The following is a 72,089-nucleotide window of genomic DNA, read 5'->3' on the forward strand; positions in this document are numbered from 1 at the left end:
AAATTATTATGTTTATTGTGTTTAGACGTTCAGGAAAGTATTATTAAGTTGAAAACACACTTTTAAAAAAAGAGTATACGTAGTATGGAATGATGTTTATTAATGAACCAGTCCATTCTTTGACCAGAAACCCACCTCATCACAAGATTTCAAAGGCTTTACTTGTCAGGCTTTTCTCTTACTCTAAGATCCCATTCCTACTGAATGCTCGGTTCTACTCAGGCATCATCTCTCTCCACACTGAATCAGATACAGTACATCCTTGCTTCCTTGATTGCCCCCAGACAGTCTTTACACAAGCAGATTTAGTTAAATTTCTGGAGAAGACAGTGTATTACAATACTGCACCACAAAATAAACAAACATGAATTTTAAAAGCCCTGTTTATATGCATGGGTGAATATGTATATGTGTATAAAATACACTCTTTTTCCTTTTTTTTTATTTTGGGATAATAACAATATATTCAAAAAGGTGATAGTTCTCTTTGATTTTTTCTATTATTGTGTTATGTTAATCACCATACATTACATCATTAGTTTTTGATGTAGTGTTCCATGATTCATTGTTTGTGTATAACACCCAGTGCTCCACGCAGAACGTGCCCTCCTTAATACCCATCACCAGGTTAACCTATCCTCCCACCCCTCTCCCTTCTAGAAACCTCAGTTTGTTTTTGAGAGTCCATAGTCTCTCATGGTTCGTCTCCCCCTCCGTTTTCCCCCCTTCAATCTTCCCCTCCTGCTATCTTCTTCTTTTTTATATATATATAATGTATTGTTTCAGAGGTACAGGTCTGTGATTCAACAGTCTTGCACAATTCACAGCGCTCACCATAGCACATACCCTCCCCAATGTCTATCACCCAGCCACCCCATCCCTCCCACCCCCCACCATTCCAGCAACCCTCAGTTTGTTTCCTGAGATTAAGAATTCCTCATATCAGTGAGGTCATATGATACATGTCTTTCTATGATTGACACTTATTTCGCTCAGCATAATACCCTCCAGTTCCATCCATGTCGTTTAAATGGCAAGATTTCATTCCTTTTGATGGCTGCATAGTATTCCATTGTGTATATATACCACATCTTCTTTATCCATTCATCTGTCGATGGACATCTTGGCTCTTTCCACAGTTTGGCTAATGTGGACATTGCTGCTATAAACATCGGGGTGCACATACCCCTTTGGATCCCTACATTTGTATCTTTGGGGTAAATACTCAGTAGTGCAATTGCTGGGTTGTACGGTAGCTCTATTTTCAACTTTTTGAGGAACCTCCATACTGTTTTCCAGAGTGGCTGTACCAGCTTGCATTCCCACCCACAGTGTCAGAGGGTTCCCCTTTCTCCGCATTCCCACCAACATCTGTCATTTCCTGACTTGTTAATTTTAGCCATTCTGACTGGTGTGAGGTAGAATCTCATTGAGGTTTTCATTTGGATTTCCCTGATGCCGAGCGATGCTGAGCACTTTTTCATGTGTCTCTTGGCCATTTGGTTGTCTTCTTTGGAAAAATGTCTGTTCATGTCTTTTGCCCATTTCCTGATTGGATGATTTGTTCTTTGGGTATTGAGTTTAATTAAGTCCTTTATAGATTTTGGATACTAGCCCTTATCTGATATGTCATTTGCTAATATCTTCTCCCATTATGTCAGTTGTCTTTTGGTTTTGTTGCCTGTTTCTTTCGCTGTGCAAAAGCTTTTTATCTTGATGAAGTCCCAATAGTTCATTTTTGCCCTTGCTTCCCTGGCCTTTGGCGATGTTTCTAGGAGGAAGCTGCTGTGTCTGAGGTCGAAGAGGTTGCTGCCTGTGTTTTCCTTTAGGACTTTGATGGACTCCTGTTTCACATTTAGGTCTTTCAAACATTTGGAATCTATTTTTATGTGTGGTGTAAGGAAATGGTCCTGTTTCATTCTTCTGCATGTGGCTGTCCAATTTTCCCAACACCATTTGTTGAAGAAACTGTCTATTTTCCATTGGACATTCTTTCCTGCTTTGTCAAAGATGAGTTGACCATAGAGTTGAGGGTCCATTTCTGGGCTCTCTATTCTGTTCCATTGATCTATGTGTCTGTTTTTGTGCCAGTACCATACTATCTTGATGATGACAGCTTTATAGTACAGCTTGAAGTCCAGAATTGTGATGCCACCAGCTTTGCTTTTCTTTTTCAACATTCCTCCGGCTATTCGGGGTCTTTTCTGGTTCCATACAAATTTTAGGATTATGTGCTCCATTTCTTTGAAAAAAGTGGATGGTATTTTGATAGGGATTGCATTGAATGTGTAGATTGCTCTAAGTACCATTGACATCTTCACAATAATTGTTCTTCCAATCCATGAGCATGGAATGTTTTTCCATTTCTTTTGTCTTCTTCAATTTCTTTCATGAGTATTTTATAGTTTTCTGAGTCAGATTCTTTACCTCTTTGGTTAGATTTATTCCTAGGTATTTTATGGTTTTGGGTGCAATTGTAAATGGGATCGACTCCTTAATTTCTCTTTCTTCTGTCTTGTTGGTGTATAGAAATGCCACTGATTTCTGTGCATTGATTTTATATGCTGCCACTTTACTGAATTCGTGTATGAGTTCTAGCAGTGTTGGGGTGGAGTCTTTTGGGTTTTCCACATAAAGTGGAATATCATCTGCAAAGAGTGAGAGTTTGACCTCTTCTTTGACAATTCGGATGCCTTTTATATCTTTCTGTTGTCTGATAGCTGTGGCTAGGACTTCTAGTACTATGTTGAATAGCACTGGTGATAGTGGACATCCCTGCCATGTTCCTGTCCTTAGGGGAAAAGCTCTCAGTTTTTCCCCATTGAGAATGATATTCACTGTGGGTTTTTCATAGATGGCCTTTATGATATTGAGGTATGTACCCTCTATCCCTACACTCTGAAGAGTTTTAATCAAGAAAGGATGGTATACTTTGTCAAATGCTTTTGCCGCATTTCCTCTATTGAGAGGATCATATGGTTATTGTTCTTTCTTTTATTAATGTATTATATCACATTGATTGATTTGCAGATGTTGAACCAACCTTGCAGCCCAGGGATAAATCCCACTTGGTCGTGGTGAATAATCCTTTTAATGTACTATTGGATTTCATTGGCTAGTATTTTGGTGAGAATTTTTGCATCCATGTTCATCAGGGATTTTGGTCTGTAATTCTCCTTTTTGATGGGGTCTTTGTCTGATTTTGGAATCAAGGTAATGCTGGCCTCATAAAATGAGTTTGGAAATTTTCCTTCCATTTCTATTTTTTGGAAGAGTTTCAGAAGAATAGGTATTAATTCTCCTTAAATGTTGGTAGAATTCCCCCGGGGAAGCCATCTGGCCCTGGGCTGTTGTTTAATGGGAGATTTTTGATGACTGCTTCAATTTCCTTAGTGGTTATAGGTCTGTTCAGGTTTTCTATTTCTTCCTGGTTCAGTTTTCGTAGTTGATAAATCTCTAGGAATGCATTCGTTTCTTCCAGATTATCTAATTTGCTGGCATATATTTGCTCGTAATATGTTCTTATAACTGTTTGTATTTCTTTGGTGTTGGTTGTTATATCTCTTCTTTCATTCATGATTTTATTTATTTGGGTCCTTTCTCTTTTCTTTTTGGTAGGTCTGGCCAGGGGTTTATCAATCGTATTAATTCTTTCAAAGAACCAGCTCCTAGTTTCGTTGATCTGTTCTACTGCTCTTTTGGTTTCTGTTTCATTGATTTTTGCTCTGATCTTTATTATTTCTCTTCTCCTGCTGGGTTTAGGCTTTATTTGCTGTTCTTTCTCCAGCTCCTTTAGGTTTTTGGGTTAGGTTGTGTATTTGAGACCTTTCTTGTTTCTTGAGAAAGGCTTATATTGCTATATACTTTCCTCTTAGGACTGCCTTTGCTGCATCCCAAAGATTTTGAACAGTTGTGTTTTCATTTTCATTGGTTTCCATGAATTTTTTAATTCTTCTTTAAATTCCTGTTTGACCCATTCATTCTTTAGTAGGATGCTCTTTAGCTTCCATGTATTTGAGTTCTTTCCGACTTCCCTCTTGTGATTGAGTTCTAGTTTCAAAGCATTGTGGTCTGAAAATATGCAGGGAATGATCCCAATCTTTTGGTACCAGTTGAGACCTGATTTGTGACCTAGGATGTGATCTACTCTGGAGAATGTTCCATGGGCACTAGAGAAGAATGTGTATTCTGTTGCTTGGGGATGGAATGTTCTGACTATATCTGTTTAGTCCATTTGGTCCAGTGTGTCATTTAAAGTCTTTATTTCCTTGTGAATCTTTTGCTTAGATGATCTGTCCATTTCAGTGAGGGGGGTGTTAAAGTCCCCTACTATTATTATATTGTTGTCAATGTGTTTCTTTGCTTTTGTTATTAATTGGCTTATATAACTGGCTGCTCCCATGTTAGGGGCATAGATATTTACAATTGTTAGATCTTCTTGTTGGCTAGACCCTTTAAGTATGATATACTGTCCTTCCTCATCTCTCATTATAGTCTTTGGTTTAAAATCTAATTTGTCTGATATAAGGATTGCCACCTCAGCTTTCTTTTGGTGTCCATTATAATAGTAAATGATTTTCCACCCCCTCACTTTCAATCTGGAGGTGTCTTTGGGTCTAAAATGAGTCTCTTCCAGATGGCAGATTGATAGGTCTTGTTTTTTCATCCAATCTGATAGCCTGTGTCTTTTGATTGGGACCTTTAGCCCATTTACATTCAGGGTAACTATTGAAGGATATGATTTTAGTACCATTGTATTTCCTGTAAGGTGACTGTTACTGTATATTGTCTGTGTTCCTTTCTGGTCTATGTTACTTTTAGGCTCTCCTTTTGCTCAGAGGACCCCTTTCAATATTTCTTATAGAGCTGGTTTTGTGTTTGCAAATTCTTTTTTTTTTTTTTTTTTTGTCCTTGAAGCTTTTTATATCTCTTTCTATTTTCAATGACAACCTAGCTGGATATAGTATTCTTGGCTGCATATTTTTCTCATTTAGTGTTCTGAAGATATCATGCCAGTCCTTTCTGGCCTGCCAGGTCTCTGTGGATAGGTCTGTTGTCAATCTAATGTTTCTACCATTGTAGGTTATATATCTCTTCTCCTGAGCTGCTTTCAGGATTTTCTCTTTGTCTCTGAGACTCATAAGTTTTACTATTAGATGTCGGGGTGTTGACCTATTTTTATTGATTTTGAGAGGGGTTCTCTGTGCCTCCTGGATTTTGATGCCTGTTTCCTTCCCCACATTAGGGAAGTTCTCTGCTATAATTTGTTCCAATATACCTTCTGCCCCTCTCTCTTTCTTCTTCTTCTGGGATCCCAATTATTCTAATGTTGTTTCATCTTATGGTATCGCTTATCTCTCAAATTCTGCCCTCGTGATCCAGTAGTTGTTTATCTCTCTTTTTCTCAGCTTCTGTATTTTCCATCATTTGGTCTTCTATATCACTGATTCTCTCTTCTGCCTCATTTATCCTAGCTGTTAGCACCCCCATTTTTTATTGCACCTCTTTAATAGCCTTTTTGATTTTGACTTGGTTAGATTTTAGTTCTTTTATTTCTCCAGAAAGTGTTTCTCTAATAACTTCCATGCTTTTTTCAAGCCCAGCTGGTATCTTTAAAATCATGATTCTGAAAGCTAGGTCCAACATCGTACTAAAGTCCATATTGAGTGGGTCCTTGGCAGTCGGTGCTGCCTCTTGTTCTTTTTGTTGATGTGATTTTTTCCATCTTGTCATTTTGTCCAGGGGAGAGCAGATGAATGAGAGAACAAAATGCTAACAGGGTAACAACGTCCCCAGAAAATATACTCTAAACAAATCAAGAAGACCTGAAGCTGGGGGAAAAGAAAGGGAAAGAAAGAAAAAAGAAAAGAAAGAAAGAAAGAAAGAAAAAGATAAAGATAAAAACAAACAAAAACAGAATAAAACAAAAAAACCAGAATATGATCAAATATGATCAGGCTGGTGCATAAATCAGTGCCACACACTAGATTTGGGGTGTATTTTGGTCTGTTAGAAGAAAGTGCCTCCCAAAATTTTAAAGAAAGAAAAACTTATATATGTACAAAAATAAGTGTTGATACGATAAAGGGATGGAATATGACTGTAAAGATGAAAACTATAAAAAAATTTTATAAAAGGAATTTATAACAGGTTGTTTGAAAAAAAAGAAGAGGATTTAAAAAAAGAAAAGAAAAGAAAAGGGAGGGAATGTGATCAGGCAGGAGACTAGAACAAAGCCATACACTAGAGATTTAGGGTATATTTTGATCTGTTAGAAGAAACTTGTATATCAAAAATTTAAAGAGTGAACAACTTATATATATATATATGCCAAAAATAACGATAACTACTATGAAGGGATAGAATATGACTCTAAAAATGAAAAATAAAAATGTTTTTTAAAAAAGGGATTGATAAGATGTTGGTTGAAAATGGGAAAAAGAAAATTTCAAAAAAAAAGACAGTTAAAAAAATTGAGTTTGAAAGACTAAAGAATCATGGTAAAAAAGCCATGGATTCTATGTGCAGTATTCCCCTAGCTCTGGAATTCTGCCATTCTCATTGATCGGTACACTTGGTCTTGGCCAGCAGTTCTTGCTGATCTTCTGGGGGAGGGGCCTGTTGCTGTGGCTCCCAAATGTCTTTCCCGGAGGTGGAATTGCCCCGCCCTCGCCGGGTCTGGGCTAAGTAATCTGCTGGGTTTGCTCTCCAGAGCTTTTGTTCCCTGCAAGCTTTCTGCACAGCTTTGGAGGACGACAGTGAAAATGGCAGCCTCCCAGTCTCCGCCCAGGAGGAGCCAAGAACTCGGGGCCCCACTCCTCAGTGCGCCCCCAGAGAAAAGCAGTCAATCACTCCTGTCTCCCCAGTCTCTGGCTGCACTCTGTGCTCACCCGGCCTGTGACGAGTGTTTCTATCTCTGGCCCACGACCCCGTGTGGAGTCTCCAAACCCAGCAGATCCCTGTGGTGCACTCCCATGCTGCTCCTCCTGGGGGAGTAAGGGGAGTCTCCCCAGATCTGCCGCTTGTTGGGTCCGTGCTGGAGGGCCAGTGGCCCGACTGTGCCGCAGGTCACGGTTTATGGCAAGCCCGAGCTGAGAGCCCGTGCCTCAGCTCCATCTCTGCAGCGGGGTTCCCTGCTCCGATACCTTGGAGCTCTGCTGCACTCAGGCACCCCAGAGGGTCCTGAGACCACACTGTCCCAGTGAGGTTTCCACCCCCCCCACCCTCCCACCCCCCCACCCCCCGCTTAGCCACTGGAGCAACGTCCCTCAGCGGAGCCAACTTCTAAAAGTTCCGATTTTGTGCTCTGCGGCTCTATCACTTGCCAGAAGCGGCAGACAGAGTCCCCTTCCCCGCCGTCTATCCTCCCAAATATCGCCTCAGATTCATTTCTCTGCACGTCCCCATCTTACCTTCCAGAAAGTGGTCGCTTTTCTGTTTAGAGAGTTATTGCTCTTCTTTTCTTTGATCTCCTGTTGAGTTCATAGGTGTTCAGAATGGTTTGATCCTTATCCAGCTGAATTCCTGGGACCAGGAGAAATCCAGGTCTCCTACTCCTCTGCCATCTTGCTCCTCCCCCTAGTTCCCTTTAATTTTAAAATGAAGTGGAACAACACATATTAGGAACTATCTCTACCCTGACTAGGGAAAAAATAGCCTGACACAATTTTTAAAAATACAACGTTATGAAAACTTCCTGTGCTTCAGTTTTCTGGCCTATAAAATAAGCATAATGCTAGTACCTACCTCCTTGAGCTCCTGTACAATTTAAGGTCAAGCTCTTAAAACAGTGTTTCACAAATATACTCAATAAGAATTAGCTATTATTACTTTCCATCTTTTATTTCAAACTCCATGATTATAAAGAATGTCCCAGAATCTATTAACTGTACCACTAACCATGAATTCATCTACATAATTAGCTTTGTTTTTCCTCACCAATTTGGATTTTAAATTATTTTCTAATATAAATTTGTGAACAGGGAGAGAATTTCCTGAGAAGCAAATAAAAGAACAGTCAATCCTCATTATTTTGGTTTTCAATAATTGTGAATCACCTCTTTGCTAAAATTTATTTGTAACCCCCAAGTCAATACACAATGGTGCTTTCACAGTCATTTGTGGACATGTGCATAGCGGCAAAAGTTTTGACTCACTGACATTTTCAGCTGAGATCTAACAAGGCAATACTCTGCCTTCTTGTTTCAGCTCTCACACTGGAAACAAGTGTTCTTTTCATGATCTATTTATTGCCATGTTTTTCTCATTTTCATGTTTTTTGTTGGTGATGGAGCTGTTTAAAATGGCCCCCAAGTATAGTGCTGAAGCACTGTTTAGTGGTCCTGAGTACAAAAAGGCTATGATGTGCCTTCTGTAGAAAATGTGTTAGATAAGCTTCACTCAGGCATGAGTTACAGTGCTGTTGACTGCAAGTTCAGTGTTCATTTATCAACAGTATACCACAACCAGAAAAAGAAAGAGGAAATTTGCCAATCTGTACATGAGGCCACTCAAGAAAGCGCTAAAGTAACATCTATAGTGTGTGATAAAGTTATGGATAAGATGGAAAAGTGGCTCAATAGGTGGGTTAATGAAATGAAAACAGATTATATATATATATTTAAGTATAGTAAATAACATTGTTGTGAGGTGCAAATGCTGACGCATGCTCAACAAAATATTAAACCCTTCTTGGCTACTGCTGGCTGGCTCACATGTTTCATTGGAGAATTCTGCAGGTCAGGAGCCTCTGGGAAAAAAAAATTTTTAAATTACTTGTTAAGTAAAAAAGGGTTATGTGGAAGAGTAAGTTTTCAATACTGATGAAACTGGAGTCTGGCTTGTTTTACAAGGACAATGGAAAATGAATTTATTTAATGCAATGGCCTCCACAGTCCCTGGCTTTAAATCATTCAAAAGCCATATAGTAAATTATTGATGAGAAATATATATTAGATGAGGTGTCTTTAAACAGAAACTAACATAAAACAAGGTTAGGTATTGTTTGATGAAAATGTTGTGACCAGAGACTTACAGAAACCTAACTCAGCATTTCCCCTAGGAGCAAAGGTTCTGTATTTCCCAATTCAGTGTTTTCAGGTGAACTTACAGAACATAATTGCCACAAATGACTGTTGACCATATCTGTCTTTTTTTACTTTAGATTAGGATGTGTCATTCTGTTTTTTTTTTTTTTACTTTAGATTAGGACATATCCTTCTGTTTTTATTTTTACATGTTTTTTCTCCTATCTTCATACTTTCCCATTTCAGAGTGTATCATTCATCATTATTGCCAAGGTTAAATCCTCTACTAGCCTCTTTTATTTATTTATTTTTAATTTTCATAATATTTTTTTAGAGAGAGAGAATGCACAAAAATTGGGGGAAGGGTAGAGGGAGAGGAAAAGAATCTTAAGCTGACTTCATACTGAGCACAGAGGGGATGTGGGGCTCCATCTCACAACACTGAGATTATAACCTGAACTGACACTCAACTGACAAAGCCACCCAGGCACCTCATGACTGGTCTTTTTTAATTTCAGTTATTCATGGTTGTTGTTGTTCCATATAAGCCTCTCAAATCATCATTTCCAATATTCATCATTCTTATTCTAAGTTTCAAGTTTTCTTCCTTTGTACTCATCTTTCAGTCTAAAGTACTTTCTCCTGCATTTCTTTGATGGGGGTCTACTGGTGACAAAATTCTTAATTTTCTTTTATCTGAAAGTATTATTATACCTTCATTATTGAAAGATATTTTTGCGGGATATAGAATTCTGAGTAAACAGATCTTTTGTTTTAATATTTTAAAGGTTCTCCTACTATTTTCTGGCCTCCATTTTTCCTGATGCAAAGTCAAAGTTATTTCAAAAACCTGTTCCTTTGAGTGTAATTTATCATTTACTATGATTATTATGACAATTTTCTCTTTATCTTTGGTTTTCAATAATTTAAAATGATGTGTTTTTCTTTTGCTATTACCATACTTGTAATTTGCTGAAATTCTTGAATATAAATATTTGTATCTTTTATCAAATTAGAGAGCTTTTCAACCGTTATTTTTTCAAATTTTTTTTTTTTTCTTTTCACTCTGTCCTTTTTCTGGAATCCTAATTACACATACGCCAGAGATTATGATATTGTCACATCAGTCCCTTAGGTTTTCATATCACACATTAATTCATATCATATTTCATTTATGTCATTCATTTTGTATCTTAAATTTTTCCTCTTTTCTATTCACTATTTCAATCATCTGTCTTTACCCTCACTAGGATTTTTTTCTCATTTCCAAATAGCTAATAAACCGAGCTAGTGTGTGTATGTGTGTGTGTATACACATATGTTCAGATATTATACTCTTAGTTCTAGAATTTTCATTTTGTTCTTTCTAAAAGATTCTATTTCTTTGCTGAGATTTCATATTTTCTCATTTGTTATGAGCATATTTTACTTTATGTCCTTGAATGTAGTCAGTTATGACAGCTGCTTTAACATTCTTGTCTGCTAATTCCAACATCTGGGCTAATCTCTAATGATCAACTTTTCTCTTGATACTAGGTCATATTTTCCAGTTTCTTTATATGTTTAGTGATGTTTATTCTATCTAAGACCTTATGGATGATATATTTTAGAGGTCCTGGATTATTTTATGTCCTTCTGAAAAGCAATGACTTTTTAATATCAGCAAGTAGTTAACTTAGGCTTTCTCAAATCTCAAACTATGAAGTCTCAGTTCAATTCTTTTTACTCCTAGTTGAACTTCTTATTAAATGCATTGTACATGTACAGTCAACATTTGTGCACAGAAACTTGGGGTCTCTCTTCTAGCTCTTTCCTGAGATATTCTTCTTCACTTTCCAGGTATTATAGCTGTCTTTTATTCTCAACTCTGTTTAAACATTTTCCCTATCTGGGTTCTAGTAGCTCTTCATGACATTGACTACTGTCTAGTTTCAAGACACAGTTCCTAAAAAAAAAATCCAGAAAACTCACAATGTCCCGTTCCTTGATTTCAAGTTTTGACCATCACCCCCGCTCTCCAGTATCTAGTTGCTTTTGGTTGCTCTTCAGTACTTCAGACAATTATCCTTTGTGTATATTGTCCACAGTCTAAGTTGTGATTTGTGGGAGGGTTGCCTCAATGGAAGCTACTCAACCATAACCATAAGCATAATTCCGTATCCATATTCATTCATTTTTAAGTGTATATAAGTATATGTTAGCTTCTCTGCACACAAGCAGCCACAAAAACACCAGCGGCATACAGCGATAAACTCTTACTTCTTATTCACAAGGCTTCATGCTATCTGGAACAGCTCTGCTTTTGGGATGCAAGTCAAACTCAGGTCTGTTCCTAGTGTTTCATTCTGGGCTTAGGCTGTAGGAGTAGCAGCTGTCTAAGGTATGTTCTCCCAATGCCAAGGTTGGAAACATTCTAATGAACAAGCAGAAAAATGCAGTGCTTCTTAAGGCCTAAATTTAAAAATGGCCCTCAGCTTCATCACACCCTCCATATTCTATTGATCAAGGCAAATCACATGACCAAGTTCAATACCAATGGGTAGGAAGATATAGCCTTTACACAGAGGAGGTAAAAGCTTATATTTACCAAACAATAACCACATTTACCAAATCAGTAACAAAGCCTTCAACTAAGCTGTGAGATGAGTAAGAAAATTTTATTCTTGAGGTTGGTTAAATCTGATGAGAAAGATGAATAAAAGTTTTCTGTATTGTGGGAATTTCATGATAATATTTTGCATAATCCTGGATCTTTTCTATTTCTATAAATATTCCTTCTTTCCTTCTCTATCTGATAAAAAATAATATCAATGTGATATTACAAGAAAAAAGACAAAAAAAACAAAAACTACAGGCCAATATCCCTCTTGAGTATACACACATAGATTCTTTAGAAACTATTCACAAATAGATTATAGTCATATACAGAAAGGGTAATATACAGTTATGATGCCAGATTTACCTCAGATATGCCAGGTTGACTTAACACATTCAGAAAAATTAATCAGTGTCACTTACTGTAATAACCAAATAGCAGGGGAAAAACACATGATAATGTAAATAAATGTAAAATATTGTTTTATAAAAGTCATTACAGATGATAAAAACCCAGAAAAACTAGACAGAGAAGAATTTCCCTAAGATGATTAATGAGGAAAATTACAGCTACCATGATACATACTGATAGAAGACTGAATGCTTTCACCCTGAGACTGGAAACAAGGCTAAGATGTCCACACTTGCCACCAATGTTGATCATATACTGGAGGTCCTAGCCAGTGCAGTGAGACAAGCAAAAAGACATAAAAAATTTTACAGATTGGAAGGAAAAAGAAAAATATTTTTTCATAAATACATGATTGTATTATATATAAAATCCTAAGACATCTATGAAAAAAGTATTAAAAATAATAAATGTATTTAATAAGACCATAATGTAAAAAATTAATATAGAGAATTTTCTATATGAGAGCAACAAAAGTTCTAAATCAAATAAAAATCCAATTCAATTAAAAACAGCAACCAAAAATATTAAACGCTTAGGGATATTTTAACAAATAAGTACAAAACTACAAAATTATGCTGAAAGAAATAAAAGAGCATCTTAAGTAAATGGAGATATTAATCATGATCATGAATAAAAAACTTCAATATTATTAAGATACCAATTGATCCTAAGTTAATCTACAGATGCAACACAAATTCAATATAGCAAATATCTTTGTAAATTTTGACTCTCATTATAAAACTCACATGGAAATGCAAATGACCTAGAATAGCCAAAGCAATCTTGAAAAAGAAAAAAACAAAGATGGAAAAATTGCATTACCTTATTTCAAATCTTACTGTAAAGTTATAATAATCAAGATAGTATAAATTTGAGAAAAGGACAGACATATAGCTCAATAGAACAGAACTGAAAGTCCAGAAATAAACATACACACATTATGGCCTATTAAGTTCTGAGAAATGGGTCAAGGCAATTCAGAGATGAAAGGAAATAATTTCAAGAAATGAGGTTTCAAAAGGAGGTTGGAAGATGGTGGCAGAGTAAGAAGACCTTAGGCTCTCTTTGAACCACAAATACAACTAGATAACTATCAAGTCATCCTAAAAATCCCAGAAATTGCCCTGAAGACTGGTAGAACAAACTCCACAACTAAAGGTAGAGAAGAGGCCACACTGAAGAAGGTAGGAAGTGCGTAGATGCAGGGGTGGGAGAGAAACAGATCATGGCCACTACAGTGGGGAGAGAGCCGTGGTCTCAGAGAAAAGGTGAGAAATACACAGGGGAGTGCACAGGAAAATGAATTCCCACAGCAAGTTGCTTGAAAAGTGAGAGGGGCTGAATTTTATGAGTTCTTGCAACCAGTGGGGCTTAAAACCTGGAATTTTAAAGATCAGTGGGTTTGTTGGGGGTAGAGCCTGGAGGGTACTGGGCTGCTCTTGGACAGAAGGCAGGCAAATAACTTGTGAATGTAAAGCATGGAAACAATGATCTGAATTGCACCGGGAGCATGCAGTGCCAAGGTTATTTGCTTATCTCAGAGTGCATCCCAGAGAGACAGCATTCACAGAGAGACCCCTTCAAGAACACAGGAACTGGCCAGCACTATTTCCCTCACCCACCCCTCAGCCCCTCAACATAAGCACAGTGCCACCTGCAGGAACCAGCACAGCGCTCCCTAGACACTCCTTACCACTACTAACTTGCTTATAACAAACACCACCACCCCATCACTATAGTTAAAATGTAGTTTAACACCTAATTACAACACACCACATTCAGGCCAAGGACCAAACACTGCCCACAACAGGCAAAGAAAGCCTCTGCAGGTGACTGGCCTGAAGGATAAAGCCAACAGTTTGAAATAGCAGAGAACATGCAGCACACATTGGAGACACTCCTGGATGTACCCGGCCCTGGGGAACAGAGGACACTACATGGCAGGGCACTACATGACCTCTTCTTCATAAGACCGTTACCCTTAAGAATAAGAGATGTTGCTGACTTTCCTAAGACAGAGAAACAGGCACAAAGACTTAGACAAAATGAGGAGACAGAGAAATTTATCCCAAATGAAAGAACACAGCCATTCACTTCTTTGACATCAGTCATAGTAACATTTCTACATATGTCTCCTGGAACTAGGGAAATAAAAACAAAAATAAACTGTTGGAACTACATCAAAATAAAAAGCTTTTGCATAGCAAAAGAAATAATGAACAAAATAAAAGGCAACCTATGTAAGAACAGGACAAGGCCACAGCTCAAGGTCTAAGCAAAACAGATATAAATAACATGCATGAATGATAGAGAATTTAAAGCAATGATCATAAGGATACTCAATGTACTTAAGGAATGAGTGGAAGGCTGAGTGAGACTCAACACAGAGATATGGAATAACAGAGCAGAGATAAAGGGCTCAATAAATGAAATGAGAAACACAGCAGGTTGGAAGAAGCAGAAGAATGGATTAATGATCTAGAAGACAGAGTAATAGAACATAATCAAGCTGAAGAAATGAGTGGAAGAAAGAATTATACAAATTAAGAATAGACTTATGGAACTCAATGACTCCACAAATATAATAACATTCATATTATGGGAGTTCTAGAAAAAGAAGTGAAAGGGGGGCAGAAAATTTATTTGAAGAAATAATAGCTGAAAACTTCCCTAATTTGGTGAAGGAAACACGTGTTCAGATCCAGGAGGCACAGAGAACTCCCATCAAAGTCAACAAAGGCAGATCCACACCAAGATATACTGTAATTAAATTTGAAAAATATAGTGATAAAGAAAAATCTTAAAGCAGAAACAAAAGGCAGAAATAAATGATATAGAAACTTAAAAAAAGCTAATAGAACAGATCAACAAAACTAGGAGCTGGTTCTTTGAAAAAAATCAGTAAAACTTATAAACCTATGTAATGGGAGAAGATATTTGCAAATGACATATCTGATAAAGGATTAGTATCCAAAATATATAAGGAACTTACAAACTCAACACCCAAAAAACAAAAAACTCAATTAAAAATGGGCAGAAGACATAAATAGACATTGCCCCAGAGAACGAATCAAGATGGCTGATACATGAAAAGATGCTCAACATCACTCATGGCCAAGAAATACAAATCAAAACCATGATGAGCTGTCACCTCACGTCAGAATGGCCAAAATCAACAGCACAAGAAGCAGGTGTTGGCGAGGATGTGGAATAAAAGGAACCCTCTTGCACTGTTAGTGGGAATGCAAACTGGTGCATTCACTCTGGAAAACAGTATGGAGGCTCCTCAAACAAGTAAAAATAGAACTACCCTATGATCCAGCAATTGCGTTACTGAGTATTTATTCAAAGAATACAAGAACACTAATTCAAAGGGATACATGCACCCTTATGTTTCTAACAGTATTATTTACAATAGCCAAATTATGGAGTCAGCCCAAATGTCCATCTATTGGTGAATGGATAAAGAAGAGGTGGTTTATATATACAATGGGATATTATTCAGCCCTAAAAAGAATGAAATCTTGCCATTTGCAATGACATGGGTGGAGCTAGAGAGTATAATGCTAAATGAAATATCAGAGAAGGACAAATACCATATGATTTCAGTCCTATGTAGAATTTAAGAAACAAAGCAAATGAGCAAAGTGGGGAAAAAAGAGAGAGAGAGAGACAAATCAAGAAACAGACCTTAACTATAGAGAAATCTGACAGTTACTAGAAGGGAGGTAGGTAGGGGATGGGTGAAATAGGTGATGGGGATTAAGGACTGCACTTGTGATGAGCACCAGGTGATGTATAGAATTGTTGAATCATTATACTGTATACCTGAAACTAGTATAACAGTGTATTTTAACTAACTGGAATTAAAATAAAAGCTTAAAAAGCCAAAAAACCCCACAATTTAAAAGAAATGTATTTTTCCAAGCAAATAAAAAGAAAAAAAGAAAAAGAAATGAGGTTCAACAACAGGATATCTGCACCATAATAAATAAACCTTAAATTCACTCACATCGTAAGACTGTCGAATCACAGACCTGTACCTCTGAAACAAATAATACATTATATGTTAAAAAAAAAAAAAAAGAAGAAGAAGAAGAGAGTAGGAAGGGAAAAATGAAGGGGAGGAATCGGAGGGGGAGATGAACCATGAGAGACGATGGACTCTGAGAAACGAACTGAGGGTTCTAGAGGGGAGGGGGGTGGGGGATGGGTTAGCCTGGTGATGGGTATTAAAGAGGGCACGTTCTGCGTGGAGCACTGGGTGTTATGCACAAACAATGAATCATGGAACACTACATCAAAAACTAATGATGTAATGTATGGTGATTAACATAACATAATAAAACAAAACAAAAAAATCACGTGAAAAAAAATTTACTCACATCATAACCGAAAATTATTTTGAAATAAGCCACAGAACTAAATGTAGAAGTTAAAATTATAAAATTTCTAGGAAAAAAAAATGAGAACATTTTTTTGAAAGATTTTATTTATTTGACAGAGAGAGACAGCGAGAGAGGGAACACAAACAGGGGGAGTGGGAGAGGGAGAAGCAGGCCTCCCGCTGAGCAGGGAGCCCAATGTGGGGCTCGATCCCAGGACCCTGGGATCACGACCCGAGCCAAAGGCAGCCATTTAACGACTGAGCCACCCAGGTGCTCCAGATAAGAACATTTTTAAAGTAATAGATAACCAAAAATTTCTTAGATGGGATATCAGAAGCATGAAACAAAAAAATAGTAATAAACTGAACTCTATCAAAATAAAAAACTACCCTTCTAAAAATAAACTTAATGAAGTCAATATGCAAACCACAAATTAGGAGAGAATATGTATATATATATATACACACACACACATATGTATAGATACACATATAGATACACTTGTATCTAGAATGTATAAAGAACTTTAGAACCCAATGAGTAATACAATTTTAAAATTTAGTAAAAATTAAGAATAATTCTTTAAGTTTTTATTTAAATTCCAATTATTTAACATACAGTGTAATATTAGTTTCAAGAATAATTTTTAAGGTATAGGAAATGTTAATAAACATCATTAGTTGGAAAAGTAAAGTAAAACTTCAATGAAAGGCAACTATACACATACAAATGACTACAATGGAAAATGATGAGAATGAGTGTTGTCAGTTATGTGGAAAAACTACATAGCTGGTGGGGAAATATAACAACCCAACCATTTTGCAAAAACGATTGGGAAGTTCTCATAAAGACAAACATACATTTACATATGACCCAGAAATTTCACTCCTTGAGATTTATCCAAGGGAAATGAAAACTTATGTCCTCACAAAGACTTATAAAAATGGTCATAGCAGGACTCCTGGGTGGCTCAGTCAGTTAAACGTCCAACTCTTGATTTTGGCTCAGGTCCTGATCTCAGGTTTGTGAGATCAAGCCCCGTGTCAGGCTCTGCGCTAAGCATGGAGCCTGCTTAAGATTCTCTCTCTCCCTCTGCCCACCACCTCAACCTCGCTCACACAGATGCTTTCCCTCTCTCTCGAAAAGAATGTACATAGTAACTTTATTTATAATAGTTAAAACTGAAAGCCATTCAAATGTTGATTAGCAGGGAAATGGATATTATTATATGCAGCACAATGGAATACTACTCAGCTATGAAAAGGAACCAAGGAAACACACAACAGTATTGTGCTGGAGGAAGTCAGAAATGTCATGCTGAAGAAAAGGGACTAGACATCATGGAGTATATACTTCATGACTGCATTTATGTGAAATTCTAAGAAGTTCAAAATAATCTATATTCATACCACTAACAGGTATGAGGGAAATTTTAAAGGTGATGCAAGTATTTATCTTGTTTGGGAGAGTGATATTACAAGTGTATACATGTATCATAACTCATTGAACTGTACACTGTAACTGGATACTAATTATTCTAGTGTTGACAAAAAGAGACTAAAAGCCTGAAACTTCAGTTGTTACTACATTTCGTATCTTGAATTAACATTTGGTAATAATTAATAAACTCACTTGTCAGGTAGTGTTATAAATGCTTTACAAGTATGAATATTTAATAAAGCTGGTATAGAATTTTTTTGCTTGATATCATACTGCCAAGTGATCTCCTAAGTATTCTTTCAGGTTGTTATAATCTTTATCACAACATTGCAATGTAGGCTGGGCAAATGTATTGTCCCCCTCATTTTAAAAGTTCAAAAAACCTGAAGCATGTTGAGGTTAAGTAATTTATTAAGCAAAGTCTCTCAGCTACTAAGGAGTAGATTTGGGAATTTAATCCTATCGTTCTTTCTGCTAGTCATTCTAAATAATTTACTGGCAATTTGTTTGAATTGAATAAATTGTATATTTTTAAGTAATTTTCAAATTTGGAAATTAATGTTATTTGTCCTTGCACTTTTTTAGAGGAAGAGGCTTGCATAGTTGACTCATGGTTGCTTAACTTTGTTCTCATTTTACTGCAGCTATTGTAAACAACTAGTCCATTTGCAACCCACATATGGCAAGAACACTACCTCCCATGGACTGTGTTTATCTTGGGTAGTTAATGATCCTGAATCCAACATCTACCAAGGTTATAGCTCAAGGAACCTTTCCAAAGCACTCATTAAAGAGATTTTTTTTTTCCTTCTCAGAAGCAAGTTCCATATGAATTCTTGCTTTCTGACTCACCTGCCAAGTCCAGCACATTGCATTATGCCCGAAAGGCACCAGAGGACTGAGCCAACCTGTCAAATTCCTGCAATAAATTTAGTTTAAACTATGAGATTATTTCTCCTGAGAAAGATGTTTCACAGCCCCCAAGCAATCCCCTGGACTTCTTAGATATTTTTCTCCTTATATGAGTACTTTTTATTTAAGACCAAAAAATATATACTTCTGAACTCGATAGTTTCTTTATCATCGTGCATTTGCTGTTAGTAATGAGGAGGGATGATTTAGATGTGTGCACATGCACGTGTGGTTGAAAGAGAAGCCGGATTGGAGGAGAAGGAAAAAGAGAGAGCTTGAGAGAGAGGGAGAAAAGGAGAGGCACAGGAATGTGGAGAAGGAGAAAGAGGGGAAGAAGGACAAGAATGGGGAGAGGGAGGGAGGGAGGAGAGAGAAGAGGCTATTAAAATATGTAAGTCTATTATCTAGATATTCTGTGGAGTGATTTTTGTGTCAATTAAGAATGTTTACAGAATACTTTTTTCCTCTGAGACATTTTTGGGGAGGCTAAAAAGTAATTTACTTCAGGCATGACATATATCCTGGCTATTAATTATACAATTTATAGACAGCTACATTTCCAATACAGAGAGTTTTTATGGAATACATAACTGCAAGAAAAATGTTCCTATAATGTGATAGGCAGAAAATGTCTCCCGCTCCAAGATGTCCATGCCCTAATCCCTAGAACCTATGAATAGGTTACTTTACATGGCAGAAAGGACTTTACAGTTGTGATTCAACTAAGAATCTTGAGATGGAGAGAGAATCCAGGATGATCCAGGAGGGCCTAAAGAAGTCTCCGGGGTCCTACAAATTGAAAGGGAAGTGGGAGGTCAGAGGGAATTGTAAAGATGCTATGAACTGCTGGCTTTGGGGATTTTGTTTGTTCATTTGCTTTTTACTTTAATTCCAGCATAGTTAACATACAGTATTACAATAGTTTCAAGTGTATGTTATAATGATTCAGCTGACGTTTGAATGCAGAAGAGGCTACTAGCCAAGAGTGCAGGCAGCCTGTGGAGAATTCAAGGGAGTAGATTCTCCCCTAGAACCTCCAGAAAGAATGCAGCTCTGCCAACACCTTGATTTTAACCTAGTAAAACCGACTTCAGACTTTGGCACTCCAGAACTGGAAGATAATAAGTTTCCTTTTTTTTTAAGCTAACAAATTTATAGTAGTTTGTTACAGCCATAATAGGAAACAAATAGATGTAAAAACAGATGGAGAAAGTTTTTTTTTTTTTCCAGCAAAATGTAGCCTTTATTTATTTACTTCCAGGAAATAAATGCTTTCTAATTTCAAGCAACTATGAGAGAACCGCTGTGTTCTTCTACACTCACTTGCCAGAAGGTAGAACTGGAAGTCACATATACGTCTACGAACAGAAATTAAAAGGGAAACTCAACAGAAGATGAAATTCTGAACTGTGTTTAAATCTTTCTTAGAGAAAAAGACACTGCTGCGTAGAAATATTCAAATGTTGCATAAAAACCCCTGTAAACACTAGCAAAATACCACTGAACTGCTTTACCAAATATCACTACTGAGGAAATGTCTGAAAAATATCACAAAGTATAAAATCATATATTAATACAAATGCTAGATTTTATTTTATTTTTTTTAAAGATTTTATTTATTTATTTGAGAGAGAGAGAATGAGAGATAGAGAGCACGAGAGGGAAGAGGGTCAGAGGGAGAAGCAGACTCCCTGCTAAGCAGGGAGCCCGATGTGGGACTCGATCCCGGGACTCCAAGATCATGACCTGAGCTGAAGGCAGTCGCTTAACCAACTGAGCCACCCTGGCGCCCACAAATGCTAGATTTTAAATAAAGACCTTTAGTTTTCCTCATGGTGTAGTTTTATTGTTTCTTCCACAATATTCATATGTGCAAGAAATTTCACAAGAGAACAAATCAGCAAGTTCCTAAAAATGACAGCAAATTCTTCACAAGTCAACCGGCTCTTGAACCCACAAAAAGACAGGAAGCAAGTGTGAGATTATAAAATGCTAAAGATGAAATTTCATCACAATGTACTTTTTTCAAGCTCTACTGCAAATTTAAAATAACTACCAATGTTAATTGCACTTTGTCATATGATTTGAGCTTGCTTTAAGCTCATGCACTGAAAAGAGGACTCATTTCATGCACAAAATCTGTTGCATGCCTGGCTTCCTTAAAACTACAGTTGAACATTCCCAGTGCCAAAAAAAAAAATTCGCAAAGCTAAACTACAGAAAAATGAAAGTTCGTAAGCTTTTGCTTGATGTTTCTGAGTAATAATGTGAAGTCATCAAACTGATAGTTAGAAATGATAGAAAGACACTATCTTGATAATTTCATTTTAGTTTCAACACCAAACATTGCAGAAAGCATCCACGTTTCTGTTACCATTTTCTAATTTAACTTAATCATGATAATCAAAATTTCGGAGTCAAAAGGTAACTGCCCCAATTCTATTTCAAGATTTGCCATGCGTCTTCCATTAGTGTGACAATATCTGTGCCATTTACCTTCCTTTTTATAAGGTTGAGGCTGAGGGTGCTTCTGCTCTTGTTTTCCATGCCTGGAGTTTTCAGTATTTACCATACGTTGCTTTTTATCTGGTCGACTGGGTCCATATGGAGGGGAAAGAGTATGACCAAAGAAGTGCCTATATATATATATCCATTCAACTTCTTAAATACCCTATCAATATCTACTTGATATTCCTTCATGTCTTTAAGATAATCCTTAACATCAGTCAGTGAAGAGCTTCTGATCATGTGTAAAGACATCATTTAGGAAAAAATTATTGATGAATTGACTGTGTTCTCTCCAATGATGAAAACTATCCAGTTTTTCCAATAAATACATTTCAATTAACTGTTTAAATTCACCTATCCTTACAGGATTCCTGATTTTCTGTATCAAGATTCTTTTTCTGAGTTTCAAAGGACATCTTCTCTTCTTCAGTAAGGGCCCAACATCTTGAAAGATTTCCCTTCAATGACTTATAGTCTATAAAAGATTCTTGTTCCTGTTGACATTGGGAAAGATAATCCTTCATATCATTCAGTTCATCTTCATGTATCTTTCTGACTATTGATGCTCCTGAATCTAAATTGTGCCATAGAAATGTCCCAAATCCCATGTCAATTGCAGTCACCAAAGCAAGTTATAACACATTTATTGAGACTACTGCTGAACTGGCATTTACACAACTCCCTAGAGATTTTGTTTCTTGTTCAGGGAGTAGCCATTTCTCAGATTCTGAACTAGGAAGACTTCTTCCTAGCATGGCATGGTCTAAAGGCAGGACTAGGCTGATGACTGGTCCATCACTACTTGATTTATCATTTCTAGTCTGGGATGAAAATACAGTTTCTGACTGACAGAATATATACTGGCTGCTAGAAGAAAAACCCATGTTTTTTGTTTTGTTTTTTTAAGATTTTGTTTATTTATTTATTTATTTATTTATTTATTTATTTTAGAGAGAGAGAGAGAGAGCTTGATCAGGCAGAAGGGCATGGGAGTGAGAAGGAGAGACTCTCCAGCAGACTCCACACTGAGCGGGGAGTCCCACACAGGCTCGAACCTAAGACCCTGAGATCATGACCTGGGCTGAAATCAAGAGTTGGTGTCTCAAATGACTGAGACACCCAGGCGCCCCCTAGCCCATGTTAAAGTCTTCTGGACTCTGCTTCTTCAACAAGTATAGCTTTGTGATTTCTAATTTCTTCTAACTTTGGTGGCTCAAGGGTAAGAATATCAGAATCATGACTGACAGTTCCAAAAGAGACATTGTCTTCAGATGACTTTTCTCCTTCTTTCTCAAGTGCTGATTTTGTTTCCTCCAAAGCTGGATAAGCGGTTTCTTCCATTAACATGTACTATTCTGGCTACTCTCTCCCTGCTCTGACTGCAATACTTATAGCCCCTCTTGCTCTAAAGATGTATATTCTGGAGCAAGCTCACAGCTCTCACTGGCTGTACCATGTTCAGAATTTACCATCTCTTTATCAGACCCCTCATGATTGATGATAGTCCAACCACAAGATGAATCACTGTCAGTGGAATTTTCAGACCTTTTCCAGGTCTGAATGACACCTCCACCTGAGTCTGTTGGCTGTCACAGTGGCCGCCGTCACAGCCTGTAGAAAGCACTCCAACCTTTATATTCCTCAGCCTGTTCTAAGCCTTAGCTGTCTCTGTTTTGTGGTCTTCATGGCTTGGAATTCTAATTAGTGGGAGATAGGATAGGTGGAATTGGTTTTTAAGGTGACAACACTGAGTTGTTTCCAGGAGAGCAGCAGCACCAGCATCAGAGAGTATTACACCTCCTGAAATGTCTGGAATTTGAGACTATCTTCCAAGAGTGTCCTTCTATAGTATCTGAACCCTCAGGGTCCACAAGTGTTCCTAATATAGAGTAAGTGTTTAGTAAATACATGTTGAATCAATAGTTAGAGAAAATGGTTGCCTATGAATAATTTGTGCTAAAGGGACTTGATGAATAAAATCGTCTCCTCTACTAGCTGGTCGGTGTCTGAGAATCAACTTGTATTCCTGTGGGGTAAGGCAAAGTGCACTTTTGAGGAAAGTATAGAGTTTTTATAAGAGGCAATTTAGACCCATATATTTTTTAAGACTTTTATTTATTTGAGAGAGAGAGAGAGCAGAGTGAGAATGAGAGCATGAGTAGGGGGAGGGACATAGGAAAAGGGAGAAGGGAGGAAGGAGCCTGATGCGGGCTCAATTCCAGTACCCTGGGATCATGACCTGAGCCGAAGGCAGACACTTAACTGACTGAGCCCACCCAGGTGCCCCCAAACCCATATGTTTTAGAGGTAAATAGTGTAAGAATGAAGGGACATATGAGAGATGCAGAGTATGGTGATCGAGGGTGCAGTCTCTGGCATCAAACTGCATTGACTCCAAATGCTGAATCTCTTATTTATAAGCTATGTGGTTTTTTTTCTAGTTATTTTTTTATTATGTTATGTTAATCACCATACATTACATCATTAGTTTTTGATGTAGTGTTCCATGATTCACTGTTTGCGTATAAGCTATGTGGTTTCTGGGAAGTTACTTAGCATTTGTGTATCAGTTTCATCTAATGTCAAATGAAAAAATAAGTGTACTTACCAAACAAGCTTACTATGAGGAATGAATGATTCAGTACAAGCAGTGTGCATAGAAACATAGCAAATATGTACTGGACACAAAAAAGGATCTCTAGGTAAGCCCCATGAGTTGAAATGGAGTGTTTGGGACAGCAGTGAAAGCGATATGATTTTTATTAAAGTGATGTGATTTTATTAGGAAAAGCGTTCATGAGATACTGAAGATAAACTTCCCTATTAAAACATTTCCCTAGAGCAAGTGCTGGGCATTAAAACAACCTGACAACATCTGGATTGGGTTTTTTCTTTCCTAATCTGGACAAAGCAGACCTAACAGATTTTCTGATGAGCATGTTTATGACTCTTCCATTGTGCTCCATTCTTATCACATGTGCATTTTTCATGTTAAAACAACCTGACATTAACACTGCTAGTTTAGGAGTATTTTTCTTCTTCTTTACCATCTTTTCATACACACATTGGTTTTTGATGAATTTTCACCCTTTTAAAGTCATAGACTCACATTACTGACCTCATTAGCAAGGGGCAAAGAAAAGCTGCATAGTCAGTTGATAATAAAAATTACTGTGGCCTCTAATGATCAATTAATTGAAATAATAGCTGCAAAATGCTTACAACAAAGTAAGCAAGCACAAAATAATGGCTGTTATTAAATGGCTGCTTATATATTACACCAAGTCAGGATAATGCTGCTCCTGGAATTTGTGTGTAGGTTGCTATGGCCACTGGACACAGCCACAGTTTGTAGATAGTACCACTCCAGGAGGCATACTTTTTATGAAATAATTGTTCACATTATAGCTGTCATTGATAAAAAGCCATTGTTCCTTTTAATGTCTTTCTAACTCTATTTTTTGAAGAAATTATTGATGTACAATGTACATACAATAAAATGTACAGATTTCAAGTGTTCATTTTGATAGATTTTGACAGTTGTATACACCATGTAACCACTGTCCAAAACAAGATATAGACCTTTTCCATCATCTCAGAAAGTTCTTCCTGCTCATTAACAGACAGTAAGAACCTACCTTATCACCACCTTGGTAACAAAGTCAACCACTTTCTGATTTTAATGACCCTAAAATGATTCTGTTTGTTCTTGAATGTCATCATACACATGGAATCATAGAAATGTATTCTTCTGTGTCTGGTTCCTTTTGTGCTACATAACATTTATGAGATTCATCTGAGTTGTGAGTATATCAGTAGTGCATTCCTTTTCATTGCTCAGTAGTACTCCACTGTGAATACAGTGGGATTTGTTTATCCATTTCTTCTTCATAGTAATTTGGTTTCCGTCATGAGGTTATTATGAATAAGGTTGCTGTGCATATTCTTGTCAAAGATTTTATGTTGACATATGTTTTCATTTCTCTTCAGTAAATACCTGATTTAGGGTGATGGGTTGTAGGCCTAATTGCAAAAGCTAAAACTATAAATCATCTAAAAGAAGTGATAGGTGAATATCTTCAAGCCATTCAGAAAAACAAAGATTTCTTAAATAGATGCATAAAGCACTAACCAGAAAAGAACAAAATTGATAAATTGGACTTTGTCAGAAGAAATATTCTCTGTGTCTAAAGATGTCATTTAAAAAAATGAATAAGCAAGCAAAGGAGTAGGAATAAGATATTTGCAATTTGTATAACCGACAAAGAATTTTTGTCCAGAAAATATATAGAACTAATACAAATCAACAGTAAAAAAAACAAAGAGCCAATAAAAGGGGGACAAAACATTTGATTGGACAATTGACCACATAGATACCCATTAGAGGACTTGTACTACCTCATTTCAGGACTTATTTTACCCTAGAGTATTCTTACAGTGTGATATTGGCAAATGGATACAAAAAATAAGTGTGTGAAACAGAACAGATAGGCTCAGGAAGAAATTGGATGTATATTTAACTAATTCTCCTTTTAAATCATTCTGCTGATGCTTGTTGCTCCATTGTCTCTTTAATACCCTAGTGTTCTTATTGTTCTTCTGTTTTTATGACCTCCGCTCATATCACAAAATCAGTCCCAAATTCCCACTTGCTTCTAACTCTCCTCTCTCTCACTAGAGCATGTTATCAACCATGTAGTAAGAAATATTGTTTTCTCAACAAAACGATATACTATGACATTGTTGACTGGTAATTTATTTAATCTTTTTTTTAAGATTTTATTTATTTATTCATGAGAGACAGAGAGAGAGAGAGGGAGGGAGGCAGAGGCAGAGGGAGAAACAGGCTCCTCACGGGGCAGGGAGCTGGATGCCAGACTTGATCCCAGGACCCTGGGATCATGACCTGAGCTGAAGGCAGACGCTTAACCAACTTCTGACTCTGAGATCATGACCCTGAGATCGTGACCTGAGCGGAAACCAAGAGTCATATGCTGGAGTGGAGGGGGGAGAGAGGGATGGGGTGGCTGGGTGATAGACATTGGGGAGGGTACTGCTATGGTGAGCGCTGTGAATTGTGTAAGACTGTTGAATCACAGACCTGTACCTCTGAAATAAATAATACATTATATGTTAAAAAAAAAAAAAGAAGATAGTAGGAAGGGAAAACGAAGGGGGGGAACCGGAGGGGGAGACGAACCATGAGAGACTATGGACTCTGAGAAACAAACTGAGGGTTCTAGAGGGGAGGGGTGGGGGGATGGGTTAGCCTGGTGATGGGTATTAAAGAGGGCATGTATTGAATGGAGCACTGTGTGTTATATGCAAACAATGAATCATGGAACACTACATCAAAAATAATGATGTAATGTATGGTGACTAACATAACATAATAAAAGAAAAGAAAAAAACAAACAAAAAAATGCTTAACTACTGAGCCCCTAGGCGCCTGTAACTTATTTAATCTTATTTGTAGACCAACAACTTATTTGTTAATACAAATATATTTCTCTTGGTTGATTAAAGAAATGTACTAAAGTGAAACAAACATTGCAAGAATGTAAGGTTAACACGAGGAAAGGGACAGAAATTGTCTCATGGCTCTCCTTATGTCGCACTATATAGGAGACCCTGATGTCACATCTGTGTATAAAAAGGCTGCTATTTCTTGACAATTCAAGTCTCAGACATCTCACTGGAAATGATATGAGATACACTACTTTATCTCAAACTAGAACCCATATAGGTCAATCATTTTTAATGTTAGATTTATTTAAAAGTCTTCAGTTTCTGGTCTCCTCAGCATTGTGGTGTGGTAAGCTGTTAGTGGTATTTTTAATTACATGATCTACACTTGAATATTAAAAATGGGAATAAGCCATAGTAATCAGTAGTAACAAGGAAAGAATGATAATCCAAGACTACAAGGTTCTTAAATCTAATGCTTCACAGTCTTTTTTTCAGAAGTATTATAAATCTTGATTTGGGGAAATATTTTCAGTTCTACAGATTACTTCGAATAATATGAATCAAATAGAGAAAACATCACTACTGGGAGGTTTAAAATGATTTTATTTGTTAAACTAAAGGAATCCCCAACTGGGGGCTTTTTGTGCATATCTGAAAATCATAAAATGATAGTTCTATAAGAAGTCTGCTTTTATATTTGAAAATTTATTACCATCATCCAGAAGCCTGAAATCAATAAATTAAAAGAAAATTGTACCCAAATGAAAAAAAATAAAGAAAAAAGAGAGAAGGAAAAAACTCAACTTGTTAGTTTTTCAGAGACAGATTACACCCAACAGCATTAATGTTAAGAAGCAGGTATAGCAGGCAGGGGTACCTGGGTGGCTCAGTTGATTAAGCGTCAGACTCTTGGTTTCCACTCAGGTCATAATCTCGGGGTCACGATCTCAGAGTCCTGAGATCAAACCCCACTTCAAGCCCCGCTTCGAGCCCCCTCATTCAGCACAGAGTCTGCTTGAAATTCTCTCCCTCCCCCTCCCTCCTGCCCCTCCCCTCCCCATGCTCACTCAAGCTCTCTCTCTCTCTTTCTTAAAATACATACGTACATATATAAAATCTTTAAAATAAAAGAAGCAAGTATACCAGGCAGGAGGGGTTCTTCTTAAATATTGCATTTAAAAATTAGCCAAGAAGTAAACACAATGGCAGAGGCAAATCACAAAATTGGAAGTGACACTGCTCAGGCTTCTAGAATAGGGGGAAACAAGAGTTCCCACTGAATGCACTAGCCTGACAATCACATCCATTTTGGTGTGTGCCAGGGCCAGGAGTTGGGGAGGACCTCCCAATAGCAGCCCTCTCCCGTTCAAATTGCAAAATGGAGAAAATAGCAAAAGAAAAGATTTCTGGTTTATTTTGGTAATTTTCTACCACATGAAGAAAAGTACCACTGATACTCGAAGACATAGCATGATCTGATCAGTATGCTAGGTGCTTTTACACACTACCTTACCTTAAAACACTACATTAGTTTCGAACCTTCTCAGGAGATATTTTTATGGATTGGTTTCGTGATTTTCATTTGCTTACTTATTATTTGCTTATTTATTACAAATAAAGATTTTAAATTTGAGAGAGTTTGAGGAATAGTCTTCAAGTCACAGTCAGCACTGAAATTTGAGCCCAAATTTGAGTTGGGCTAACTCAAAACTTCTATTGTTCCCACTACCAAGGCAGTATTGTTCTCTGGTCAAGGACACAGACTTGGTAGCGGGATTCCTGAGTGAAAATCCTGACCCTGTCATTCATTCATTGTTTAAGTTTGAATAAGTCATTTGATCTTCCTAAAAAACTATGTTTCTTAAACATAAAATGGGAATAAGAACCTGTCTCAAAAGACAATGGTGAGGATTAAAGATATTAATATATGTAAAGCCCTGGTAAGAACTCCCTGCACATAATACGAGCTCAATAAATGACCACTGTTATTGACACACTATATAAATTTTATTATGTATGTTAGTGAGTATGTATTCACTTAGCATGTTGTAATAACTTCTGAATATCTTTTAAGGGAATTAAAATGTAATCTGTGAAATGCAATTCCTCTTGAGAGAGAAACTTTATGTACTTATTTACACTATACACTAAAGATTGTTTTGGAGAGAAAAATATATATATGCTCATGGTATAGTGGATAATATGATCATAATTGTTTTGACTGGACAAGCAATAGAACAGAATCATGCCCATTACTCAATTAGCCATGATCTACAATCATCAAAACTATAGTTGCTATCTTGGCATAATTGTTCTTTCTTTCTTTCTTTCTTTCTTTCTTTCTTTCTTTCTTTCTTTCTTTCTTTCTTTCTTTCTTTCTTTCTTTCTTTCTTTCTTTCTTTCTTTCTTTCTTTCTTTTGATTAGGACATAAGGAGTAACTGTAGATGACACTGTCTGACAATTAAAATCTAAATGATCACAGTGCTTCAAGATGTCTACCCACTAATTAGAAAAGTGGTTGACAAGGTACAATTTGCAAGTTTGTCAGTATTAGGAATTAGCATTCTGCTATTACATATTAAAGTTTAGAGATTAATTTTCTCTGAAAAATTATTAGTGCTTCATTACCAGTTTCATAGGAATGGATTTTAGAACACAATCCTGAACAATTATTTCTGATTATGGAGAACCTATCCCCAAATCATAGCTTCAGATTTTTCACTCAGAGCAATGTAAACTCTTAGGGAAACATTTCCATCAATGTCAGGACTGCACCACTCATGTTTTTTTGTCTTTCTTTTTTCCGTTTTTATAAACTGTCCTTCTTTTTCCCTAACTATTCCAGAGCATTAAAATGGCAGGGACATCTTGGACTTCTTAGATTTTCTTTTACCCATTGCAGTTTCTCATGAGGTTCCAAGTACATAGCAGTTAGGAATGTACATGTGATAATTTCCTCAAATTACTATACTTTGGTTTTATCTTTGGCTTCACCATTTTTCCCTTTGAAAAAGTCTCACTTTTCTCCATATTCTCTCTGTCTCTAGCTCAATTCTCCTTTGAGTTTCTCAATTCTTTCTCCTACTAGGCCTAAAATAAAAACCTATGATTCTCAATCCTGTCTTTAAAAAGCTCTTTAAAATGAAACAATATGTTATGCATATTCATTCATTCATTCATTCATTCATCCATTCATTCATAAAAAGTGAACATTAATTATTTGCCAGGCTTTATTTTCGATTCTGAGAACACTTAGGTAAATAAAACAAACTAGGGTTCTGTTCTCATGTTGTAAGGAAGACATGAAGACACATTAACCAACTAAACAATGAACATAGTTGAGACCCTAGATAGGTGAGGAATGACCAGGATGGCTTCTTTGAAAGGGTGGTGTTAGAGCAGAAGTCTAAAGATGAAAAGTGCCAACTCTGAGTAGATCTGTATTTGGGGCAGAAGGAACATCAAATGAAGAACCCCAAGGTGGGGATAAATGGCATTTTTGGAAAGACAAAAAGAAAATCATAATATCCAGAATGTGGTTAGCAAGTGTGAGAGAATGTGCAAGTTCAGAGTTCTTTGTTACAGAGTTGAGAATCCATTCTAAGTAACATTAAATATATCATTAAAGGATATTAGAGGAAGCTAACATGATCTCTAAGAAGGTTGGAGAGCCAGTCCCAGAAGCTTGGACCAGCGACCACAACGTGGGGCTTGCTTCTGTGAGAACATCGCTGCCATGTCACTGAGCACAAGAATTACAGCTCACACCTTTGAGATTGTGTATGGAGTCCCCAAACTCTAACTTTTGAATGACAGAACACTGTAGACAATAGGAATGCTGAGAGAGGGTCCTCTAGCTTCTAACTTGAGAACAAGGGACTGATCATGTCACATTGGAAGGGTATTCAAAAGGTGCCAGTTCATCAAACACATGATAAATGCCCACCATATCACAGAGAAAAGCTTGGAGTTTTAAATGTTAATATAATTTGAAGTGTGTTATATGGGATTTTCATACCCTCCCAATTCTGCATCATGGAAATAAAGAAATTGAAAAATATGAAATGCGTTCGAGCTCTCCAGCATCACAGAATTCATGTGAGAGAACAAGAGCTGTGGTGATCAGGGGCACTGATATGTGGCTTAATTTATGGAGCGCCTCTGAAGGGCATTTAATCAGCAGGACCAGTTCTGCCAACATGAACAAGGGCTGCTTGCCCCTATGTGGAATCTCATTAGTATGATCAAATGGAAGTGACACCTATCCCTTGAGAATGAGTACATCACTTCTGTAGGACTCTGAGGTGGAGATAATTGACCACTGAAAATGAGCATGAATTATGAAGAGTTTGGCAGAAAATGAGTGATTCTCACAAATGTCATTCAAATCTTACACTCCTTGAGTTACACTGCCACTCTGCTAACAAAGCCAAAATCATTTTTATAAAGGAACTTGAAGATTGAGACATTAAAATCCATCAAATATACCAAAAAAAAGGCTTCTCCTTGTAAATTTAAAATGCATTATATTTGCAAATTAACTGGTGTTCAGAAACCATCTTTTCTTTCTGTGATTAGACAAAGGCTTGCCAGACACTTGTGACCAGATAATGTAATGAAGTAAAACTCTGAATCTTTTTGGACTTTGTTTTAATGCCTTAGATTCTAAAATAAAACTTTTTTTTTAAGCTCCATTTTGCATGTGGTTGGAAAATAGTTAAACTCCATTCATCCCACAGAAGTGTCTACCTGTTACAAGCAGAACACTTTACTGTTTCAAGACAGTGGGAAGGATATACTGGCTGTGTATCAGAATAACCTGGGGAAATGTGCTAAAATAAAGTCTCTGTGCTCCACTGCAAGATTCTTATTCATTATCATCTCTCAAGGGTTCAGAGAGCCAATACATCCATCTAATGCACTCATCAGGACTTGATTATTATTGTAGTCTGTTCCCAAGCAGATCTCTTAGTGAAATCACATGATTTTCATCTCATCAGAGCTATACAGGGGAAGAGTTTTTACAGAAATAGGACCCAAAAAATTCTGCAAAATCCATTTAAATAGTTACTAAATAAAGGATGTGATTAAAACATATCTCCCCAGGAAAATCCATTAAAAGTAGTCCCTTTCCTCCACTAAGGTCTACACTCTTCTGATAACCTCAGCACAGAGTCTGCTTGTCCCTCCCCTTGGCTCCTCCCCCCACTTTCTCTCTCTCAAAAAAAAAAAAATAAAATATTTTAAAAAAGATGAATACAAAACCAAAACTGATTAAGAAAAAAAGACAAATTCACAAATAACATAAGATATGCAAAATATCATGTAATTGTAGAGCATTTTACAGATCATAAGAGATTATTATGAACAACCTCATAGCAATGAATTAGAAACTTTAAAAATGAATATGTTTTACATAAAAATATGAAGGCCAGCTCAAGAAAATATAGACTATGTCTAAGATCATTTGAGATTAGATTTTCAGCCAAAAATAGAACTGATTCCCCAAATAAGGCTCAAGCAAAATCGAACTATACACTCTCTAATGTAAAAGTTCAGGCAGTTCAGGGCTGCTGAGTAGTTATGCTCCAGATCACTTATCTGTCATTTCTAATGTTTAGTCCTTATCTCTGTGATCTAACATCACGCCTGGATGTGTGACCATCACAGAAAAACAAAGACAGTTTTAGTAAAGAAAATTACATGCCAATCTTATTCATGAACTTACAGGGAAATATCTACACTTATAGAGAATATCCACACTTGGAATATAACAAAAGTGGCACTAAAATCAGTGGATAAAAGAGGCATTATGCCATAAGTGGTCAGAGACAAATGGTTATCTGTTTTTAAAACCGGTAAAACCAGATCATTTTTTCATTACCTTGTACAAAAAAAATACTTTCCATGTAGATTAAAATTTGTAAAGCCAAACTTTAAAATGCTTCGAATAAAAAAATATGTCTCTGTGAGTTTAGGACAGAAAATTATTTCCTTATTAAAACACATAATCTACAATTATAAACTACATTATTTGGCAGTAAAAATGTCTGTATTGCAGAAGATATCTAAAACAAAGTATAATGTTAAGCCACAGATTTAGAGGAGATATTTGCAAAAAAAAAAAAAAAAAAACTAACAGAAGAATAATATCCAGAGTATAAGGAATTTCTTCAAATCAGTCCAAAAAAAAGAACAATCAAAAAAAAAAAAAAAAGACAAAAGACTTGAGTAAACATTTTACAGAAAAAAACTATGGTCAATAAACATAAAAAAATTATCAAGTGCATTGGAGAAATACAAATTAAAACAAGAGTGTGATTGAAAATACCTTCAAATTTTGAACTCTGATACCAAGTACTAGTGGAAACACACATTGCATATGAAAGTATAAAGAGACATTGTCACAACCTAGTAATGTTGAAGATGCACATACTTTACAACCTAGCAATTCTACTTGAATGTGTACACCATAGAGAAAAAATCCTGGTGTGGGGTCTACAACATATGTACAAAAAGTTTATAAAAGAAGTTTGTTCGTAAAAATAAGAAATGTAAACACCAGTATTGAATAAGAAAGTCTCTTATTAAATATTCATTATGAAATAACATATAACCATTAAAATGAAGGAACAACATCAACATTCATCAACATAAACATTTATATAAATTGTAGTATACTTAAAGAGGTATGTCTTAAGGATTTGTCTGACCCAATCTTCACCACATACTTCAAAGACTTTAGGTTGTCTGCTATCAGCCTTTTCGGTCTGCCTTACAAAATGCCACAAACTGAATAGCTTACAAAAAACAGACATTTAATTTTCACACATTTAATTCTGGAGATTGAGAAGTCTAAGGTCATGGAACCCACAGATTTGGTGTCTGACGAGGACTCACTTCCTAGATGGCCATCTTATCACTGCACTCACTTGGGAAAAGGGGCTAAGGAGTTCTGTAGGACCTCTTTTATAAAGAGCACTAATCCCATTCATGAGTGGGATTAGCTCACCACTGTGACCTACCCAGATCTCAAAGGCCCCACTTCCTAACACCATTACACTGAGCAGTATATTTCAATATATGAATTCTGAGGGAACACATTCAGTCATTCAGCATAGGGGGAGATATAGATAACATAAAGTCAAGATATAACTGGTGCAGTTCTCCAGGCAAAGTCAAAAGTCATTTATCCATCTTCAATGCTATCTAAAACCTGAAAGAAGAGCAATAGATCTATAGACAATTTTAAAGAAGTGTACATAACAAAAATCAATATGAATATAGGAAAGCACCTCTTAAGGTATTAGAACTATGAATAGACAAAAGTATTTGTGTGTATGTGTATACCCAACTGTGTGTGTGTGTGTGTGTATATATATATATACATATATATATATATATATACACATATGTATGTATACATAACTGAATATAAAGGCTATAAAGGGAAAACAGTCTCTAATGCATGATACAATGTTCATTGTAACTAAGGAAATATGGAACACTTAAGATAATCATTCATGCTAGTGACCCTAATGAAACATGATTTCGGTTGATTGTAAATTTCTTCAACAAAGGAAGCAGAAAATAAAAACAGAATGTAGATAGTCAATAGAAATTAATAGTATAGAAAATATGGCAATAAATATAGAAAATTGACAAACTTTGAGAAGTATGAAATCCAAGTTTGTTAACTTACAACTGGAAAAGAATTTTAATAGTTTCCCCATTTGAAATACAGTCATCTGCTGGACTGACACACCAGACAGTAATATGAATGATAGAAAGATACCAACATATTCAGTTCTGGGCAAATGATATGATGATCTATAAAGAGTTTTCTATAAAGCAAGAGAAAACACAAAGAGAAGAATGGCTTTCCATCTCCACAAATTTCTAACAACCTACATATCCCTTAGTGATCTGGATCTTACCGAGCAAAAAACCAGTAAAAAATAACCATCGCACATTTCTGGTGTTTACTGTGATATTGCATGAAAAGCCTGTCAATACCCCAGGAGAATCACTTAGCAGGTCCAGACTTTGGAGTTGTATGGTATTAACTGCATTTGAGTGCTTTAACATCTAGTGCTCCCCCTTTCTTTTTTTTTTTTCCTATTAACTTAACAGGTAAAATATTTTATTCAACTCTTAGATTCACAATAGCTATTTGATATACTCAATTAAGGGAAGGTGTTTCATCAATTAAAATGAAAGTACTTCAACTTCCTTAATTTTTTCTTACTTTTTACTACCTGTGATACAGAATGCTATATAAATCTGTTAATATACAAAGCAATGTGTGTCTAATTCATGTTATTTCCACCAAATTTAAAATTCCTCATTTTCTTTTTCAGTTTTATGTCTCTCATGGCATTTTAAAAATGTCTCTAAAGTATTCAGGTTTAGTATAATTTTGTTAGTATTATTTAACTCCTAACTGATTGTGTATAGAAGAAATTCCCAGTTGCAAGTATTGGTTAGGATTTTGCTAAATAGGATAGAATCCATTCCAGCTATGTGAAGGAAATAGTAAATGATTATAGATTCTTCAGAAGTGCTACAGATACAGACTCTAAAATGAGTTATCAAGAATACCATGCAATGTCAAACTCTGCTGCCAAGAAAACAGCTACTTGTGACAGCTATTGAATCACTGGGTGTTATATGCAAACAATGAATCATGGAACACTACATCAAAAACAAATGATGTAATGTATGGTGATTAACGTAACATAATAAAATAAAATTTTTTAAAAATTAAAATAAATAAGTAAATAGATATATGATACATTAAACACACACACAAAAAAAGCTATTGGCTTCAGAACTATACTGCTCCTGCCTGGATCCAAAGGCCACTGGATTAGGAAGCCAGCCTAAATTTGGAAGCTGGCTGTGTACCTGCCTCCTCCTGGACAATGATGCCTCCACTGTGTCTCACAGCAGCAAAATACATCTCCAAATTCTAGGTCTTTCCTCATATGACTCAGTTCCAAATCCAAATCTATTGAGTATACAACAGAGTAGTAGAATCTAAGTCTCAGAAAGAACTCAAGGGAGCCAAAGAAATGTAGTTTTAAGTTTTCTGGTCTCTGAAGGAAAAGGGTTTGGAGCATAGATAGAAGGGGTTTGGAATGCATATTGAAAAGCCAAACCAACAACAATAGCCTCACAAGCAAAGAACAAGCAGAACATCACATGGAGTCACAAATGATTACACAATAAAAATGAAAATGGGAACACTGACAGATATATTTATTTATAAATAAGGATATTATCATTTTTAATCTTGTACAATAAGCAGCTTAGTATTGAATACCATCTTTTAAAAAGCTTTTGAATGAAACATATGTTTATTATTTTGATAGCTAAGGTATTAAAAGTCCATTAAGGTTGTTAAAAAGTATAACGAAATTCCTGTCAACAATAATCAGATAGAGTAAAGGTAGAAGATTTAATGTGTGCATATAAATATATATAAATATATAATATTACATATACATATAAAGCATATGACATATATTCACTTTTTTTCTTAGCTATCTTTAAAAACCATTGAGACTATTAAGCATTCTAGAAAAAATGAAAACAATTTATTGTGGGATTTTAGCATATACAGTAGTAAAATATATGCCAACAAAAACAAGGGTTGTGGTTGAGCAATAAATGTAATTGTACAACTTTTTACATTGTACTCTAGAGCAACCAATAAAAGCTAATACAAAGAGGCACAGTCAAAAACACCAATTCAAGAAATAAAATATTTTTATTTTCTAAAAATTTACTAAAATAAAGCAGAAATTGAGAAACATAAGAAAAATAACAAATGGGCTAATTATAAAATACCTATCATGATGGAATACTTAAACTCGACCATATCAAAAGCTACGTTAAAGATAAATGGGCTGACACTCCATTTAAAAGCAAAAGATTGTCAAATTGGATTATAGAAAAAACAAGATTGCAGTTTATACAATTTGCAAGAATCCACTTTTTTAATTAAAAAGACACGTACGCCCTGAAACTAAAAGTATGGGAAAAGAAATACAAATGCAATTTCTTAGTTTAAGAAAATGCATGTTATAAAAGGCAAAATAGACTTCAAGACAAAGAAATAAAAGAAGGCATGTCATAATGATAAAAAAAATCAATTCATTAACATAAAAATGTTAAATACGTACATGCCAAACAATAGAGCTTCAAGTTACATGAAGTAAAAATTGAAAAAACTTAGGGAGAAATTCAAAAGAACCCACGATGATAATAGAACATTTTCACATTTCTCCCTCATAAATTGATAGCGAAATCAGACAAGATGCAGTAAGGATCAAAAAAATGAATAGTAGTATCCAAGTTGACCTAATTTACATCTATAGAATATTACAACTGAAAATCTGGGAAGTAAATATTTTTTCGAGTTTATGTAGAACAGTTACCAATATAAATCAAATATTGGACCATAAAATACATCTCAATAAAATTAAAATGGACTGAACTTACACAGATTATGTTCTGTGTCCATAAGAGAATTAAATTAGAAATTGATAGCAAGAAAATACCTAAAAGAAATTCCCCCCAAATTGGAAAGTAACGACATACTTTAAATCTATAGGTTAAAAAAAGAAAAAAAGAAATTACAAGTAAAATTTGAAAATATTTTGAACTAGATGGTAATGAAGGAACAATATAATATTGTAGAATGTAGCCAATGCTATTTTTACAGTGAAATGTATAGTTTTATATTGCCCATACTAGAAAATCTATTTTAAAATAGTAAAATCAATGATTTAAGTTTCCATCTTAAGAATATAAAGCAGAATAAATAAGATCATAAAAATAAATGTGACATGAATGAAATAGAAAGTAGACAAAAATAGGGAAAACTAACAGACAAAAGCTGGTTCTTTGAAAGATTAAAAAATACTGATAAACTTTTAGCAAGACTAGCCAATAGTGACACAGATATTAAAATATTAATAAAGAGACATTTTGAGCAATGTAATGGTAATAAAATTAGCGACTCAAACAAAATGAACAATTTTCTTGAAAAACATTAATTTAAAAAGCTGCCAAAAATTTAAAAAATTGAAATAATTCTGCATTTATTATAATTTTTGAATATAAACTGAAATGCTTTCCAAACAAAGAACAATGCAGACAGTAATAGCTGTATCAGTGAATTATACAAATACTTGAGAAATAGTGTCCATTCTCTTTAAATAGATAAAGAAGGACTTTTATTACCACTCATTATTCCCATACAAAAATCAAAGAAAAACATTGCTTAAAAACAAACAAACAAACAAACAACTAAATAATTCATAAACATAAATGGAAAAACTCTAATGAGTAGAATAGAGCAAAATAATGAAAAGCATAACATTGTTGGGGGGTAAAACTCTTGGTATTTCCAAACAATAAAGAGAGTACATAAAAATTTCAAAACAATCTACAAATTATTATAACTAATTGAAAATAGTATGACTAAAGGAAAAAAAAAAACAATTGAACTTCTCTTTAAACCACAATTAAAAAATAAAATTCAAGTGGTTCCTAGATGGCTCAGTTGGTTAAGTATCTGACTCTTGATTTTGGCTCAGGTCATGATCTCAGGGTCATGAGATCAAGCCCCATGTCGGGATCTGCACTGGGCGTGGAGCCTGCTTGGGATTCTCTCTCTCTCCCAATCTCTCTGCCCCTCCCCTGCTCACACATGCGCTCTCTCTCTCTCAAAAACAAAAATTTAATTAAATAAATAAATAAAATTCAAAAATCAATTTATTCAGGGTTCTCCAGAGAAACAAAACCAACCATGTATACACACACACACACACACACACACACACACACACAGACATAGACATGCACAAATATATATATATATATATATATATATATACACACATGTATATATATGTGTGTGTATATATATGCTTGCTTATGATGTATATATGTATCTGTGTGTGTATATGTGTGTATGAGAGAGAGAGATTCATTTTGAGGAACTGGCTCACATAATGTGAGGGCTCTTACATCTGGAATCCACAGGGCAGGCAGCAGACTAGAAAGTTAGGCAAGATTTCTATGTTGCAGTATTAATGCAAAATTCCTTCTTTGGAAAATCTCAGACTTTGCTCTTAAGACCCTCTTATAAATTGGATAAGGCCCACTTACATTAAGGAGAGTATTATTTTTTTTTAAGATTTTATTTATTTATTGGACAGAGAGACACACAGCGAGAGAGAGAACACAAGCAGGGGGAGTGGCAGAGGGAGAAGCAGGCTCCCCGCGGAGCAGGGAGCTCGACGTGGGGCTCGATCCCAGGACCCTGGGATCATGACCTGAGCCGAAGGCAGACGCTTAACGACCAAGCCACCCAGGCGCCCCTAAGGAGAATATTCTGACTTACTTTTAAAGTTAACTGATTTTAATTGTTAATCATACCCACAAATACCTTCTCAGCAGTATCTCGACCAGTGTTTGACCAAGTAAGTGGGCAGTGTAGCCTAGCCAAGTTGACACATAAAATTAGCTATCACTGATGTCAAATTCTTTCCCAAATGATCTACAGATTAGTATCAATCTCAATCAAAATCCTAATGAGTGTTTTTTTTCAATAATTGACAAACATATTCTAAAACATTTTTTAATGGAAAGGCTTTGAACAGCCAAAACAAATTGAATAATCAAAAGAAGTTTGAAAAGAAAAACGAAGATCAAATTTAAAGGATTTGAAATACCTGACTTCAAGAATTACTACTACATATATCGTGAAGACAGAGAGTTTTATTGGCATAAAGATAGATAAATAGATCAACATAAAGGAATAGAGGGTCCATAAATATACCCTGGACAATTGATCTAAGTCCATTCATCAGGTAAAGAATCTTTTTAACAGATGTCCTTAGAACAACTGGGTATTGATGGGGAAGGGGAAGATGAACCTTGATTCTCACCTTATTCATGCCCCAAAATTAGATCAAGACGGATCTTGGACCTAAGCATAAAACTATAAATCTTCTAGAAGAAAACAGGTAATTTTCACAACCTAAGGGAAGATAAAGAGTTCTAAGACTGACAACACAACAACAACAAAACACAAATTCCAGAAGAAAAAAAAATTATTAGATTACAAATGTTTAAAATTTAAAAATTTCTGCTTTTCTCATGAAAAGAAAATAATATGCAAGCCACAACCTATGAAAAATATTAAGTATATATATCTAACAAAGCACTTATTTCCAGAGCATATAAAAAGCACAAATTAATAATTTAAAAATTAATGTGACAAAAGTGAGCAAAATACTTAAACAGTTTTTAAGAGAATATCTATAAATGGACAATAAATAGATAAAAAGGTTTTTAATGTCATTAGTTCCCAGAAAAATATAAATTGTAACCACAATGAGATACAACTACATACCAACTAGAATGACTAAAATCTGAAAGACTGACAAAACCAAATATCAGAATGTCCAGCAACTGGTACTTTCATACATTATTGTTGGGAGTATAAAATGTTCAACATTTTTTTGGAGAACTGTTTGATATTTATCTATAAAGTTATTCTTACACCTGGTCTGTGACCCAGACATCCAAGAGAAGGATTATATATGTATGATAAGATATTATTCAGTAATAAAAAGAATGATGAATACAATGACTTGCTGGAAACATAAAAGCTAGAAAGAATACTTCCTATGTGATTTTATTTATATAAAATTTATAAAACAAACAAATTATTCTAACGGGAAAGAAATTTGATAATGGTTGAAGGAGCATTGGAGAATAATTACCTGGTAAGGGGTATCAAGGAACTTTCTGAAGGGAAAGAAAAGTTCATAATCTTGCTGTAAGTGGTGGTAATGGGGTATATGTTATTGTAAAATTCCTTGTACTGACCAGTTAAGATTTGTGCATTGTTTTATTGAATATATCTCAATAAAAATAATCAGAGAATTTTAAATATTTTATGTGAAGTTTAAATAGCACAATCTATGTAGCTCACGATATGTTCACAACTTTCATGGATGACAGTAGACCAACTAACAAAACAAACCTGCACTTTTGGATTACAGCAATTTTTACTTGTACTTTTATCACACATGAGAGTTAGAAATGCCACCCCCCTCCCCAGAAATTTGCAAAGGACTTCTATTGAAAAGACACGAGAGATCTGACTGAGACCTAGGGAACACACCAGAAAGAAGGTTGTGTGTTATGATTATAGAAATAACTGATGATGTCTTTCAGATATAAAAAAGAAAACAGCCTCTCATGAGAAATCTTTGCCATAAAAATAATTATATTTCTCATACATAAGTTTATCTTGAGGTATTTAAAACAACCACAGTAATGTCTTATTTATGTTTCCAAATAAGAAACAGGACACAACTCATTTTGGCTGTGAGAATTAGCATTCTAAGGTGTATCAGCCAATATCATTTTTGGGGTTAGTTTATTTCAAACCTTTGAGATTAGAAGTTTGCAAAGAAAATGCTGACACAGTCTTGGTTCTGGCAGTCAGTTTGCTTGCATTATAATTAGATAAGAATGTAATGATATTAACGGAAGCTGAGTAGAAAAGCCGCACAGATAAATTAGACAAATAGGATTTATGAGGCTTCATTTCTGATGCAAAAACTACACCATCATTCAGTAAGATGCCCAGTCCTTCAAAATCAGCATAACCACATAGACTTCATATCCATCTGGGGCAAGAATTTGAAAATGAACCCTTAAAATTCTAGCAATAACCATTGCTTTCTAACAGGATACAGATTTAAAATGAGTTTGCTTTTGTATCTGTCTTCACATAACCACCTTGGGACCGTGCTGAGGATCAGGAAGCTTGTCAAATGAAACACCAGTAAGTCCCTCTCCAGTGGGATAAAAATAGAACGAGACTGACAAACCTCATCTGCAAGAAAATTAGTGTAGCCATAGGTAGAGAAGTAAGAAATAAAGTATTAATTGTCAAATATGCAGAAAACTAATAGAAACTGAAGTAGGAGTAGTTTTATGGATTCAAAATAGCTAAGTTCACTGACATGATGAGAGTGCATATCAGATGAAGAGGGAATTATTCCAGGTTAATATTTTTTTTTACCTTTTAATCAAAATAAATGTCTATTAGAAAATATGACTGATTAATCCTGAATCAATTATAAAGTGTAGTTAATTCCTTTTGGCATTAATGAAAGGGAAATTACCTCTTATTTAAAAAATAATGTGTGCAGAGCCTCTTAGAATGGTACTAGCAAGAATTAATAATTCATAAACCTTAAGAAAATAACAAAAAAAATACTACATCAAGTAGATAGAGGGAAAGGATTTAACATAATTATAAATGATCTTTTTGTTTGTTTGGACTTTAAGCCTCCTTAACAGTGCCTATAGTGGTAGTATATTATCCACCTTAGTAAAGAGAGAAGGAATGTTCTGGTTAATCTGCCTCCAAGAAAGACTTTCTTTTAATCAACTTTATTTTTCAAACACAAAAGCACGTGAAAAATAGTTTAATTGTGTAGGAATGAATGACCTCCTTTGCAGTATTATTGGCACCTTATCTTCCTCTAAATTGTTTTTGAGATTTTTAAAAGGGGAAGAGTAGCTGAAAGTCAGGTATGTTTATTTTTGGTGGATTCTTCTGTTTTGTTCAGTTATACAAATTTCCTCAAACTTCATCTAACGGAGACTTATTGTGGTTCAACTTACAATTTTTTGACTCTATGATGGCACAAAAGCAATATACATTCTTTGAATTTTGAATTTTGATGTTTTCCTGGACTTGTGATATGCAGTACAATTGTCTTGTGATGCTGGGCAGTGGCAGCTTCCAGTCAGCCACATGATCATGAGGGTAAACCATCGAAACACTTACAACCATTCTGCACCCACACAACCATTCTGTTTCTCACCTTCAGTACAGTATTTAATCAATTACATAAGATATTCAACCCTTTAACTCTATTCAATACGTTTGTGGTAGATGACTTTGCCCAACTAAAACTTGCACTGGGGACTAATGTAACTGTTCAGAGCGCATTTAAGGAAGGTTAGGCTAAACTATGATGCTTGGTAGGTTAGGCATATTAAATGCACTTTTGACTCATGATATTTCAATTTACAATGGGTTTATCACACCTTACATCAGTCACAATGGCTAAAATTAACAAGTCAGGAAATGACAGATGTTGACGGGGATGCAGAAAGAGGGGAACCCTCCTACACTGTGGGTGGGAATGCAAGCTGGTGCAGCCACTCTGGAAAACAGTATGGAGGTTCCTCAGAAAGTTGAAAATAGAGCTACTCTATGACTCAGCAATTGCACTACCGGGTATTTATCCCAAAGATACAAATGTAGGTATCCGAAGGGGTATGTTCACCCCAATGTTTATAGCAGCAATGTCCACAATAGCCAAACTATGGAAAGAGCCAAGATGTCCATCAACAGATGAATGGATAAAGAAGATGTGGTATATATATATATACAATGGAAATATTATGCAGCCATCAAAAGGAATGAAATCTTGCCATCTGCAATGATGTGGATGGAACTGGAGGGTGTTACGCTGAGTGAAATAAGTCAATCAGAGAAAGACATGTATCATATGACCTCACTGATATGAGGCATTCTTAATCTCAGGAAACAAACTGAGTGTTACTGGAGTGGTGAAGGGTGGGAGGGATGGGGTGGCTGGGTGATAGACATTGGGGAGGGTATGTGCTATGGTGAGCGCTGTGAATTGTGCAAGACTGTTGAATCACAGATCTGTACTTCTGAAACAAATAATGCAACATATGTTAAGAAAAAAGAAAAAGAAGAAGATAGCAGGAGGGGAAGAAGGAAGGGGAGTAAGTCGGAGGGGGAGACGAACCATGAGAGACGATGGACTCTGAAAAACAAACTGAGGATTCTAGAGGGGAGGAGGGTAGAGGAATGGGTTAGCCTGGTGATGGGTATTAAAGAGGGCACATTCTGCATGGAGCACTGGGTGTTATGCACAAACAATGAATCATGGAACACTACATCAAAAACTAATGATGTAATATATGGTGATTAACATAACAATAAAAAATTAAAAAAAAAGAAGAAGAAGAAGAAGATAGCAGGAAGGGGAAAATGAAGGCAGGGAATCAGAGGGGGAGACGAACCATGAGAGACTATGGACTCTGAGAAACAAACTGAGGGTTCTAGAGGGGAAGGGGGTGGGGGGATGGGTTAGCCTGGTGATGGGTATTAAGGAGGGCACGTACTGCATGGAGCACTGGGTGTTATATGCAAACAATGAATCATGGAACACTACATCAAAAACTAATGATGTAATGTATGGTGATTAACATAACATAGTAAAAAAAAATAAATAAATACAATGGATTTATCAGGACTTTACCCCACTGTAAGTCAAGGAACATTTGTACTTAAATAGTAGCTATAATATGCCAATATAAAATCCATGTGTATAGCAAACATTTTTCATAAAAATAAACAAATGCCTTGCAATTACGTCTAATTTTTTTTGTTCTAACATTATCTATGCTTCTGAAAAATCCAGAACTTTTGGCTCTAATCTATTAGTAAGTTGGCAATATTGTTGTCCACAAAGTGGAAGTTTAATAACAACAACAAAAAGAAACCACATTTTTTTCTATGAAAATTACTTTATCAATATACTAACTAGCTATTTTTACAAGAACTTCGCCCATGGCAAACATTTATTGTTCTTTAAATTATTAATGTAACAGATGTTTATTAACTAACTAGTATATACCCCAAATTGTTGAAGGAACAAAGCCCATGCCATGCAGGAGCTCACAATTTAATCATAGAGTCACAAGACAAGATATAAACTAAACACCAGAGCAACATGAAAAAAAAGTCAAAATATGGGAAGAGCGGAAAGAGTTCTGGCATGCTAGATGATGCAAGCAATACAAATGCTATTTTGTTTTCTTTTTTGTCTTTGTTTTCCCTGGAAAAGAAAACAGTTTGCTGAGGATATGGGAAAGAGGGGGGTGGGGAAGAGGGATAATCCAAGCAGAAGGAACAGCATGTGATAAACAAGATAGCCAAGAAAGAGACTGATACAAGGCACATACTGGTGACTGATGACTCAAGCAGGATTGTGCCATGGGTACCAGTATGGAGGTGAATGTGTCTACCATGGTGGAGATGACTAAAAGGGTCTCATGTGTTATATTTAAGACATTGAGTTTTATCTAGAAACACATAGGATGAACCATTGATCAGAGGAGAATGGTGTAGTGGAATCTTTAAGAAGGGGGAGTCCTAAGAAATGGTAGAGTGGTCAACAGACTCAAATCTTACAAAGAGGTCAAGGTCAAGTAAAAATAGGACTAAGAAGGGTTTTTTTTGTTTTGTTTTGTTTTGTGTTGTGTTGTGTTGTGTTGTTTTTCATGTGCAAATAGGTAACGTAGACTTTTTTTAACTACAGAGTGAACTACAGGCTGGCAGCTTCCACTCTGATTCAACCATAGAGATGTCAGAGAAACCAAAGGGAAGTAATAAATCATAGAACTCTTAACCACACACCCAACACACACACACACACACACACACGTGATGAACTTAGAGGAAACTCTCTTGAGGAGCCAGAAGGTAGTGGTATTCCTCTTGTGGATGGGGCAAGGATGGGATGCTGGAAGCAGGAAAAAGGCAGGTATTTTACAAGAGGAATAGATAGGGAAAGATTTCTAGAATGCCACATTGCTCCTCTCAGATCATTGTCTGTCCTGAGCCAGTGGGCTTAGACTGAACCATCTGAGCTTTCCCCTGGCTCCTTCTCCTTCCCCCAAGGTTTAGATCATTCCAAAGAGGCAAAAACATAGGGAAGGGTGAAATCATCTAGTTTGTGTATCTCTGTGTATAGTGGTTGGGGAGCAGGAAAGAAGACAAATACATGTTAACAACAGAAGCTCCAGAGGTGTACCCTATCCCCACTCCTTAAGTCATCTGGAGACTCATTTACTGGGGCTCAGGCTTTAAAAGTTTACCACTTCCACAATGTAAACTGTGAAAATTGTTAGCCTCAAGGGTATCAGGTTTCCATGTACCTCCTCACAGGCTTTCCCAGACCATCCAAATGATCTAAACTACATATCTCCCTCAGTCTCTTCTGAACCACCTTGCCTTATTTTCCCTCTTAGTTTCTTGACTATCTGAAAATAACCCATTAAGCAATTTTCTTGTCTGTTGACCACATGTTCTCTCTCCCATACTTCACTGCCATATTAACAGCTGGGCCTTATGTGTTGTTTAATAGTTCAACCTCAGAGTCCAGAACATGAGAAGAACTCATCAGTTATTTTACATGAATGTATAAATTAATGGAATTCAAAGTCTTTGGAAAATATTGGGGAATGACCCAGGGGGCAACAGATGACAACAATGGAAAATACAAGAAGGTGATGTAACTGGTTATCTTTAACCAAAAGGGCAGAGAATTTTACGGAGGCTTACAAAATCAATGTTTTAGACCTATCTTAATTGCATTAAAATTATTCATAGCAGATTCCAGCTCCTAGATGCATAAGAAGTAACAGTAAATCAAAAAGGTAGAAGAAATTTTTTGAAGAGGTGAAGAGTATAGGACTATTTATTGGAAATGTAAGCTAATGAGGAAGCATTGACAAGGAGGAGTGAGGAGTTAGTACTAGGAGAATGGTGGGTAAGAAAGCTTAAAAATATAATTGAAGTCACTGCAGAGGTATGGAGAAATTTGCATTTTGGTTATAGCTTAAGGATGACAAGAATCATTCAATCAATATAAAAACTTTTATTGAGGGGTGCCTGGGTGGCTCAGTTTTTAAGTGTCTGCCTTCGGCTCAGGTCATGATCCCAGGGTCCTGGGATCGAGTCCCACCTCGGGCTCCTTGCTCAGCGGGAAGCCTGCTTCTCCCTCTCCCACTCCCCCTGCTTGTGTTCCTGCTCTTGCTATCTCTCTCTGTCAAATAGATAAATAAAATATTTTAAAAGAAACTTTTATTGAGTACCTAGAAACAACAGATTCAGTTATAAGCAAAAGTTGATATATTTTCAACTTTCGTGGGCTTGACAATCCAGTGGGATGGAGAAGTTATTCCAGTGTCACATTAATCACTGTGTAAGTACAAGCTGAGATGAGCTGCCACATCAAATGAGGAGAAAAAAAAAACAACACAAAAAATATATGACTCCATGAAAGCACAGTGAGGAAGATATTTTGACGTCAGAGCTGAAGGGTAAGTAAAAGTTACCTATGGGGGCGAGAAGGAAGTAAAAAGCAACAGTCAGAGAAAGAATGTGCTTATGCAATGTGCCAATGTAACAGTGTTACTGTTGGTATTATAGGAAAATTGTAACATTCCAGGAGTGAAAAGATGGACAAAAATCTGGTATGGTAAGAAAGAGCAGGTAGAATCATATGAGATAAAATCTACATAGTAAGAAAGGACCAGGCCATAAAGAGATATCTGCTTTAATTATATTTAAAATTGTGGATTTTTTACCCTGCCGTGAAGAATAAGTAAAGAGTTTTATGATCAAAGGTAGTAAAAATGTCTATTTTGAAAATGTACCCTGGCTGAAATATGTAAAAGAATTGGAAGGTGGGCAGGATGGATGTAGGGCGACCTGTCAGGAGGCCAAAATAGTCATTCAGGAGAAAGAAGATGGAGGCTCAGACTAGGGTGCAGTTGGTAGAAGTATAGAGAAGGGCAGATTCAAAAATATATTCAGGAGGGGAAAAACACATAGGATGTGAGACAAAGGGATGCACCAAAAATAACTCCTGTTTCTGGCTTGCCTAACTGGATGGCTTATGAAGTGATTATCTGAGGTAGAAAACCACAGTCAGGGACCAGATGTGGAAGGAAAGAGTATGGTTTGGTCACGGACATGCTGAATTTGACATCCCTTTAGAACATCCATGTGGAAATGCTGCACATGTCACTGAAGTCTGAGGTAGGGAAACACATATGAAGAAAAGTATAGAGAGTGCAGAACAGAGCTTTGAGAAATGTCAGTGCCTGATTACCAGAAGAGCTTTCACCGTCAAAAGAGACAAGACAGCCAGTTAGATAGGGGAAAGCCAGGGGATAGAGTTGGGAAAAGAGAAGAGAGTTTCAATAAGGAATGAGTTACCAATAGGGTCCCATGCCTCTGAGAGGTCGAATAAAATGAGTTCTGGAAAAATTTCCAGTGCATTTAACCACTTAGAAAGGAACTGGTGCTATTAGAAGTCATAATGAAGTAGATTGAGGAGGAGTGGTTAATAGAAAAATAGAAAGTACACACCAAATTGGGGGATTGGGGATATAAGGAGAGAAATAAGAAGTAGCTGAAATGAAAAGATTTAAGATGTGAGAAACTTAAGCATGTGCAAAGGTCTGAGAAAAAAACCAAATAAGAGGTAGAAAAGGAAAACTTAGGGAAAGGAGAGGTAATTAGTAGTGAGAGGTAAGAAGGGAGGTTCCAAAGCACAGATTAGTGTGTGGGAGAGGTGCCACGTGTGGAAGGGATGCTTTTCCACATACACATAGGAGTTGTTAGGGTTCATGTAAAGGTTTGCTAGCAGGAAGTTTAGGAAAATTTATGTCGAATAAAAGCCCAAGTCAACTGTTAGGAATGAACAAAGAGGTGGTGTATGCAGCTAAAGGAACCTGACCATAGCCTAGTGTGCCCTAGGCTGCTCTTTCTGAAACGTGGTAAAGACCCTCCCTTAATACTGCTTAGCACAACAAGCAGTATTAAGGGACGGTCTTCCCCATGTTTCAAATAGCATGCAGGCTGTAGGAGGAATACAGTAAACATTTAGCCCAAATTTCACATACCCTTAACAAGAAACAAGATCCTGAGGAAAAAATAACATCTTACAAACATGGCCATTATAATCCAGATTTAGAAAAAAGTCCAATCCCTTAAGGTCTCTATTTTTCCTAATCTACACACTTCCTACAGCATAATATCTCAACCTTAAGCAACTGTATAATTAAATAAGTCTAACAATATTTCCCAGACCCCTGTAGTCAATCTATTATGTTGTACAAAATATATTAATTTAATCGATAAAATTCTATAATAGTTTAGTTTTCAAAATTTGAAGTGATTCAGGCATTTGAGAGAATTTAATTTTTTTCCATTTGTTTAATTTAACAAATTGGTCATGTTTTGATTGCATAATATAATGTCAACCCCATTTGTAGCTACGTGTATTTGGTGATAAGATGCAACTGGGTATATTTTAAAAACAGGCAGTAAATATCTATCTAAAAAGTATTATTGGCTATTGTCCCTGGTTCAGGTAGGATATCTCCAGAATGAAACAAAGACATTTTTTTAAGAAATGTAATAAAGTGTTTTAAAAGATTTTAAAAGCAATGTGAAGATAGAAAAAATAAAGGACAGATTTCACTGATTTGGGCATAAAGTAAATGTTAATGGATGACCAACAGAAGGGAAATATCAAAACTTGCGTTTGCTTCGGTTCTGTTAAGCAAATGTTAAACATTTTTCAAATCAGAAAGGTGGAGTAAACAACATATGGAGGGACTTGAAGCACAGGAAAGACAATGGGCTAGTAAGTGAGCACCTGGCTAGTCCAAATGAATTAAAATCTAATCCCAGATGGAGAACACCTGAAGGTAGAAAGGGAAAATATTTTTGTTTTTATTTTTATCCTCACAACCACTCTCTAAGAAAGATAAGGTAAGAACAGTTTCCCCTTTTCCATTTCTTATTGTCAATCCCCACCTGTCCTTGAATTCACTGTTCTCAGAACTACAGGCTCTCAGTGCTGGCAAGGGTCTTGCAGATCATTTTTACGAATGATCCTGTTTTACAGACAATGCTGCTGGCATCCTGAGAGAGCAGAGAGTTCCTCAAGGACACTAGCTGGTGTGAATCACAGTCATCAAAGAACCCAGATGTCCTGACATTCAATGAAGAACTTTTTTTTTTTTTTTTTTTAGAGAGGGAGGTGTGGGGAGAGACAGAGCCAGAGCGAGAGCAAGAGCGAGAGCGAGAGAGAGAGAGAGAGAGAGAGAGAGAAAGAATCTTTCACAGGCTCCACCCTAAGCCTGAGGCAGGACTTGATTTCACTCTCCTGAGATCCTGACCTGAGCTGAATTCAAGAGTTGGACGCTTAACCAACTGAGCCACCCAGGCGCCCCAAATGAAGAACACGTTTAACTGCAACTGGGCATTTATTTATGAAAACTGTTCTGATCATGATAAAACCAAAGTATTCCATTCTCCTTCTTCAATTTCTATAACTATGTGATATAACATAAGGGAAAATATTTTCTCATAAAACTGAAGCCTAGCAAATATTACCCATATTTAATGTTGATCACAAGTAAAAATTTAGTTTAGGTTAGTAAATATATAACATAAAAATAACAATCAATAAATTTTGATTAGGTAAAAGCTTTACTTCAAGAAATCACTGTTGTCATTTTGCTTACATAAAATCAACGAAACTTCACATCAAAATTATTAAAGATATTAATTGTTGTATTAATTTTCTATCGTTGCTACATAGATTACAAAAATTGAGTGGTTTTAAACAACACATTTTTCCCCCCACAGGTCTGTACACCATGGTCTGCGGGCTCAATCGGTTCTTGTGCTTTGGGTTGGATTCCAAGGACAGTGTTGTCCTGCTGGGTTCTTATCAAGAGGCTCCATAGAAGAATCTATTCCCTAGGTCATTCAGGTTGTTAAAAATCTGATTCCTTTCTGTAGTTGGACGGAGACCCCTATTTCCCCCACTAGCTGTCAGTTAGGGACCCCCCTGTGTTCCCAGAAGTAGCTTCTCCCCTATTCTTACAAGTGAACCCCTACGTCTCAGCCTGAAATGGCATGTCAAAACCTTTTTAGGCTCAGAATCTCTCTGATACCCCTTCTGACAAATCTATCTTCTGCCTTTTTCCAGCTAAAGATTGTTCTCTGCTTCTACAGGCTCATGTGATTAGAATGAGCCCATTCCAATGATCCAGGATAATTTCCCTACTTTAAGGTACGCAACCCAATTACATCTTCAAAGTTACTTTTGCTATGTAAGTTAACATATTCACAGGTAACAGAGATTGGTGCACCAACATCTTTGAAGGACCACTATTTGGCTAACCACACTTACCTAATTCTAGGAGGAAATATACTTGTCCTTCCAAAACTCTATTGTTGTGTAAGATCATATATATTGGAATAAAGCCTGGTTCCCAGTCTCGCCTTATCCCAACTTTATTCTCTGCCTTTTCAGTTCTTGCTTGGGGACTTTGCCAGTTCTAGAGATTAGTCACAAGAAAACTCTGGAAGTGTGTTGTGACTCTTCTAGAACACAAGCTGCGACAAAATAGGGAACAATCACACTATGATTAGGTGAAACTGAGCCACATTGTGCAACTGACACCAGTAAATAACTGACACCTGGTCAACATAAAGGGCAATCTAGTAAAGTATCATAGAGCTTGGACTTTTTCTGTGCTAGTGCAGTGAGAAAAGAGTGAAGATGTTCAAAATATGCTCCTCATATCTGCAAATGACTGAAAATTGGGCATGAAAACAATGAGAACAATCTGGATTCAAGCATATCTCAATAGGCCTGGCTACTGAACAGAAACCAAATTAAATTCATGAGGAATGAACATAAGGTCACTCTAATAACACAAGACAGAGAGGATATGATATGATAGAAAAACTTGTGAAAAATTTCAGGGGATTTTAGTCTGCTCCATATCTTAACCTTAAAAACCTTCAAATACTGTTTCCCATGAAAATCTGCAATGGCTCCTCAACATATTTCTTTTTAAATGAAACCAAAAGAGAGAAAGAATCTGTTACTTTATATTTCCGGAGGGGTAGGGGTAATGGACTCAAAGCATTTGCTTTTCTAAGAGGTTTATTATGTATCTTATAATAATTAGAGAGAATTGAGTGGAGAGCTGTTCTTCACACCCTCTCTAATTACCAATACTTGAAGCAAATTAGAATGAATCCAACTGTTTCTTACCTTGTCAAAGGCAATATTGAGGACAAGAATAATTAATTTTCAAACAGAACAGATTTCTACAGCTTTCATGTGGGTTGAATGCAAATTATATCTGAAAATATGTGCTATAACTTTTCTATCAAAAATGCTATTTTTCATGACATTGGATACAAGATCAAATATATACAGATATGTAATTTTATATGCTTTTCTGTGTTTCTGTATACTAGAAATGTAAATGACAAATTAGCATGTAAACACATACACAAAACTATAGCTTATTTTAGTTAACATTTTTCATGGCAGATATGACCTACTTAAAAAATATGTGCTCACTATAGAAAATCCACATTTATAAAAATGTATTAAATGGTGATCATTTAGATTATAAGACTTTTTTGCTTTACAAAACAATGCTTAAGAAAATATTCCTACAGAATCAGCTTCTCCAATGAATATGAAATATAATTTGGCTTATTTAAATTTAATTTATTCCATTTTAAGGCAAGAATCTACTTTTTTAAATGATGTATATTTCTTTGGACTTACTGTTCAAATACAGATATAACAAAATAACGGAAAATTTGTGACAAATTGCATTTAGGAATGTGTATTCATATTTACCTCCAGAAGTACTTAAAAAATCATTCAAAATTTAGACTTTTTTTCCTAGAGAACTGGTTCAGAATACTGACAGGTTATACTTTCACTTATACGTGGTCAAGTTTCTTGCCTAATTCCCCTAAGTGACTTAGCTGTTTCCCTTAAATCCTGTCACCACCTCCCCAACCTGTTTCTTTCTCCTCAATCACACGCATTCATATATATATATATAAATAAATTCTCAGTTCCTGGCCCAGATCCACTGAATTACAATGTCTGATGACAAACTCCTGGAATCTATATTTTTAAATGATGTTCAGGTGATTCTGATAATGACGCAGGTATAAGAACAATTGACAGGTATATTAGTAATTCCCAAAGCCTCCTTTTCATTACTTCTCTCTTGAACTCCAAATCTCTATGTTCAATTGCTCTTTAGGTTGATATTTATAGTTCAGAGAGTTGATAATAAAACATCCCTCAAGACTTGAAAACAGGGAAATAAGACTGCTGTCTAAGAACTACAATAATTGCATCAGTTTATATTGGGACCAGACCTGTTATTTCCTGGAAAAGAAAAGTAGATACTTGAACGATCACCACTACCTAGTTTAATGATATTTAAAAGAAATATGAAGAAGGGAAACGAAAATATATGGAAGCATGGTTCAGAGAAGTACAATTGTCATTTTAGCCATGACCAGTGAAAAGAGAAGCAGAATCTTGATACACAAGTATACTAGTTATTGGAATTATTTTTTTCTCTTATAAGATGAAATGTTTGAGTGTGCATCACAATGATCTATATAAAATGACACTGAAGACCTTGAGCCTCATTTGTTCTAATTCCATGTTCATTAGAAAATGAACCTACATATTGTGGGATATCTAGAAATGTGAATATATATATATTATATATATATTTGCAGTTATTACATGCTAGAGGAAGGAAAGAGCACATAAATAAGTAAATGAATATAATAATTTTGTTTTAAGTGCTATGACATAAGTAAACCAACACACTATTATGTCCCAGTGACTAGAGCAAACTAGTCACTCTGTCAGAAAAGGCAAAACTGAGCTGATATTTTTATCATAAGTTTTTACCCATCAAGAAAATAATGAGAAACAAAGCATTCCAAGTAATGGAATCAGCGAGTGTAAAGACCTTAATGGAACAATGAACTTTGGCTATGTGGAAAAACAGAGAAACCTAAAGACGCTGAGTGAACTTGTAGATAAAGGGAGAATGGTAAATATGTAAAGAGTGGAATTCATTCTCAGCGTGTAATGGAAAGCTGAAGGAAGGTTTAGTTCATGTAAAGGTTAGTGATTAGATTTGTTTTGACATTGCACTTGCCTGCTTGCTGAAGAACTGAATGTATAAGGGTGGGAAGAAGTGCTAGAAATCCAGGTAGGAGGATATGATGACAATTCAGTTAAGAACTGATGTTTGCTTGAAATTGGGAAGCATCAGTGAAGATATAGAAAAGTGGGCAGATACTGAATCTGTTTTTGAACAGAGCTGAAATGTCCTTGGATTTTGGATATAGTAGGTTAAGAAATATAAGGAATCAAGGATCAGTTCCAGGTTTTGAGTTTGAGCACTTGGGTGGAATGATGTTGCCTGGAGAAATATGTTGAGGTGGTGGTCATCAAGAATTTCATTTTGCCCATCCAATTAGAGTATCAAGGAAACAACCACCATGTGAGTTTGGAAATCAGTGGAGATTTAATCAAGGTGGAAGTACATATTTAACAGTTATCAGCTTAGGGGCGCCTGGGTGGCTCAGTTGGTTAAGCGACTGCCTTCGGCTCAGGTCATGATCCTGGAGTCCCGGGATCAAGTCCCGCATCGGGCTCCCTGCTCGGTGGGGAGTCTGCTTCTCCCTCTGACCCTCTTCCCTCTTGTGCTCTCTATCTCTCATTCTCTCTCTCTCAAATAAATAAATAAAATCTTAAAAAAAAAAAGATTTAACAGTTATCAGCTTATAAAGCTGGGTGATAGGTAAAATCACAGATTGAAAAGCACGGGGAGAAGAGTAATACTGAGTCCTGGGGCCCTCCATCATTTTTCAGAGCCAGTGAAGAATGTTAATTAATACTGTAAGAGGTTAACCCTGTTCTGAAGTTCAGATCCATTTCAACCCCAATCTACGTAAAATTAAACACATCTTCCTCTGAGCCAAACCTGGGTCATCCTTAACAATGTCCTCTTCCTAACAATTTACATTTAACATATCCCTTAGTCTTATCAATTTTACCTCCCAAATATCAGTTGAATATATTCAGTTCTTCTCTCCTAACCTCTCCCCAACCTCCATTTCACGGCCTCTGTTTTAGTTCCTACCCTTATAATGTAGCATGTGCACTCATCTTAGTGGTGACTGTCTCCAGTGTTTGGACTTCAATCCATCCCTCCTCTGCTGTCATAACTGTGTTTTGAAATGTAACTTGGTTTTTACCATTCCCGTAAAAGACTTTAATGGGCCTGTTGCCTTTAGGACTTAAAATTCCAAACTCTCTTGAATAGTTTTATGATCCTCTGTAACTTGAAGAATGACCCTCTTTTCCTGAAGCATCTTATCACATCATACCTAAATCAATAGAACTCAAACTTATATGCCTCTTTCTATGCATTTTCCTCTTCAAGAGCTTCATGGTCTAGCATGATGATTACTAGCCACATGTGGCTATATAAATTTAACTTGAAGCTTAACATTCAGTTCCTCAGTCACACTAGCTACAATTAAAGTGCTTATTAGCCACATGTGACTAGTGCATGTTTTATTAAATGGTGCAAATATAGAACATTTTCACCATCACAAACACCGTTCTATGGGATAGTAATGATCTAATGCAAGCTTTGGCCATTTTTTCACTAATTCCCTACAAAATAAAGGTAAAATGTCACTGGAAGCAATATTTTATATCTTTTCCACTCTTAACCTCAGAAATACTAAATCAGATGTCTCTCCTTAATGTTACCATAATGCCATGCACACACTGCTTTTATAGCATTTAAATTACTAGCTTAACTAACATTAAATAACTAACTTAGCTTACTAACTTATGAGTTATAACTATTTTAATTCATTTTCTGTGTTTACTTCATTAAAATAAGCTATGGTATATGTGAAGTCACCTTGGTATCTATAATATTTTCACTGGACACTAATATAGTAGGCATTCAATAAATATTTCTCAAATAAAATTAACAAGAAATCAGTGAATACATGAAAGAAGGAATGAATGAATGAATATGGACTTTGGGACTTCTTTATGGTATATTTTCTATTAGTATAAAAAGATATAAAATAATATATCAAAAATTTAAATAATAAAAGTTAAGAAGGAAAGAAAGATGAAAATAGTTTAGTTTTTTCAAAATTCGTTGAAAATAACTGAGCATGGAGTTTATAATCGTACAAAATAATGCAGATAGTAGTTGAAATATTAAGTATTTATTTGAGAGAACAGAGAAAAGTTCCCAAGAAAAAGCAGTTGAGCATACATACAATCAGAGATCCACCATTTGAGGATCAGTTAAAAAGAAAAAGATAGGACGCCTGGGTGGCTCAGTCGGTTAAGCGACTGCCTTCGGCTCAGGTCATGATCCTGGAGTCCCGGGATCGAGTCCTTCATCGGGCTCCCTGCTCGGCAGGGAGTCTGCTTCTCCCTCTGACCCTCTTCCCTCTCGTGCTCTCTATCTCTCATTCTCTCTCTCTCAAATTAAATAAATAAAAAAAAAATCTTTAAAAAAAAGAGAAAGATATTAGATACACATTATGCCATCGGTCTCTAACAAGTCACATCTTAGTCTAGTTGATTTAAATAATCTGTTTTATTTAGTTTGTTATAAAAATTCTAATATAACATAAAATAATATAACATAACATAAAAGTAGCCAATACAAAAGCCAAAATTATTCTGAAAACAGTATACTATAAAAGGCATAAACACTAGGAAAGTTTTTGTAACTATTTCAATGAATATATGGCATTATTTGAAAAAATATTAGTTGGGGTGCCTGGGTGGCTCAACCAGTTAAGCATCCCAGGTCTCAGGTCATGATCTCGGGGTCCTGGGATTGAGCCCTGCCTAGGGCTCCATGCTCAGTGGGGAGTCTGTCCCTCTCCCTCTCCTTTTGCCCCTCCCCCTGCTAGTGCTCTCACTCTCTCTCAGATAAATAAATAAAATCTAAAACTTTTTTGGCAAGAATATTTAGTGGATTTGATATTATACATGAAGTGTATTATTAAAGTAAAAAAATCCCTTATTTTTATTTAACAGCCTTTCAACTTTGGATAGAAAAGAAATATCTAGATATATTATTTACATAGGCTCTTCATGTTGACTGAAGATATCTTGTGGATATCTTGTGGAGCCCTTCAATGTTATTCTTAAATATTAATCTTTAAGTTCTTTGCTGAAAGTAACAGAATTCTCAATAATTAGTTACTTAAACAAGGAAGCCATTTAATAACCTCATATCACAAAATGTCTGGAGATAGGTCATTTAAAGTTCAGTTCATTCACGAAAGACTCTACAATTTTTTTTTGTTCCACTCAAAAATGTGGCAGTGCCTTCACCAATGCCTCATAATGTCTGCTGCAATTCTAAACATGTCATTACACAAGTGCACCCAAGTAGGAATGAAAGACATAGGACAAAAAAAGCCTTCTCTATACAGGACTCCCTTATATGTAATGACAAATTTACACAGAAGCAGATTCTTTTTATATTCTATTTGCCAGAAGAGAAACAAAGGCTTGTATCTATTCCAACATTAAAAAAATGGAAATGGATTGCTCTGATTGATAGTCTAATCATGATTTATCCTCTGGTGTGGGCCATATTGCCATCCAAACAAAATTAGGGTTCTGAGAGCACAGAAGACAGGAAATGACTAGTATGCAGTCATACTAGTCATGAGAGTCATACAGTCATCATCATAAAAATCATAAAAGAGAGCCACGGCATACTGCTAAAACTGATATACAATTATAAGTATAGGTAGTCTGAGAAACAATTCTGAGTATTAAAATAACAAAAGAAATAAAATATCCTGTTTTTTTTCTCTTGTATTACTAAAGTAGCTTTTCTTCAAAGCACTTATGTCTTCCTGATGAAATTTTACCACTATGAAATGTGACTTTATACCTGGTAAACTCTTCTCTAGAAATCGATTTTATCTAATATTAATATAGCTACCTCGGGTGTCTTATGATGAAGGTGCAAGGTATATATATTTGCTACCCTGTTTCGTTTCTATTCTATGAGTACCTTTATATATACATGTTCTTTTCCAGCTTTATTGAGGTATGACTGAAAAATAAAAATTGTATATATTTAACATGGACCACATAATGTTTTGGTATACATATGCAAAGATGTGAAATGACAATCAACCTAATTAACATACCCATCACATCATATAGTTATCTTTGAATGTATGCGTGTGTGGTGAGAACACATGAGATCTATTCACTTAGCAAATTTCAACTAAATACCAAATTCCTGGGCACCTGGGTGGCTCAGTCGTTAAGCGTCTGCCTTCAGCTCAGGTCATGATCCCAGGATCCTGGGATGGAGCCCCTCACCGAGTTCCCTGCTAGGCGGGAAGCTTGCTTCTCCCTCTCCCACTCCCCCTGCTTGCGTTCCCTCTCTCACTGTCTATCTCCCTCAAAAAATTAATAAAATCTTTAAAATAAATAAATAAATAACAAATTATTTTTAATTATAGTCATCTTGTTGTACATTAGGTCTCCAGAACTTTATTCATCTTATAACTGAAAGCCTGCACCCTCATCAAAAGCCTGCACCCTCCTTTCCCCCACGCCCTAGTCCCTGAAAACAACCATTCTATTTCCTCTTAACTCTGAGTTCAAGTCTTTCAGATTCCACATATAAGCAAGATCATGCAGTATTTGTCTTTTCATGTCTGGCTTGTTTCACTTAGCACAGTGTCCTCCAGGTTCATCCATGTTGTCATAAATGGCAAGATTTCCTTCTTTTGTGGCTGGATAGTATTCCATTCTATACATATACCACATTTTTTTTATTCACTCATGACAAACACTTCGGTTGTTATCTTATGTGTTGTGATTACTGCAATAAACCTGGGAGTACAGACAGTTCTCTCTGCAATTCTGATTTTGCTTCCTTTAGATATATACCTGGAAGTGAGATTGCTAAACCATATGGAAGTTACATTTTAATTTTTTGATAAACCTCCATACTGTTTCTCATAATGGCTGCACTAATTTATCAACTTATGCCAATAATGTAAAGGTTGCCTTTTCTCCACACCTTTGACAACATTTTTCATCTATTGACTTTAGAACAAAAGCCATCATAACAGGTATGAGGTAATAACTCATTGTGGTTTTAATTTGCATTTACCTGATGATTAGTGGTGTTGAGCACTTTTTCACGTACCTATTGACCATTCGTATGTCTTCTTTAGAAAAAAATGTCTATTCAGATCCTTCACCCATTTGTTAATGGAATTATGTGTTTTGCTATTGAGTTGTAGGAGTTCTTTATTTTGGTTATTAGCCCCACATCAGATATATGTTTTACAAATATTGTCTCCCATTTAGTAGGTTGCCTTTTCATATTATTGACTTCTTTTGCCGTGCAAAGCTTTTTATTTTGATGTAGCCCAACTTTTGTTGCTTTTTCTGTCACAACCAAAAAATTGTCACTAAGACTGATATCAAGGAGATTTTTGCCTATGTTTCCTTCTAGGAATTTTATGGTTTGAGGTGTTACATTTAAGTCTTTAATCCATTTTGAGTTGATTTCTGTGTATGGTGTAAGATAGTGGTCTAGTTTCATTCTTTTGCCTGTGGCTGTCCAGTTTTCCCAACACTGTTTATTGAAGAGACTGTCTTTCCCCATCGTACATTCTTAGCTCCTTTGTTATAAGTTAATTGACTGTATATGCACGGTTTTATTTCTGGGCTCTCTATTTTGTTCCATTGATCTCTGTGTCTGTTTCTATACCAATACCATACAGTTTTGATTACTACAGCTTTGTAATATAATTTGAAATCAGAAACCATGATGCCTCAAGTTTTGTTCTTTTTGTTCAAGATTAATTTAGCTTTTTGTAGTCTTTTGTGATTCCATATGAATTTTAAGATTGTTCTGTTTCTGTGAAAAATGTCATTAGTATTTTGATGTGGATTGCATTGAATCTGTAGATTACTTTTAGTAGTGTAAACATTTTAATAATATTAATTATGTTAATAATATTAATTGGAAGAATTAATGTTATCTGTGCTGTCTTCAATTTATTTCATCAATGTTATACAGTTTTCACTGTACAGGTCTTTCACCTCCTTGGTTAAATTTATTCCTAAGTATTTTATTCTTTTTGATACAATTCTCTTTACTTTTGATTTCTAACAATTTGATTATAATGTAACTGAATGTTCTTTATTTTTTTAATCTTGTCTGGGAGATATTGAGCATATTTTCATTCAAATTTGGAACATTTTGACACTAAGTTCCTCATATAATTTTTGCTTCTCAACTTCTCTTTCATTGTCTTCCCAGACTCCAATTACTTATAGGTAGACCACTTAATATTATTCCACACACTACTGAGGTTCCTCCTTTTTATTCTCTCAGTGTTGGAGTTTCAATAATTTCTATTAGTCAGTCAGTCTTCAAGTTACTTTATCTCTTCTTCTTCAGTGTCCAAACTTCTATCGAGCTTATCTAATGATTTATTTTAAAATCTTATATTGCTGTTTCATAGTTTTAGAATTTGCATTTGTTTTTTTCCTATTGTGCCTAGTTTTTTAAAGATTTTATGTATTTATTTGCCAGAGAGAGAGAGCTCAAGCAGGGGGAGTGGCAGGCAGAGGGAGAAGCAGGCTTCCCCCTGAGCAAGGAGCACAATGTGGGACTCAATCCTAGGACACTGGGATCATTACCTGAGCCGAAGGCAGGTGCTTAACTGACTAAACCACCCAGGCCTCCCTGTGTCTATTTTTCTAATGGCATCCCCCATCTCTTTGTCCATTATGTTAATCTTTTCCTTTAAAATATTGTAGCTGACTTAACATTTTTGTCATCTCTAGGTTTGTTTCTATTAACTGCATTTTTAAAGGATTTTTATTTATTTATTTTAGAGAGAGAAATAGAGAAAGCATGAGCAGAGGGAGGAGCAGAGGGAAAAGGAGAGAGAGAAACCTAAGCAGACTCCCTGCTGCCTCAATCTGAGAATCCTGAGATCATGACCTGAGCCAAAATCAAGAGTCAGCCACTTAACCAACTGAGCCACCTGGATGCCCCTCTATTAATTGCATTTTTGTCCGAGTTAAAGATTCACATTTTCTTGCTTCTTTGTGTGTCTGTTATTTTTTATTGTGTGATGCACTTGTGGATATTACTGTTTATTTATTTTAATTGTAGTATGGTTAGCACACAATATTACATTAGTTTCAGGTGTACAACATAATGATTCGTTGAGTCTATAAGTTATGCTGTGCTCATCACAAGCATAGCTACCATCTGTCACCATACACCACTATTATAACACCATTGACTGTACTCCCTATGTTCTACCTGATGCTACTCTGTCTAGAACCTGTTCTTTTTTTCTTCCCTTTACAGAATGTTGTTTCGTTCCAGCAGTGAGTGCATCTACTGATGACTTCTTACTGATGTTTATATCAAATCTGAAAAAGGCACATATATTATTCAATCACACAGACAAATCAGGATTGAAAGATAATTCTTTGAAGAGCTCAAGAAAAGGTACAGTGATTGATTTCTATTTTTACTAAAATTATTGTCCTTGATGATCATATGTAAACTGTTTTTTAATCTATCAAAAATAAGGTATTTGTTTTGCTTTTTAAAAAAATCATATAAGAAGGGATTATATTTGTATATAAGTTAATTAACCATAGAGTGAATTATGCTTTAACTAATAAAAAAATGTATTCAATTAAACCATTTATAAATTTTGTGTGGGTTAAAAATAAAATATATAGATGAGAAAAGAAAAAACAGCTTTAAGTTTTAAATTTTGTAAGGCTAAGTCTAGAGTAGCCCTTACCTTAGGGCTAAAGTAGCCCTCCCCTCTTCTAGGAGCTTCTTTGAATATTTGAAATAGTACCCAAGATCTCTCCATTCTGACTGGTATTTTCCAGCACTGTTTGACTTCTAAGATCTCTATTCAGTTCAGAGCCTTCAGAGCGTTTGTTTTCTCCTGGGCCTCATGGAGTCTTACCCTGGGTATATACAGCTTAGTATTTGGTCAAACACTCAAGGAAACACCTTTTCAGATTTCTGGGCTCTTTTTCTTGCAGAGCTAACTCATCTTTGGTACCTTGCCCCACAGATCCAGATACCTCAACAACCCTGACATCTGATCTCTGCTTCCTCTTCCAAAAATTCTGCTACTCTCTGCTTGGGATCCAGCCCCCTGTGCAAGGTCTGAAATGTGTTCTGGGCAAACAACTGAGGTAACTGTGTAGCTCACCTATTACATCTTCTCTCAAGGATCACATCAGTATGTTTTCTAAAGCCTGAAAGGATTGCCTCATATTTTTTATCAAGTTTCATAGCTGCTTACTGGGGACAGGTAAGCATAATACCTTTACTTGTAATACCCAGGCCAATGCCCTTTTCCAAGCACTTATAAATAATACAATTCTTTTGTCTCACATTTAGCAGCTTGTCCCAGACCTATCACCCCACTTTAGTGAGAAAAAAAAAAAATTCTGCTTTCCAATGTACTTTATCCACTCACATCTAACTCATTTTATTTTAAAATAACAGACTAAAAATTAAAAAGAATTTATAGGGTCTATGCTTGAAGATTCTTTCAGGGATTATCTTTTCAAAAAAAAAAGCCACATGGAATGAATTCAAGACATAGATTCCAGCCATTTTCTTTAGTCCTATCACTTCACCAGTGTTTGAGGCTCCCCAGTGATAAGTGTGCTAAATGAAAACTATGGAGCTTATTTACTGAGGAGCTAGGATTTGTGTTCAGGGCTAATCCCCATGGCCTTTACATCCCCAAGGTGCCCTCTTTTTGCCTCATTTATATTCTGATACTTCTCCTGTTCCATGGAGACAAGGTTCAGCTCAGCACTCTGCAGTTAGTGCTCAGTAGCAAACAGTGAGCACAATGAAGAACTGCTAACTTATAATTATTCTAAATGAAAACAATTTGCCACTGAGATAATAGAGAGAATAATGGCATTCAGGAACTTATATAATGGATGACTCCTTATTTTAACCTACAATTCTAGATGGCCTTTGGTTACATATTTATTTGCGGCTGTGATGTAGTTGCCCAGCAGAATTGACAGGGAGAACAAAGGGGGAAAATTGGTAAGGAAAAAGTGGCTGTTATAAAATTGTCCTAAGACCAGTTATTCTGTTACCTTCATATTTCTTTTTTATCACCCAGTGGTGCACCACATATTTGTTTTGCTTTTGTACCTATAATTCATCTTCTAGCGGGTGATTGGATGGGTGAAAGTGACTTGGATTTATTTCTTCCCTGCTTGTCATATCACTATATATTTATTTGGCTTGCTGTTAAGGTTTTTAGTTACACTTTCACAAACTCAAACAGAAATTCTGACTGAATGAGAATAGCTTGAAAGATATTGGAAAATATGACTTAAGTAAATACTTGTAATTAAATGATTGTTCCCACGATATGGATGGAGCTCGAGTGTATTATGCTAAGCAAAACAAGTCAGGGGGTGCCTGGGTGGCTCAGTCCTTAAGCGTCTGCCTTCGGCTCAGGTCATGATCCCAAGGTTCTGGGATCGAGCCCCACATCAGGCTCCCTGCTCCATAGGGAGCCTGCTTCTCCCTCTCCCACTCCCCCAGCTTGTGCTCCCTCTTTCGCTGTGTGTCTCTCTGTCAAATAAATAAATAAAATCTTTACAAAAAATTAAAAAAAAAAAACAAGTCAGCCAAAGAAAGACAAATACCATATGATTTCACTCATATGTAGAGTTTAAGAAACAAAACGGATTAACATAGGGGAAGGGAAAAAAAAGAGAGGGAAGCAAACCATAAGAAACTTTTTTTTTTTTTTGGAGGCTCCACACGCAACATGGGGCTTGAACTCATAACCCTGAGAGCAAGACCTGAGCTGAGATTAAGAGTTGAACACTTAACCAACTGAACACCCCAGGCGTCCCTAAGCAAGTCTTAAAGCTAGAGAATAAACTGAGGGTTGCTGGAGGGGAGGTGGGCAGGGAGGATGGGGGTAAATGGGTGATGGGTATTAAAGAGGGCACTTGTGATAAGCCCTGGGTGTTATATGTAAGTGATGAATCACTAAATTCTACTCCTGAAATTAGTATTATATATATGTTAACTAACCAGAATTTAAATAAAAACTTGAAATTAATTTAAAAAAAATGTATTAAATAAATAAATAATTGCTCTCAATTGTAGGGGCCTAGGAATTTTTTTTTTTTTAAGATTTTATTTATTTTTTGACAGAGAGAGACACAGCGAGAGAGGGAACACAAGCAGGGGGAGTGAGTGAGGGAGAAGCAGGCTTCCCGCCGAGCAGGGAGCCTGATTCCGGGCTCGATCCCAGGACACTGGGATCATGACCTGAGCTGAAGGCAGACGCTTAATGACTGAGCCACCCAGGCGCCCTGGGGCCTAGGAATTTAAATCATGAAGACCTGATACATAACAAATTATATTACCATTAATCTTATATTTCAAAATGTCAATTAAAGAAATAATATATAACCACTCTAGTTAACATGCATATCTAAGGTTTTTATTACATGTTATATATAATATAAAGAATATATAATATATAAATTATATACAATATAACATAATAATATAATACATATTATATATTAATTTATTATAATATTAATATATTTAATATATACCTGACATTATCACAACATTACTCCCTATGTATGTTTCCCAGTATGTATTAATATCACACTGGGAATTTTGCAGGAACCAAATCTTGGTCAATACTTTCATACTACAACATATAGGGCAGTTATAGCAGTTAACAGAAGTTTAAAAAAAAAAGTTTGGGCGCTTGGGTGGCTCTGTTGGTAAGCGACTGCCTTCGGCTCAGGTCATGATCCTGGAGTCTCTGGATCCAGTCCCGCAACCGGCTCCCTGCTCGGCAGGGAGTCTGCTTCTCCTTTTGACCCTCCCCCACTCATGTGCTCTCTCTCTCAAATAAATAAATAAAATCTTTTTTAAAAAAGTTAATAATTAAAAAGGATCTTGATTCATAATTTTAATTATTTTAGTACTCATTTGGGGAGATTTCACCATTGTTTTCATCATGATAAATTCCCCCCCTCCTTGCAAGTCTGACTTAACACCTTCCAACACCTTGACTTTACCCTCGATTTGCTTCTCTAAGACGGTGTCCTGAATCTAAGACAAAAAGTAGCATGGGCCATCAAGATTCCCAGTAATCCTTCAGTTAAAATTCAAATGTTTATGTTTTTAAAGTATAAGATAGACTTTTTTCCCTTATGTCATTTCTTTTAAAATGTTCTTTTTATTTGTTGATTATTCACTCAGAGGGAGATCATGTGAATTAAATATCTCCTGGATATATCTGAGAAATATTTACTAATATTTAGAAAAGAAAGGATTGATCAAACATTATAGTTTTCATATAGCAGATGAAAAAAAGTGCATCCATTTTTTCTTTTGGTACAGAACATATTAAATAATAGTTATATTCCTGAAATGAACCCCTGTCTCAATATAAGTTTTTTGCTTGAAACAAAAAAAGGAATTAAATAGAAATGTCTTCTTAATTAAAATAAATCCAAAAGCAAAAATATTTATATTTAATGATTCCAACACATTCACAGTATGCTTGAAGTAACAGGCATCTTGAACCTTTTTATTATTTTTTTTTTTTAGGGTTTCGAAGTCTTGTAACATAGCTTAGAATTTCTTCTAATGTTTAAGCAGATCATATAAGGTAAGATTGTCTAAATAGGCTATTTTAGTAAATGCCATCCAAACACATCAACCTAACTGTTTCTCATTAAGAACATAATCTGCTTTCCTATCTTCATTTAGAAGAAGAAATGTTTCCAATGAAATATTTTGCCAAGTGGCTTAGTTCAAAACGTTATAACTACGCATGTGGAAAATTGGAAACTCAAGTACTGGTGATTCTTTTTACATTAATTTTCAAATAGCCAAATAGACTGCACTTAGTAAAATCAAGGTTTAATTGTTTCATTGGTCCAATTAAAATAATCTTTATCGAAAGACATACTGGCAGTGATTTGTGCATTAATTACAAATGCTGAGCATCACAAAACATGATCTTTCATTCAAAAAGCATAGCTCTTTGCCCAGTTAAGTAATGTAGCAGCAGGGAAATGTGATTCAGGGACTTAGGCAATGTAGTAGAAGCTCTGGGATTTTTTAAAATCTCAATTTACCTACAGAATGACCTTAGATTAGTCACTTGATACTAGTTAATTCCCCAAGTTACATTAATAGAACATAACTAGAAAATGGGAAAGCTTGTTTAACTATATGTTGTGGAGAATAAGCAGGTGCTAAGGCTGGCCATTTGGTTGGAAATAAACTCTGAGACTATGCAAAATAAACCATATTATTTTCATCAAAAACAGAAATACCACTATTTTGTAACCAAAAGAACAATGACAATTTTTCTAATGAGATAATGCAACCAGAGGTTACTATTTATTTATCCACCTGGGCCTAATTCTTTATTTTGACCCATAACATTTAAAAATATTTACAAATAATATAATTACAATATGCTACAAGTTAGAGGAAGAGTATACACAACAGTGTGATGTCATGGAGAAAGTCCAGTATTTGGAGAGGTTAGATCTTCCTTTAAACCCGGTTCTATTACTGATTTGATGATTGAGCGTGGGCAGCTAGCTAATTGAAGATATTGTTTCCTTATTTTTAGAGGTATGATATACAAAACATTCTGCCTCATCTAGATCTCATGGCTGAGAGGATCCAATAAGAAAATACCTGTAAATAGCAATCCACTCTTGAAACTTAGATCACCACAATCATCACCGTATATCATTACTTACAGATAGTAACTAAAGGTAACATGGGTCCAGTTATGCGTAAGCCATGGATTTATTCTAACTGTGGAAATTGCTCTTATTATAGGCAACTTATGAAACATGTACATAAGTGATTGTCGGGGCGCCTGGGTGGCTCAGTCGTTAAGCATCTGCCTTCGGCTCAGGTCATGGTCCCAGGGTCCTGGGATCGAGCCCCGCATCGGGCTCCCTGCTCAGCAGGGAGTCTCCTTCTCCCTCTCCCACTCCCCCTGCTTGTGTTCCCCCTCTCACCGTGTCTCTCTCTGTCAAATAAATAAATAACATCTTTAAAAAAAAATAAGTGATTGTCGGTCTCATCCATGGTGGACAAATATGGTTTGAGAAGTGGGCATAGGAGGATAGTAACAGGAAAGAGATAAAAATATTATAAATATATATTCATCTGATTGTCTTGGCATAGAAACTAGCCTATTCTTATTTGTTGGTGACTGTAAGAGCTGTGTGTTTGTGTTAATTTTTCAGAAAAGTTGTCATTTAATCTCAGTCCACTTAATCTCACTAGAATTTTACTCCAGTGCAGATCCCAAGACAATCAAGAGTATTTTCCTGGTTTTTGGAACACTTTCTATACTAACTATCTCTTGTTATCAGAACCAATTTTTTACAGACACAGGAACGAGACCAGAAAAAGTCTGTTACTTTTTGAGTTAAATGGATTCTTGAGAGGAATGTATTATCATGTGAATAAGTCTTTTTTATTTGATTGGCAGACTAAACCACTATGACAGAATAAACATTGTTTGAGTTTTACCCTACTCCATTGCTTTTCAAACAATATATTCATAATCAGTGTAAAAGAATACACCTCAGTAACCTAACACCTGTTTCCATTCTCCAAGAACAATGCAGAGACCATAGCAAGCAGTCGTCAAAACACACTCAGCCAGCCACTAATTGAAACTCAATCTTCTAATTTTTTTCTGTATTTTTAGGTCATACAGATTTATGGCTCTTTTTCATTGCTACAAATCTATCATTTGCCTCATAGCTTTTTTCCCCAAAAATTCTCTCTTTCCTTATTTCCATGCCAAATAGCCATATTCTAGAAACCTCCTCCAATCTGCAGCTGTTTATGTGTTTACCTCTTCTGCTCATGGACATTTTCATACTTGAGTTATAGATAATATATGCTCGTATTTTATATATGCTAGCAGGTTTAAAATCCACGAAAACAAGAAACTGTATTTTTGCAGCCTCTACAACACAAAGCAGTGTGTCAGTGTTTTGCACATGGCAGATAGCACATTTTTCAGATAGTCAGAATAATGGGATGTACAGATAAAACCAGCCATTTAGTATTTATTTCTAGATGTAAGAGTGTTTCTGAAAGATTTCAGGCACTCATCAAAATGAACCTTGTGTGTGTGTGCTTTTAAGCATGAAATTTCAAAATATTCTTTTTGAAAAATAAACAACAACAAAAGTATGATTTTACGTCAAGGACTGATTGCCAAAAAAATTTACTTGCACAAAAATATATTGTTCATGAAATAAACATTAATTAAATTGCATATCTATGGGATCATTTAAAGTCAAGATATAGAAATAGTTACATGTTACTATTAATAGCAATATGTTATTATAAAACAAAATGTTTTTGTAGTAATAAAAATGAGGCAGTTTTTCTTTTCAATTCTAATATGCAATTTTTAGATTATTTCTAGCTATTGCTATTCATTCTCATACATGATAGAAAGATTAGGCACAATGATTAATACAGCTGCAGAATTCAAGTACCTGTATTCACGAAAGAGAGTGGGAGACAGAAGGAGGAGGGAGAGAAGAAAACAGGAAAAAAAAAAAGGAGGGAAGGAGGGGAGGAAGGAAACAGGGAGAGGTTGGAACAAGAAAAGAGGGAGGGAGGCAGGAAGAAGACAGAGAGAGAGAAAGAAAAAATAAATTTTTCCAGGGGTAGTAGCAACATGCCCTAATTTTAACTCCCCATCAGGAAAAAAAGAAACTCTTCCACAAATGAAGTAATTCTCAAACTTGACTCATCTGCATGTCAATGGAAAAATATTTCAATTTTACCGGTGTCTGTTACAGACTGGGTATGACCCAACTCCCTGCTATTTCAGAAATAGTCATTAGAATTTAATATTGCTGTCTGTTGCATTCCCAGTCTGAATATTTTAATACATAGGAGAAAATGATTCTGTATGAGAAAATGCTTGAAAATGCTGTATTTAATTAATGCCCAAGGGAAGCCATGAAAAAGAAAAAAAAAATTGTACTTGTCACATACTAATTTTAAACACTGTTTACCAGATTTACTTACATGCACTGCTCTAGCCTCCCACTCAGCAGTTTGATAATGGCAGAGCAGTTCGGTGCAGCACAGATCCCTGGTTTCTAGAATTCAGTAGGAGGAATAAGATACAAAGGAGATGTGAAGAAGCTGCACTTCAATGCAGCTAAATTCTAAGGCTTAGGGCAGACCCTTGGTTATAAACACCTCCTCAGAGACAAGCAGATACAAGGGAGACTATATGATTAAATTGGCATACCAGCTATTTATATCCTCACAAGGCAGTGAGTTCTTTGGTTTATGTATTACAGACAGATGATAGACGATAGATAGATAGGTAGATAGATAGATAGATAGATAGATAGATAGATAGATAGATAATAGATAATTCCGGCTTTATCAAACATTTTTAGTCAAATTAATCTAAAATAGTAGTTTATACGCATTTCTTTTCTAAATGAAGAGACATTTCCATGGAGAAAAAGAGAATAAAAAATTACAAGTTCTCTTTCAATTTTACTACGTGGCTAGAAGAAGTCAGTCTTATTTCTGACCTGGATGAAATCAGTGTAAACCTCTACTACAGGAGGCAGAGATCCCTGGCATTGGACCACACCAATGTATCAATATACCCATATAAAAAGAAGGGGAAAAGAACTAGTATGGGAATTGCTTGACTAGGTGCCACACATTGCTGTTATCTCACTCGACATTCACATTAATGAAGTGAGGCAGATTTTAACCCTATGTATTCAGGAAAATTCTCAGAAAAGCAGCTTGTCAACCAGAATACTAAATTAAGTATCTCTACTTTAAGCATGTATTGCTTCCACTCATCATGTGTTTTGTGAAATAGAATCAGGCTTGTTGGAGTTAACCATTTATTACTGTTTAACTTCCAAGTCTGCTGGCCAGTCCACAATTACACAATCAAATTGTGGTTATATATTTTCATGGCATCCTTCTCCCTCCAGGGCTCTCTTTGATGCAATCTTGAGTCATGGCCTTTGACTTGCACTCTGCAATTATCTCCAGCTCTTCCCAATATTTTATCATGGGGGATAATACGTGGGGTAGAGAAAAGAACATCCGATGGCCTGGATTGAATAGTCTCCCCCCAAAACTCATGACCCTGCCAGAACACCAGAAAATGTGATCATTTGGAAATACAGTCATTGGAAATTTAACTAATTAAGATAAGGTCAGACTGGATTAAGATGGTTCTAATCCAATATCACCGGTGTCTTTATAAGAAAAGGAGCACAGGAACAGACGCAGAAGATGAAAACCACGTGAAGGCCAAGGCAGAGATTGGAGTGATGTTCCTACAAGCCAAGGGGTACCCAGCGTTGACATCATCACCAGAAGCTAGGAAGAGATAAGGAAAGATCCTCCCATAGAACCTTCAGAGAGAACGTGGCCCTGCTGACATCTCAATTTCAGATTTCTAGCCCCTCAGGATGGTGAAACAATAAATTTCTATTGCTCATAAGTCTTGGAGTTTGTGGTAATTTGTTATGCAGCCCAGGCAGCTAATACACCAGTTTTACCAACTGAGAGACTTATTCCATACGTCCTTCTTTAATCTAGCTTGCTCTTTATTTATGCTTACCCAAGTACTATAATTTCCCTTCTATTTCACAGTCTTTCTCTGTTCTAGTCCAAGTCTAAATCTTTTCTTTCCCGTGAGAGAATTTCTAGCACCCTTGATCTTGTCTGCTCTTTGCCTCAAATCTTTTGAAAATATCAATGCATAGATCATTTTTTCATGAAATCTCAAATAATTTCCCATAATCAGAAGAGTTGGAAGAGAGGTGAGGAACTGAAAGACTGCTTTAAAGGTAGGGGCTCAGGATTCCAGGAGAATGAAGAATGTGGTCTCAACCTTGTTTGACCTGTCTCTGACTATGGCCAGTCAAAAGAAGGATTTGAATTTCATCTTGATGATCTCTCAGAAGCAACTGTTCTGATTCTTTATTCTCCCTTCAGAACAGGCAGCATATAGAAGAGAGAGGGCCATCCTTCGTGTTATTTTAGACCACTATCGGTGAAATAATTCACAGTACCAGACCTAATAATAGTCTTAAAATGGAACGATAGAGCAAAGATTTGGCTGTCAATTATTTAGGTTGTTGACAACCTGCCCTTTGTGCCCTTTCCTTGGAAACAAATAAAAAGATGAAAAGAAGTCACCTGCTGTCCTCTGAAGCTTCTTGTCACGTAGGCTGGTGTCATGGGACTTTGTCAGTGTGTTTTGTGGTGGCAAAATGACTCTGCTGAGGTGCCATCTGCACTCTGAGACCTGGAATCCTGACTACAATTACCTGCCAGTGCCAAAGTCAAGGATGGTACAAGTCTCGCATTTACAGTGACAACATTTTTTACCCAAAAATCAGGATACAGTGTCTGACAGGTATAACTATACCTGTGGGAACAATGAAACAGGATATTTAAATTCAAGACTGTCCTAGAAAATCTGAGATATATTTCAGCCTAAAGTTATCTGATCTGCTGGGTGCAATTGGAATTGTGAGAGAAAAGTAAAATATGGATTCACTCATCTTAAAAAAAAAAGGTGTTTAAAATAACCTTAAATCACATCAAGTACTTTAACTTTGATCTCAGAGTGCTGAAAAACTATTTTATTATATTACCATGTAATCTGTATTATATATTTATATTTTATATACATCTTTATACTATAAAAATAGGATGAAAAAATGAAACAAAATTTATTGTTGAGGAGCTGTATATATGCAATACCAGGAAGTTTCAACTTCCTTTTCTGTTAGGATTCAAGTCAGATTCATGATAATGGGAACAATGAGAGCTGCTATTAGCAACTGAGTGCATTCTATACGTTAGGCATCAGTAGGTGAGATAACACACGTATTAAGCCTCCTTCATGCCTTGTCTCATCTAATTCTCTCAATAATCCATGGGGTAAGCATATTAGCTTCCACTTTACGAATGAAAAAAAATTAAGCCCAAAGTCACATGGCTAGAAAAACCACAGATCAGGAGTCAAATGTAGTTCTACCTACATACATTGCCACAGTGGTAAATAGGAAATTAGAGTTCACCAGAACATCACTTAAGTGAAACTGCCCTCCACCTTTTTCTACTTGACAGACAATGGAAACAAGCCAACCACTTCCAATTTCAATTCCCAGAATGTTAGCCATAGTTACACCATTTCCCCTTCCACATTAGAAAGAACCATCAGAAAAGCAAATGAATGGGAAAGAAGGGAGTAACCGGGAAACAGATTTGGACCATGGGACATTTTCATTTTCAGGGATGAAGATTTTATTTAAATTGGTCCAAATATAAGAAATAGGAACATTTTATATTCA

General features: G+C 35.9%; 1 pseudogene; it reads right to left on the reverse strand.

Annotated features, from left to right (window-relative positions):
• Positions 1-21,153: 21,153 nt before the first annotated feature.
• Positions 21,154-35,713, reverse strand: LOC113925461 (annotated as a pseudogene).
• Positions 35,714-72,089: the final 36,376 nt, after the last annotated feature.

The sequence above is a fragment of the Zalophus californianus genome, chromosome 2 (assembly GCF_009762305.2).
Source record: "Zalophus californianus isolate mZalCal1 chromosome 2, mZalCal1.pri.v2, whole genome shotgun sequence".
In the NCBI taxonomy this organism is placed as follows: domain Eukaryota; kingdom Metazoa; phylum Chordata; class Mammalia; order Carnivora; family Otariidae; genus Zalophus; species Zalophus californianus.